The sequence below is a fragment of the Gopherus flavomarginatus genome, chromosome 2 (genome assembly GCF_025201925.1).
Source record: "Gopherus flavomarginatus isolate rGopFla2 chromosome 2, rGopFla2.mat.asm, whole genome shotgun sequence".
Classification (NCBI taxonomy): domain Eukaryota; kingdom Metazoa; phylum Chordata; order Testudines; family Testudinidae; genus Gopherus; species Gopherus flavomarginatus.
The window spans coordinates 109,697,153-109,769,241 of NC_066618.1; the positions used below are offsets into that span (position 1 = coordinate 109,697,153).

Here is a 72,089-nt window from a genome sequence, read left to right on the forward strand (position 1 = left end):
ATGGCCAGATGTTGAAGCTAGACAAATTCAGACTGAAAATAAGGCATACATTTTTAACAGTGAGAATAATTAATTATTGGAATAATTTATCGAGGGTCATGGTGGATGCTCCATCACTGACAATTTTAAAATCAAGACTGGCTGTTTTTCTCAAAGATATGAGGTTGGAATTATTTTAGGGATGGTCTATGAACTGTGTTATACAGGAAATCAGCTAGATGATCATAATGGTTGCTTCTGGCCTCAGAATCTATGAACAAGGGGCAGATGATTGGACAGAGAATGATATTACACATTCTTCAATCACACTGAACTCTAATTAGTCTTAGAGATTTCACAGAACAGGATAAACAAATGGTTCCTGAAAAAGCTCTTTTTGTGCTGCTGAGGAAGCCTACATAACAGTGTGATCAGCAATACCCTCAGGGCCTATTCTGCCTTCAGATGCCCTTTAGTAAGCCCTAATCATTTAAATAATTTAAAATATGAATTGTACAAATGTATCCCAGGAGAGGATTCATCCCCAACAGGCTGCCTATCAGCATCTACCATAACAAGTACTTCATGCAGCTATGACTGTATATGTAGGTATACCGACCATGTGGTTATCAGTAATGTATTATGTGTGTAGCTACCTGCATGGTTCGGCATGGTACGTAAATTGAAAACATTGCAAAAATACAAGTAGCTATTTTTTTAACTTGTATTTTATTTGTAGAAGAAAGGAATCATTTGCTTTATACAGAAAAAGTATAAAGGCAAGATTAATGGTGGCAGGGCTCACATCTATGGGAAAGGTTGCATTCTTCTTGCCAAGTGCATATGAAAAAGCACATTTGCCCACTGCTACTAACTGGACACACTCAAGCAGCCAAAGATCCACAAATCCTTTCCAGATTGAGTCTCAGACAGCTAAATCTCATCTACATATCAACCAGATGCTGGATGTATTGTTCAAATGAACCATCCAGTACAAAGAACTAGATACGTGGAGTTAGATGTCATCTACTTACAGAAAGCAAAGTGGCCAAAATAATTTCATTAAGGATCATGGTGGCCTCACATAAATATTAAAGGGAAGGGGCAGGAGCGGCTCCAGGATTTTTGGCGCCCTAGGCGCAGGGCCGGCTCGCCAGTCCTGCGGCTCTAGTGGACCTCCCACAGATGTCCCTGCGTACGGTCCGCTGGTCCCGCGGCTCCGGTGGACCTCCCGCAGGCATGCCTGCGGGAGGTCCACCGGAGCAGTCTGCCGCCCTTTCAAATCTTGGTGCCCTAGGCTACCGCCTAGGTCACCTAAACGGAAGCGCCGGCCCTGGGAAGGGGAAATATACTAGAATCTTGACAAATCTCCAGTGAGAGATTCCTGAGGACAGATGATCAACTGTCCAATACCACCCTCTGGGATCATTCAAAAGAAAGAAATTGAGCCATTCAAGAGCAACTTTGTCAACCCTTGCTAGGATCAGCAGACATGCCAACGATACCTTATGGTTAGGAGTAAAAAAGGTCATCTGATAGACTTAAAAGGTGAATGAGTGGTGTCACTCTGTCTGGAGTGGCTCATGAGCGAGAATAACTACCTCAGGACAGGCTATTGAGAAACAGTGCACAAACCCCAGACTGGTTGTGAGTTCTTTACTTAGATTTCCCCAACCAAATAACAAATTTAAACTCCTCAGGCACTATGCAACTTTAACAGAGTCACAGCAGTCTACTTCAGCATTCCAATTTATCTTGCCACCCATGCAAGCTTGACTCTGTGACAGATGGTCACTTTACTTCACAAAATATTCATATTACTCCCAGTCCTAAAGGACCAGTCACTTACCCCAGGTCAATTTGCACCTTAGATCTCACACAAAAGACAAATCTTGGAGCCAATCCTATAGTAAACTAACTACAGATATTTTAACTAGGAAAAAGAAATGAGAGTTATTTACAAGGTTAAAGCAAGTAAGACTACTTTAACAAATGAGTTACTGTCAGGTTTCAAAAAGTAATAACAACTATAGTAAGCAGACTTTGAATATTCTTATGGGCTAACCCAGGCAAAACAGGTGGATATTCCTTGCCCCTCAGAAGTCAAGCAGCAAAGAAATACTAAGTTCTTCTTAACAGGCATTTTTATTCCCTTCCCCCAGAGTTCAAGCTGTGATGGGACAAAGGCTTAGACATATATTGTCTTCAGTGATCTGGGCGAAGCAATCAACAAAGTCTTTGTTTCACAATGGCTCATTTGTATGCAATAGCCCTTCCTGATGGGCATGAGATAATACCTCTTATGCAACATTTCACACTGGGTAATGCTTTTCCCCTGACTGGGGAGAATTTACAGTCTCAGGGCTGGTCTACACTACAAGATTAGATCGAATTTAGCTGCATTAGGTTGATTTTATAACAATGTGGCTACACAACCAACCTCGTTCCGTCGACCTAAAGGGCTCTTAAAATTGACTGCTGTACTCCTCCCCGATGAGGGGAGTAGCACTAAAATCAACCTTCTTGGGTCGAATTTGGGGTAGTGCAGATGCAGCGTTGTGCTATTCACCGTATTGACCTCCGAGAGCTACCCCAGAGTGCTCCAAAGTGACTGCTCTGGACAGCACTTTCAACTCCGATGCACTAGCCAGGTACACAGGAAAAGCCCTAGGAAATTTTGAATTTCATTTCCTGGCTAGCTCAGCAGCACAGGTAACCATGTAGTCCCAGAATCGCAAATGAGCTTTAGCATGAAGTGAACGGGAGACACTGGATCTGATTGCTGTATGGGGAGAAGAATCTGTGCAGGCAGAACTCCCATCCAGCAGAAGAAATGCTAATATATATGCCAAAATCTCACAGGGCATGGTGAAGAGAGGCTACATCAGGGATACAAAGCAATGCCGCGTTAAAATTAAGGAGCTCAGGCAAGCCTACTACAAGACAAAGAAGGCAAATGGTCGCTCCGGGTCAAAGCCCCATACATGCAGCTTCTTTGACTAGCTGCATGCCTTTCTAGAGGAGGACCCTACCAGTACCCCACCACTGTGGACACCTGCAAGGGAGGAGTCTCAGGCAACACAGAGGAAGATTTTGTAGATGAGGAAGAGGAGGAGGAGAATGCAAAACAGGCAAGTGGAGAATCCGTTCCCCCCGGTAGCCAGGACCTTTTCATCTCCTTGGAGCCAATACGCTCCCAAGGTGGGTTCCCAGACCCTGAAGGCGGAGACGGCACGTTTGTAACTACACTACAGGGGTTAAAAGCAATTGTGTTTAATGTTTGATTTGCCCTGAAGAATCTGTTAACATCTCTGGGGATGGAGCAGAAATCTTCCAGGGACATCTCCATGAAGCTCTCCTGGAGGTATTCTGAAAGCCTTTGTAGAAGGTTTCTGGGGAGGGCTGCCTTATTTGTCAGCCTCAGGAGAGTGATATCATTCATGGTCACCTGGTTGAAATAGGCAAATTTTTGTAAGGGAACAGTAAAAGGACCCTGTTCATGCTGGGCTCTTTGCGCTTGGTTAAAAGGGATCATCCTGGAGAATAGCCATGTGGGTGGGTGCGGGGAGAAGGTGGGGTGTGCTGCACAGCCACCCCAAAATTGCAGCCCCTTCTTTTAAATGGCAAACCCAACCAGCATTGCTTTCTATGGGAAAGGAGGGCACGACAGTTTGAACCCATTCCCACATTTTATGAAGGCAGAAGAAGACAACCCCGTATACCCTTTGGCTTACCATGGCTGCCTAGAAACCAAATTCTGTTGCCCAGCCATGTGTGGTATGTCACCATACCGGCAGGCACTCATTATAAAAGGCAAAATGTGACCTTGTACCTAAAGCACATGTGCTGTCTGCTGTGAATTGTTTAGTTCACTGTGAAAGAGTCTCCCTTTTGTTCTCAAAAATGTATCTTCTTAAATTTATTCTCCCTTTTTATCCTCCCTGCAGGTGCAAATGTTTCTATGCTCCCCTATCATCTCTGTCCCAGAGATTATTGCAGATTAGAAGACTAGATTGTTTTCCGAGCTCATGCAGTCCTCCCGCACTGATAGGGCACAGCTGAATGCATGGAGGCATTCAGCGGCAGAGGCCAGGAAAGCATACAGTGAGCATGATCAGATCATGCAGGAGGAGATGCTGAGGCTAATGGGGGAGCAAACGGACACGATCAGGCATCTGGTGAAGCTGCAGGAAAGGCAACTAGAGCATAGACCACACCCCTGCATCCATTGTATAACTGCCTGCCCTCCTTACCATGTTCCAGATCCTCTTCACCCAGACACCCAAGAATACGTGGAGAGGCTCAAGGAACCCTGCCACTCAACTCCAGAGGATGGCACAAGCAACAGAAGGCTGTCATTCAAACAACTTTGATTTGTGGTGTGGCTGTAGTAAGCAATGTGGCCTTGTCCTTCCCTCCTCCGTCACTCCACCCAGGCTAGCTTGTCAGTGATCTCATTTTTTTTAATAATTAAAGAATGAATGGATTCAAAACAATAGGAACTTTATTTACTTTGCCAGCTGTGGTTGAAGCGGGGAGGATGGCTGGCTTACAGAGAAGTACATTCAACAAAAGGATGGTTTTGCATCAAGGAGAAACACACACAACTGTAACACCATTGCCTGGCCAGTCATGAAACTGTTTTTCAAAGCCTCTCTGATGTGCAGTGTGCCTAGCTGTGCTCTTCTAATCACCCTGGTGTCTGGCTGTTCAAAATTGGCGGCCAGGTGATTTGTCTCAACCTCCCACCGTGCCATAAATGTCTCCCCTTTACTTTCACAGATATTAAGGAGCCCACAGCAAGCAGCAATAACAATGGGAATATTGGTTGTGCTGAGCTCTAACTTACTCAGCAAACAGTGCCAGTGGACTTTTAAACATGCAAAGGCACATTCTACCACCATTCTGCACTTGCTCAGACTATAGTTGAACTGCTCCTTACTGCTGTACAGGCTGCCTGTGTACAGCTTCATGAGCCATGGAAGCAAAGGGTAGGCTGGGTCTCCAAGAATAACTATTGGCATTTCAACATCCCCAATGATAATTTTCTGGTCTGGGAAGAAAGTCCCTTCTCGCAGCTTTTCGAACAGCCCAGAGTTCCTAAAGATGTGAGTGTCATGCACCTTTCCCGACCATCCCACGTTGATGTCAGTGAAACGTCCCTTGTGATCCACCAGTGATTGCAGCACCATTGAGAAGTACCCCTTGCAGTTTATATACTGGTTGGCAAGGTGGTCTGGTGCCAAGATAGGGATATGCGTTCCATCTATGGCCCCCATACAGTTAGGGAATCCCATTGCAGCAAAGCCTATGACCTGCACATTTCCCAGAGTCACTATCTTTGTTAGCAGAAGGTGACTGATTGCCTTTTCTGCTTGGATCACAGCAGCCCCTACAGTAAATTTGCCCACTCCAAATTGATTCCCGACTGACCGGTAGCAGTCAGGCGTTGCAAGCTTCCACAGGGCTTTCACCACTTGCTTCTCAAGTGTCAGGGCAGGTCTCATCTTGGTATTCCTGTGCTTCAGGGCAGGGAAAAGCAACTCACATGAAAGTGACCTTACGCATGCAAAAGTTTCGCAGCCACTGGGAATCATCCCATACCTGCAACACTATATGGTCCCACCAGTCTGTGCTTGTTTGCCGGGCCCAGAATCGGTGTTCCACTGTATCAATCTGCCCCCTACCGCTATGATGTCCCAATTGCCACATCCCATGCTTTCAAGAACGTCTGTGTCCATGTCCTCCCTACAATTGTCCTTTTGCTGGTGGCTCCTAGCCAGGTTCTGCACGTACTGCAGGATAATGCTGAAGGTGTTTCAATGCTTGCAACAGCAGTGCTGAGCTTAGCAGGCCCCATGCTTGCTATGCTGTGGCATCTGCATGGATAACCTAGGAAAAAAGGCGTGAAACAATTGTTTGCCATTGCTTTCAAGGAGGGAGTGAGGGAGGGAGAGGAGATTGATGATGTACCCAAAACCACCTACGACAATGTTTTTGCCCCATTAGGCATTGAGAGCTTAACCCAGAATTCTAGTGGGCAGTGGGGACTGTGGGATAGCTTCCCACAGTGCACCATTCCATGAGTCGATGCTAGCCACAGTATTGAGGACACACTCTGCCGACCTACTGCGCTTAGTGGGGACATACACAATTGTCTGTATAAAATTGCTTTCTAAAGATCGACTTCTATAAAATCTACCTAATTTCATAGCGTAGACATACCCTTAGACTTGGTCTACATTTCAAACTTACGTAGGTATAACTATGTCAATCAGGGGTGTGGGAGATCCACACCCCTGGGCAATGTAGTTATACTGACCTACCCCTCGTGTAGATAGTGGTATGTCTATGGGATGGCTTCTCCCAGTGATATAGCTACCATCTCTGGGGGAGGTGGAGTACCTATGCCAATAGAAGAAGCTCTCCCAAGGGCATAGGTAGCATCTTCACTGTGCACTACTACTGGTGCAGCTGCTTTACTGCAGTGCTGTAAGTGTAGACAAGCCCTTAGCAATTTTTTTATAATTACAGAGCAAACATATAAATATTAACTTATAGTATGGGATATCGACAGTAGGGTAAGCCAAACTGGTTTCCAGCTATGCATTTGTCAGTGTTCAGCAAGGCCTGGGGTCTTGGCATGAGCTGGCATCTGGTCTTACAGTGTCACAGCTGGGATCAAAGAAAACTAGGTGTTTTTGAAGTTGGCTTTCCCACAATTTTCTTGATAACCTTCCTCAGAAATGAAAAATCTGAGACAAATCAATAAGTAAGATTTTCCACATCAAGAAATGGTTTCTTGAGAAGGAACCTAATGACAGTTTCTTTAACAGATGCTGGCACCCTTCCTTTTCTAAGGAGCTGACAAATTTTCTCCAACAATAGATCTAGATAAAGACATACTGTGAATGAGATCAATAATTCACCGAGAAAATTCATAATCAATATGAACTTGAAGTCACTCAGACCAATCAATAGAGGTATACATTTCTTGAACTTGTAAGCTGCTTGGGTTAGAGAACCCATCTTCCTATGTGTTTGAACAGTGTACAAGGACACACTGATCCTGAATGGGTGTTATAGTGATATACAAATTAAATAATAATTATAATGAATCACCATTAGAAATAGGCTGAAGCTGCAATATTCAGATCCAGATCAAAGAAATTTCTGCTGCTAAATCCTTCAGCACTTTCGAAATTCTCTCTTATTGTGTGCAGTTGCTCCAGACTATGCATTGAGTGTCCACAGCCCCTCTTTGCCACTTATGTATGTCTAGTGCCACTCTAGTGGCAAAACATCAATTTAATAACTCCTCCCATGAGCCACCATCAGTGACTTTCACACCATATTATAGGGGTCAGCATAAAAACCCTTTCTGCAGCACAAGAGGAATGCAGAGTTTCCCAGCATATCTGGTCCAAGTACTTCCCTATAACCCCCTATATGGGAAACATGATGCAGTTGACTCTGGGCAAGGTCTCTGCGTCAGGGTGCATTTTACTCAGACAGGCAGAAGAGGAGTTTGTTTTCCTATGTGAAACTGCTTAAAGCTAATCATTTGTACTAGCAACATTTGATAACATTATATAACACTATTTCATTGTGTGAATAAAGCAATATACTGACCATAGTCCAAGTTTTAGGACTCTTTTCACTATTTCAACTTTCTAATAAGTGTACTCTCCTTATATATATAAAATTAACAAGGATAGACATTATTTTATATATTCAGTAAAGAATCCCCTTGCTATCATGGTAGCATAAGTTTTAGTTACTTCAGCTGATTATAAGATCTTTCTGAGAAATCTATTTGCTTTCACCTGGAATTGCAAGTTGCAAAGATTAAATTTTGTCTGGATTGGAAAAAGATTGCTCTATTTATGCTTCCCTCTTTCCCCTGTAAACCAGGTGATGCTGCATAAAATCTTTTTTTCAATCTAGTTTGCATTCAGTTTGACTGCTGATAATGTATGTGTAATTTGTAATTTACATTGATTACTGATGACACGTATGTAGTTAAACTGAAGCATATAATCAGTCGGCCTATATTTTCAAAGGCCACTAGGGATTTTGGCTGCTCAGCTTGAGACACCTGAAAGGTGCCTGACTTTTCAGAAAATGCTGAGATCCCACCATTGAAAAATCAGGTGTTTCATGTTGGGTACCTAATAACTGAGATGCTCAAAACCACTAGTTCCTTTTGAAAATTCAGTATTAGCATGTTTAAGGACTTGTTTTTCCCTTCTTTCTTTTTGTAGACTTTTCTCTGTTTTTTGATACATTTATCATGACCTCCATAAGAAAAATTAAACCTCTATAGCAAATAAACCCTTCCAAATTAAGTACTTTTGCTGTATCTGCAGTCATTTTTTGAGTATTTATACTGTACTCTTTTTTTTGTATTAAAAACCATTGCTATACTGAAAAGATGACATCAGTGGAACAGACCATTTATCATGGGGAAATATCTCCTTCTGCTATATAAATATCGAGGGGAAGTCTAACATTTGTAAAATAAATAAATGTTGAGGTGAAATCAGAATGATCACTTTTAAAGCTGGAGATACTTTAATCCCATGGTCAAGTTCTAAACAGTTATTTTTCTTATGTCAAATGTCCGATGTAGATATAATCATTTTATCTGAGAGAGGTTGGTGCAGTGAGTAAAGAAAAAGTTGCTTCTTAACCATTGTGGAACTGCTGCATTTCCATTGTTTTAAATGACAGACCTGCCCAACATTTCACTCAATGGGAAAACAGTTTGTCCATATGGATATAATGCAATTTTATGGCCACATTTCTTTCCTAAATGGCTCTAAATGTTTATTTTTTTAGCTTATATCTATGAATGATATAAATGATCAGACAGTCTGACTACTTGTCATATACCCACTTTGTGTCCTGATTTTTTCATAGTCTTTGATATCCATGCAAAGGAATTTATTGTTTCCTTAGTGCCAGGGATACTTTCTGGATGGCCCTTTCCTAAAGGCAGCGGGATATTTTGGACAGAGGGGTCTTTTTAAGACTCTTTGAACACCTATTATAGTCAAGGGTTGCCTTTTGACTGCAATATGGTATCATAGTCTTATGAATCCCAGTCGATACAAGGAATGTGCAATGAATAGAGTCTGGAAGGAAAAAAAACTGTATGTAGTTAAAAATCTCTCTATATTGTATACATATATACATATACATAATAAAATATATAATATTTTATTATGGCACATCAATAGAATATCAAAGCATCAAAGACTTTTTTTTCCTGGGCAAATCACATATATATATATGTATAAGTGAGTATAGGTATTTCCCCATATATATCCTAATATCATATATAAATACATGTATCCTATGAGCAACTGATTATTTTAAAATCCTGTTAATCTATTTTGGAAAAAAAAAAGCTGATCAACAACGTTTTGAATGAAAAAGATTAGGTGATCATCGTTATTTGGGACAGTGAACAAGAAGTTCAACAGCATACTCATAATATTAACTAATATTAAACTGTTTTCCCCTAAGCTACATTAGAGAGAGAGAGAGAGACCCACCAAAAACAAACCACTGCATTGCCCTCTTAGTCTCTGACCTATGTGAGATGCCAGACTGGAGATTGTATCAGTACAATAAAGGCTCCTAGGTACCACAGTCATAAGCAAAAGTCAGCTTTCCTCCAGCATGTTACCCAGCCCAAGTAACAGCAGGTGGAGAGGTACAGAGAACCCAGAAGGCGTGAAGGGTTAAAGGCATCATCGCAGCCATTAGAGGGAAAAGTTGAAGCAATGCAAGCACAGTAGACTCCTCTCCCTTCCTCCCCTCCCCTCTCCCCAACTCCCCACTTCCTAAGCCGGATCAGCGTTTAAGGAGGGCAGTCATCATCACGCAATCCTGAGCAGCTGGAGCTGACGCTGGACTGAGTTGCCAGGTAGCTGAAAAAAGGCAGAGAAGGCAGCTGATACCCACTTTTCAACGTTTCTTTCTTTTTTTTTTTTAAAGTCTGGATCTGGACTTCAAGCATCACAGCACCCGAACCAGCTCATCTGAACCCTCAGTGTATTGCAATACCCTCTCTTCCCAAAGAAAAGATTCCACTGAGTAGCAGAATGCTCGCAGTGTCGCAGCCAAGACTACAGCGCAGAGCCTTTCTGTGAATTTGTGTGTGTGCGTGTGTGTGTGTGTGATTCCTTTCTTTGAGGGCACCTTTGGTTTTTGTTACCCTGATGTGACTTTTGCTTCGCTTTGGAATGATGGGGATCTTTCTGGCTTATGTTGGATGCATTTTCTTTTCCGTGTTGTATATTCAACAAGGACTTTCTACCCAAGGTAAGATCGCTCTTTGTCAAATGTGTGTGCGTGTGTGTACTCCCTAAAATCGGAAGCAGGGCTTCCAAAAAGATGCATAGGAGAATATAGATGTCAAGCTTTAGAAATTACAAACAGCAAAAGATGGGAGAAGTTTACCCCAGTGAGAATTAAACTGATTGCTTATACTAGATTGCAAGGAGGAAAAATGAGAAATACCCTGGACGGACGGGGAAAATGCTGTGTTTATATTTGTAATGAATGCATACATACGCGTGTTTGGGTTGTGTATATGTATGTTTACAGCGAATACCCACCCATGCATACATAATTATTGCATGCACACATAATATAAGATGGCTAAATCGTGTGCCTTCATTAAATATTGCAGCCTGTATAGGATCTGGCTCCTTTTCCACTTTTTTTCCGTGATCCTCAGTCTCAGACCTTTCTTTCCCTTTAGTGACTATGCATAGATCTCAAAAAAAGATCGACTTCTTTGAAGACCCCAGTAAAAAGGGCGTCTTGCATCCCAAGCAGCCCCAGCTCTGCAGAATCCAGTTGTTTGGGACTTTGAGGGCTGCAGTGATCATTTCAGCACCATGAACAGAGCGTCTCAGGCTGCCCGCTGAACGCTGCATCCTTTCTGCAAACACAACTCCTGTCTTGATATTTTTTTTTAACACTGACCAGGGGAAAAAATTTATTTCAATTCGTGAGCATGCAGAATGAAAAGTCACTTTGCCCGTTAACTAGCTGAATAGCTAGTGTTGACTAAAAATCATGTCGCGGACTGTGTGTGGGGGGAGGGAGGAGGCACTGTAAAATAAAAGAAATAGCAGCTTTTTTATGCCTCTGTCTCATAGCACAAGTCTTTAGAAAGCAAAAGGTAGTTCGGTATATTCCCAAATCACCCCACAAATAAACTTCAAATAACGAGCTTGGACGCATTAGGGAGAAAGGGGAACCCTGCAAACATTCCCTCCTAAGCTTTGTCAGGCTATAACACCACACAGATGGGAATGGGTAAAACTGGCTGTTGAATTCTTTGAGCAATGGGTCTGTTCCTGTCCAGTGTTTCTTAGATTTGAACCAGAAGGTTTATTTCTTTTTCTTTCACTGGCCAGGATGGGGTCTACAAGATTTATCATCAAGTTTGCTCGATTTTTACATGAGCTACACATGAGCCTACGGAAAATATAGGGAAGCTCGGTGGCGACTTTTAAGAAACATTAGTGTATTGCACTCGTGTGCATTTGCAGGAATTTTGCTCAACCGTGGAATGGTGTGGTAAGATGGGAGTAGTCATATTTAAAGAGTAGGGATGTTTGTTCGTTCTGGAAAGTGAGTCTGCTAGGATGAAGAATGACAAGGAACACTGTTTATTCGTTTCACTGTGACAGCATAAATTATCATAAAAGAAATACGTGACTCAGTTAATGTGTTTAAAACGTGCATTTTGATGAGTGATCATAACGCACCTCTTAGCACATTACACATTCTAAATATCTATTTCAGTTAACCATGTAGAGTTTAGTCATTCACAGGGTATGCACTCACCTAGGAAATACAATACATGAGAGGTGCTGATTTTCTAAATTGCCTTTCGCTGAAATCCCTCAATGTGATTCGTGAAATACTGCATTCCACCGAAGGATATTTGGATCTAATTATATGTAACTTTCTTAACCCAGGGGAGCGATCAGAGGGGGTACTTAGCTTTCCCATTAGCGGGACTTGAGTACAAGAGCGGGAGTTGTGCGGATTGGCAAAAATATATAAAGGTGTGAGACAAAGCGGGGGGGGAGTGGGGGCAAAAGAAGGAAAAGAGAGATTGGGAAAGGGAGTGAGAAAAGATGAGGAACAGAGAAATGACAGCGATATATAGAGGTAGAACAAGAAAAAAAAGATGAAAATGGGGGGGGGGGGAGTGGGAAGAGGAGAGAAGAAGGAGCGGGAGATCCCAATAAGCTGTTTGCGTTTGTTTTGCAGCAAAATTCACCGAGTTCCCCAGAAATGTCACAGCCACTGAAGGGCAGAACGTGGAGATGTCGTGCGCTTTCCAGAGCGGCTCCGCCTCGGTGTACCTCGAGATCCAGTGGTGGTTTCTGCGAGCAGCCGAGGAGCAGGAGGCTGGAGGCGACGTGCCGGGCACTCAGGTACCGATGGGGTTCTCCCCCCGCCCCCTCCAAGCGGCAAATCCACCCAGGCACGCCAAAAAGGGAGGGGGGAGAGGGTAGTGGATTTCGCCGAAGGCTTAATGCTACCCATGAACTATAGCACAGCAGGCTGCATGGAGAAATGCTCACCCCAGAGGATGGGATCTTCGGTGCCTGCCACTCCCCTAGCTCTGCTTCACATCTTAGGAAAGCGACATGGATTTCTCAAGTCAGAATTTGTTTGAAGAGAGAATCAATGTTAATAGAGTTGCTGCTTGCAGGAGTGTATTTCCCAAGTGTCAAGTTACTACAACAATCCCTTATTGGCCATTGGGGCACGGGAATCTGTAAATCTAATTCGGGAGGCATGGGGAGGGGGAGGAAGCTGTTATTGGGGATGCACACCTTCCAAACAAAAATACACCCTTGTAGCCTTCAAAGTCTAGTGTCGAGGACTCTTTTCTGTACAGAACCTCGGTTTTCCCCCCTTGCATTGTTTCTGAAAGATAGTTACACTGAAAAGATTAAATAGCCTTCTAACAGGACTCAGTTTAGGATTTCAGGACAACCACACAAGCATCCACTGGGCTCAGTCCTTACTTATGTAAAGAAAGGGGAGAGGGAACTCTCCCTTTGCCTTGAACATTTTCCCTGAGATAGGATTGGAGGAAAAAAAAACATTTTCTCTAACATTTTAATCCTCCTATGCCGTCCACACGACTTTTATACTGAGGATTCGTCCTGAAGCCTGATCGTAATAGGATGGAGAGTGACAGTTTAGTCTTACAAGAAGACACTACGCATCTGTTCTCGTTTTCAATACAGTGTTTTCAGTGTGCCACAATCCTGTAATGCTGGCTGCCGCAATAGCACTTGGATAGAACTGAAGCTAAATTCAGTCTGTTCAACTCTCCCAATGAGGTTCTGCCTATAGGTGGCACACTTAGCATGCAAGTGGTCTCAGGGAAAGGCTGGCTGATATAATCTGCTGCGCTTTAATGGTTATTTTGCACAAGGGCCAGTAGCCCAGCACTGCACGGCAACAGCTCCTCACAAATGTTATCCTTTCCCAATAGGTGGAGCTCTTACCAGAGAGAGACTTGGACAATGACGGAACAAAGATAAGCGTAAGTATTTGAAAAAAAAATAGAGAGCATTCCTACATAGTTAATTACTTTACGTTTGTCATTAATTTAATATGCACCCAAAAGTCTGTGGGCAACCAACTAATCACAGTCATGGAGCTTACTTTAGTTTCTCTGTTCCTCCCACCCCCTCTGAGGCTGGTTACAGGATGAGAGACAGACTCAGAAAGAGATGCTTTCCTAGCACTGTACACATTATTACAGAAACAATATAGCCCCAATGGGTTCATTAAACTGCATTGGTACAGATTTCCTCAACAAAAGCAAAATCAAGTGCCAGGGCATGCTTGCCCCAAATACTCCTCAACCTGCAAGGAAAGGTGGATCAGTTTCCTCCTGAGCACTGCCCCTTTTCACCTCACCCCAGACCTACTTCCCAAGACCCTGCAGAAGGCTCTCCATGGGGCTGGGATCTGCCAGGGGGGAAGGAGGTGGGGAACTGAGCATGCTGAAGGTGGGCAGTGGTTTGGACACAGTTTGGCTAGTGGTGAAGGCTGGAGGTCCCTGTACCAGTACCCTGCAAATCGCTCCCCTCCTCCCAGAATTCCCTTCCTGGGACTGTACTAGCTCTGTTTTGGAGTCTCCTCTTGGTGGCAAGATCCCTCTCCCTCTCCTCCTTTTATGATGGTGCTGGGGAAGCCCTGTTACCACAGTTCCATTGGAGCCATGGTGATAGGACAAGATGGAGGGATGCAGGGCTGGCAGAAGTATATGGATTTCATTTGACTGGCCCTGGCCATCTGGTGACCCATTTAATTGATGGGTGCACCCTCTGGCTTATTCAACAGGAGAAAAGCCCACTATGCCCCTCTTCCACTCTGAAAATGAGGCAACTCCTTAAGGTTCTTCTCACCTGGCAGAGAGTCCCACCCCCAATTAGCCCCTCCTGAGGGGTTGACCCCTGGAGAGGTTGATTCAGTCCCAGAATTCTAAATGAAGAATAAATGCTGAAAGTTTGCCCTGAAAGGCATTTCTCTTCAGCTGAATATGTAGCTATTTAAATGGATGATTTCAGAAATTAGTTAAAGCTGGCAGAGAACAGACATTGATGCTACGGAGAGGGTATCTGACCTGATAAGAACCAGGATGCAGTTCTTCCTATGACAATACCTCTATTGATTTTATTGGGTATGCTCTCTGTGTCAGGTTTCAGGATTACACTCTACAGTACTGAAATTAACTATCTTCCATTTGTAAAAGCAGCAAAGAGTCCTGTGGCACCTTATAGACTAACAGAGGTTTTGGAGCATGAGCTTTCATGGGTGAATACCCACTTCGTCAGATGCATGTAGTGGAAATTTCCAGGGGCAGGTATATATATATATGCAGGCAAACTAGAGATAATGAGGTAGTTCAATCAGGGAGGATGAGGCCCTGTTCTAGCAGTTGAGGTGTGAAAACCAAGGGAGGAGAAACTGGTTTTGTAATTGGCAAGCCATTCACAGTCTTTGTTTAATCCTGAGCTGATGGTGTCAAATTTGTAGATGAACTGAAGCTCAGCAGTTTCTCTTTGAAGTCTGGTCCTGAAGTTTTTTTGCTGCAGTATGGCCACCTTAAGGTCTGCTATAGTGTGGCCAGGGAGGTTGAAGTGTTCTCCTACAGGTTTTTGTATATTGCCATTCCTAATATCTGATTTGTGTCCATTTATCCTTTTTCGTAGCGACTGTCCAGTTTGGCCAATGTACATAGCAGAGGGGCATTGCTGGCATATGATAGCATATATTACATTGGTGGAGGTGCAGGTGAATGAACCGGTGATGGTGTGACTGATCTGGTTAGGTCCTGTGATGGTGTCGCTGGTGTAGATATGTGGGCAGAGTTTAATCTTCCATTTGGAGATTAAAGTTTTCACACAATTATGGGTCAGACAGTGCTGGATCTGGTAGCAGGGCACAGGACCTCCCTTCCAGTGCCCCAGAGATTTAAGGAGATGGGACCATTGTTCATCCTTAACAAATACTACAGTGTACACATCACACATGATCTCCAGAGGGATTTTGTCTCTCAGATGGAATCCATTTTGAACTCTCACTGGGGCAGTACAGCCCGATACAGGCACAGTCTGGCCCTAAATCAGCAACAATCACATTATCATATATTGCTGATTAATCATGTATGTTAAAGCCTTCACTCCCTTCTTTTCAGATGCGTACAAGTAATTAACCAACTAATTAATCTTAGGTTGAAAGGCAGTTGGCCATAGCTGAAGTGACATTTTAATGTATATACATCAAATTAAACACTGTACACATTTTGACCACAGCTTTCTCACTCATATTTCCTATGTTGCTTGTTACTTACCGTGTAAACCCTTCATGGAATGGACCGCATGTTCTGATGAGGATTGATGGACCCCTGATTCAGGCATTTGTGCACTATTGCAATAGAAATACAACCATTACCAATAAACTCACTAATTACTCAGAACATACTCATTCAAAACTCCCACCAAAATCCATAGGAATGTTGACTGAATACAAACTACAGGATTTGGCTCATCTTTGTTACAGTTCAGGCCTTTCACAAATGTATCTTATGTGGGTAAATATTTAAAGCCAGGCCATTCTATTATACAGCCCAATATTTTTATAGGCTTGTGTAATAGATATTTTATATTTGTAATAAAAAAATGTTGTCTGCATTACAGTGGCATTCTAAATATACTTGCTGTAAAAGGAGCCTTTCTTGGATGCATGAATAGAATTCCTATTAGCATTAATGGAATGTATCCATACCAAATGGAGGATAAACCATTAACTGTGTTTGGTAAATCTTTAATCAAGAGATGGTAACATGTAGGGGTTGAGTTTTTAACAATGCTGAAACTCACCATTTCCGGTGATCAATGTCCTAACAGATAAAGCACAATATGGGACATGAGCAGGTGTCTGCTACAGACTACTAATTCACACTAGGTAACAGGATGACCATCTCCTTATGCACCTAGTAATAATGCGTAGGGAGAAAAAAATTGATCATGGGGAACTTAAATTTCAGTGACATGATACTGGCAGCATGAGAAATCCAGCATAAGGAATCATTGGAATTTTTAAACATTATAGATGACAATGTCCTAACTCAGCCAATATGGGGACATTATATATTAGACCTTTACCTAACAGATAAGGAGGAACTGATCGCAGAACTAAAAGTTAATGATAACTTAAGTACAAGTGATCATGACTTGATGACATTTAAAAAGTACAAGAAGAATTAAGTTCAGACCAGCAAAATATATATATTGCTTTAATAGAGCCAGTTTCACAAAACTGAAAAACATTCATGAACCAAATCAGCTGGGAGAAAGAATTTAATCAGAAAAATGTGATAATTGGGAATCATTTAAGAACACCTAACTAGATGCCTTAGAAGTCACAATCACACAACTGAAGAAGAATGCACTGGCTCAAAAAAAAAAAAACAAAAACAAAACCTACCTGGTTTAATGGGAAATGAAGACAACTATAAAAATAAAACAAACAAAATATAACAAATGGAAGAAAGGGGAAGTTGACAGTGAAGAATATAATCAGAAGTTAGGAACTGAAGAAATTTTGTAAGGTGTAAGCCAACGGACATGAGGTGAAATCTATGGCCAGCAGAGTTAAAAACAAGAATTTTTTCAATTAATTAGGAATAAAAAAAATCCTGATAATGGTACTGTTCCATTACTGGATGGAAATGCTAGAATTATTAATAATGATATAATTTTTCAATAAATATTTCTCTTCTGTATTTGGAGTAAAAACAGATGATTCAGTATCATATGGTGATGAGAACACTTTCTATGCCACTAGTATCTCTGGAGGATATTTAACAGAAGCTACTAAGTTAGACATTTTAAAATCAGCAGATCCAGATAACTTGCATCCAAGAATTTTAAAAGAGCTGACTGAGGAGCTCACTGGTCTGCTAATGTTGATTTTCAATAAGTCTTGTAGCACCAAGAAAGTTCCAGAAGACTAGAAGAAAGCTAATGTTGAGCCAATTTTTAGAAAGGGTAAACAGGATGACCTGGGTAACTATAGGCCTGTCATCCTGACATCGATCACTGGAAAGCTAATGGAGTGGCTGTTAAGTGTTTTGATTAATGAAGAACTAAAGGAGGGTGAAGTAATTAATACAAATTGACATGAATTTATGGAAAATAGATCCTGTCTAACTGGATACCTTTTTTTTGGTGGGGGGGGAGATTACAAGTTCGGTTGACAAAGGTAATAGTGTTGATATAAAATACATAAAGTTCTGTAAGGTGTTTGACTTGGTACCACAAAACATTTGATAAAAAAACCTAGAATATAAAATTAACATGGCACACATTAAACGTATTAAAAACTAGCTAACTGACAGTTTTCAAAAAGGAACTGTAATGATATAACATCTTTATCAGTGACCTAGAAGAAAACATAACTTCATCATTTATAAAGTTTGCAGATGACACAAAAACTGGGGGAATGATAAATAATGAAGAGAACAGGTCTCTTTTTCAGAATGATCTAGATCATGTGTTAAACTGGGCACAAGCAAACAGTATGCATTGTAATATGGTGAAATGTAAACATATGCAACTGGGAACACAGAATGTAGGCCATGTATAAGGATGGGGAACTCTATCCTGGGAAGCAGTGACTTTGAAAAAGACATGGTGGTTGTGGTGGATAATCAGTTGAACATGAGCTGCCAGTGTGACACAGTGACCAAAAGAGCTAATGTGATCCTGGGATACATACACAGGGGAATCTTGAATAGGAATTGAGAGGTTATTTTCCCTCTGTAATTGGCACTGCTGCAACTGGTGCTGGAATACTTTGTCCAGTTCTGGTGCCCATAATTCAAAAAGGATGTTGATAAATTGGAGAGGGTTCAGAGAAAAACTAACAAGACTGATTAAGGCATTAGAAAACATTCCTTATAGTGATAGACTCAAGGAGCTCAATCTGTCTAGTTTAACAAAGAGAGGGTTAAAGGGTGACTTGATTACAGTCTATACAGGGGCGCTGGAACAATTTTTATAGTGGGGGTACTGAGAACCATTGAACCAAACTGTAAACTCTGTATGTAATGGAAACCACTTCAACCCAGGCAGTGCTGCAGCTCCGACAGCATCCGTAGTTCCAGCACCTATGAGTCTATAAGTATGTGTATGGGGAACACATATTTAATAATGGGCTCTGCACTCTAGCATTGAAAGGTATAACACAATCCAATAGCCAGAAGTTGAAATTAAGACACATTCAAACTGGAATAAGGTGTAAATATTTAATGGTGAGAGTTATTAACCATTAGAACATATTACCATGGGTCATGGTGGATTTTCTATGGCAATTTTAAAATCAAGATTGGGTGTTTTCTCTAAAAGATATGCTATAGGAATTATTTTGGAGACGTTCTATTGCTTGTGTTATATATGAAGTCAGACTAGGTGATCACAGTGGTCCCTTCTGGGCTCAGAATCTATGAATATGTCATTTGGAAGAGGAACACTGTATAATGAAGCATGCTCTCTTTGCATTTTAAAATTTAGAAATGGCTAAAGAGAAAACAAATTCTGCACTCAGTTACATCTCTGCAACACCATTGACTTTGTTGATGTTGCATGGAGATTCATGACTGCAGAATTTGGCCCACAGAGACAATTTACATCCTGACTGCCCATTCTATTTCTTTATTGTTTTTGATAATATAATATCTATATTGATCTAGTTATTATTGATTAAGGTTAACTATCCAGCACTTTCTGTGGATTTAATGTTGCTTACATTATGCTTGAAACATTTAATCTATACTGTGAGTACAGATTGCCATATAAAATAATTCATATGCGGAACTGGGAACAATAACATTGTATGCTTAAAAGTCTATCACATTTCTTTCCGCAGTCATGTACCCACAACTATTGCCCTACAAATAACACAACACGCAGGATAAGGGCTTTGCCAAAATGGTGTCTATGATATGCCAAGTTGTCAGGAACATTATGTTGAATAATCACAAACACCATATACCTGGTTGCAGTGTAATGCTTTTCCCTTTTCTAAGATCTGTCACCTCTTTATTATCCAAATGTTTCTTCTGCATACTGCCTTCAATCTTCTGTATTTACATGAAATGAAGCTACATTTGCATCTGAATTTATATAATGGATATAGGCAGCAGAATTAAGGGCACTCCCTAAAACTCATAGTTTTCAATGATGGTGAACCCTCAAACTGGCTTTCTGTTAGGGTAATCTAGTATCACAGATATAAAGTAATATACAATTAAATATAAATGATAAGGAAAGAGTACAGAAAAAAATCTGCTATTTTTGCTAGTGTTAGTACCTTTCACTTACAAATAAATTGCAATGTCTTGTTATGTCTTCAAAAATAAATAATTTGTGCTTTTAAATTAATTATACAAGGCGAAAAATGTGTTAGGCTGCTTTCGGATTAGGATACATTGCATGTCTTGGTATTAGCTGATGCCTCCCAACATAACAGAGTATGAGCTATTTTCTATTGTCAAATCACAGAAATGTCACAATATTTTAATAACCACATGCTTCCATAAATAAGAGGGAAAAAAACTGGCTACATGTCACCAGATGCCTCATCATTACTGTTAGCAAATGCCTTGCACAAGCCTGAAGGAGACAAATTTAATGTCAAGTGATAATTTTTAAAACAATGAAGATTACAAGATAATCTAATAAAGTGTTAAAGAAATTTAAACATTGGCAAACATCTTCAATAAGGCTGTTAAGGCAGTGGTTCGAAAATCTGAATGATTCAATAAAGTCATCTAATTGGAAAGGTTTAACCAAAGAAATGCACTGACATCAGCTTCATGCAAGGAAGCTCATTAAGAATGCTCATGATCTGAAAGAATTAATTAAAGAGCATGGGAGACTGGGTTGTTTGTCTGAGGCCAATTAACATTTCAGAGCAAACCATCTAAGCAGATTTGGAATTAAGTCACCAGTTGTCCCTATGCCTAAAGAAAGCAAAATTCATCTTTGGTCTAACTTCACTGAAATAAGCAAAATTACACCACATTGGTTTGGCCCATGGTCTTTTAGGGTATGTTATAGGGCAGTTAGACACTTGCAGCTGGCCTTTGGCAGTTGATTTGGGGTCACAGGGCTTGGATTTTGGGGCTGATTAATTGAAGTGTAGACTTCCAGGCTCAGGCTGCAACCTGAGCTCTGGGACCCCCCCACCTTGCAGGTCCTAGAGCCCGGGCTCCAGCCCGAGCGCAGATGTCTGCACTGCAATTAAACAGGCCTGCAGTCTGAGCCCTGTAAGCCCAAATCAGCGGGCACAGACCAGTCCCTGGTGTCTAACTGCAGCGTAGACATATCCTTAGGATAGCTGCATTCTGTATGTCAGTATATTCTTCATAGAGAAAGAATGTTAGAATGGTAAAGTCTGATATTTTTTGTTCCTGATAAATTTGCAGACAGTGAAAGTACAAGGGAATGACATCTCCCACAAGCTGCAGATTTCAAAAGTGAGGAAAAAGGATCAAGGCTTGTATGAGTGCAGGGTGACAGATGCCAACTATGGAGACCTTCAGGAATACAAGGCCCAGGCATTTCTCAAAGTCAATGCTAACAGCCACTCTCGGCGAATGCAGGCCTTTGAAGCATCCCCAATGTGGTTGCAAGATATGAAACCTCGCAAGAACATCTCAGCAGCTGTTCCCAGTAGCGTCCATAACTCTTCCAATCAGCGAATGCGCTCCACCGCCAGCCCTGAAGCAGCAGCTAAAATCCCAAAACAGAGTCCACAATCAGGTATGATAAGCATTTTGAGCATTTCAATGTCTTGCTAACCAGTGTGCAACATGAGGTTAACTCAAACTGGATCACTGTGATAGGGAAAGGTTGGTGCCCAATATATACACATATATGCTAAGCATAATAATTGAAACTAAATATGATGGGAAACATTTTAAAAAATGTGTAAAAGGCTTAGGAGTCTATATCTCATTGCAAGTCAATGGGACTTAGGCTTCTAAACCCAGATCCTCAAAGATATTTAAAACCCAATTTCCATTGAAATCAGAGAGAGTTAGGTGCCTACAGACATTTGAGGATTTGGGCCCTAGTGTCTATCTCGTTTCTGAAAATGGGACTTAGACTCCTAAGTCACATAGATGCTGTTGAAAATGTTGCACTGTGTATGCTTTAGGAATGGTTGCACAGAGAATATGCATTTGCCATTAGCCAGTCAGACTGAAGACACTAACATGGCAATGCCTCATTTTCTGTCACACAGAAATTAACCTGTGTTTTGTTTGGAAGCTATGAATAACCTGCACTGAAGTGAGTGTTTGCCAACTAATATACAATGGTGAATGGTACAATTATACATACAGTGTCACCCTCCACTGTTACATGATACTAACAGAGAGAGTGAGGGAATGAAGAAATAGAACATACGAATGATCGAAACAAGCTCTTTGAAAATGCAGAATGACCAAAAAAAAAAATAAATGAAAAGTCAGCTGTGCAAGTTAAAGCTTCTGATACTATCTCGCATGATCTTCTCTTAAACCAACTAGGGAAATATAGCCTAGGCAAACCTACTATACATGGATGTACTACTGGTTGGAAAAAACATACTTAGAGAGTAGTTATCAATGGTTCACAGTCGAGCTGGAAGGACATATTGAGTGGAGTCCTGCAGGGATCTGTTCTGGGTCTGGTTCTATTCAATATCCTCATAAATGATTTTGATAATGGCATAGAAAGTAAAGTTTGCAAATAATGCCAAGACTGGAGGGGTTGCAAGTGCTTTGGATGACAGAACTAGAATTCAAAATAACCTTGACAAACTAAAAAAAATTGTCTGAAATTAATAGGATGAAATTCAATAAGGCCAAATGCAATGTATGACACTTAGGAAGGAATAATTAATTGCACAAACACAAAAGGGGAAATGACTGCCTAGGAAGAAGTACTGCAGAAAAGGATTGGGGGTTATAGTAGATCACAAACTAAATTTGAGTCAATGTAATTCCAAAAAAAGAAAAGTGTTCATAATTCTGGGATATATCAGTGGGAGTGTTGTAATCCTCCCTCTATATTCAACCCTGATAAAGCCTGAGATGGAGTACTGTGTCCAGTTCTGGGCACCACACTTTGAGAAAGATGTGAAAAATTTGGAGAAAGTCCAGGGAAGAGTAAGAAAAGTGATTAAAAGTCTAGAAAACATGACTCATGAAGAAAGATGAAAAATAGGGTTTCTTTAGTCTGGAAAAGAGAAGACTGAGGGGATATAACAGTTTTTAAGTATGTAAAAGATTGTTATAAATAGGAGGGTGATAAATTGTTCTTTTTTAACCACTGAGGACAGAACAAAAAGTAATGGGCTTAAATTGCAGCAGAGGGGATATAGAATAGACATTAGGAAAATTTCCTAGCTGTAGGAGTAGTTAACATTGGAACAAATTACCTAGGGAGTTTGTGGAATCTCCATCATTGGAGGTTTATGAACAAGTTAGACAAACACCTGGTAGGGATGGTTCTTAGTAATATTTACTCCTGCCTCTTTGCAAGGTACTGGACTAGATGAACTACTGAGGTCCCTTCCAGTCCTACATTCCTATGATTATCTGGGTTACTTCTAATTTACTGAAAGAGAATGAAGTTGAGCAGGGTTCTTAAGCCTGTGCCTAACTTTAAGCATGTAAATAGAGCTGCTCCAAATTTTTCCAATTGAATGTTTTGCCATCAGAAAATGTCATTTCATTGAAACTGAAACTTCCTACAGAAATGTGTTGATTTCCAAAGAAATTCCATTTTGGGAAATAAACTGGTAAAAATAAGTATTTTGATAAGTCAATACATTCCACTGTGACATTTTTGGAACGGAATGTTTTGCTCTTTTATGTCAAAATAAACTTTTGTTTAGAAATTTCTTTATATATATATATATAGAAATTATTGAAACATTGCATTATTGAAACATTGCATTTCAGTGTTAACATATATATACACACATGTAAACATTGAAATGCAATGTTTCAATTTTATTGAAACAAAGTGTTTTGATTGACATGAATACATTTTTCCTGTAAATTTCATGTATCAGGAATTTTAGATATCCTTTGTTTTCATTCAGATTCAGAACAAAACTAATTTCAAAAATCACAGAATTTCCTGCAAATCAGAACTTGAAATCCTCAAACAGCTCTATTTGTGAGTAATTTCACTTAAGTCAATGGGACTAGTTAGAAGCTTAAAAGTAGACACATATTTAAGTGCCTTGGCCAGAGTGTGGATGCAGCAGGTAATCCATTAAACTATTCTAGTAGCATTATTGGTATAAAAGATTCACTAATTCAATAATTTATCCAACATTTTGCCCTGTAAGGGCTGTGTCGTGCCAGTGATCTGGATGCAAACCTCTCATTGATTGTTACGGGCATTCCAAAATCAAAACATTCAATCATAGCTCTGAGAGGGCAAGAAGTATACTTATCCTCGTGCTTCAACATTTTCTCAAAATGATGATATTTATTGTAGACCAAGTACAGATTGTCCTAATAATAAAGTATTAGTAATTTAATCTCTTATATTCATGTGTGGTTTCTGATGGAGCAAAATTTCATGCTCCATTCACAAAGCCAAATTCACCTACTGAGGAAAATTGACTTTCACCAGTACTGATTTTGACTCCATATATTTTATGTTAATTTCTCCTAATAAACAGTCAAGAAACATACTGTAACTGATCGTGGAGTCTGCAGCAAAAGCTTATCTTTTGAGGCTCAAGATCGATTTTCCTCATATTGAGAAGACTGGGGCCTTAATTTTTACTTTCAGTCTGATTTGGTGATATTTTAGACCCACTTTGAATTCACTTTACAGAGGTGTAAATGCCTAAACAAGGTACCAGGCAGTGGAGTATTTGGCCCTACATGTCTAGTGATTCCAACTGAGGAAAAGGAGGCATCCAATTCTGGGACATCAGAATGGCAGAACAGAGATAGTCATAGGCAGGCACATTGTGGATGATCTTTCTTCCTAATGCAATTAATCAACGGGTCTGCCCTCATTTTCTTATGTGGTTCAAAAGAAAATTAATCTCTTTTCCCATATTGGTATGTAGTGCTTAAATACAGAAACTGGCAAGAGACAGACATTTTCGTGTTTCGTTCAATTTTATGCAGTGAAGGAACCTATCCTAGACAATGGAAACTGTTAAAAATTAAAATAAAACTGCATAATTCAAATATTTGTGATTATATTTCATACAATGGGGTAGCCTTGGACACCTTTACCTTTGTTGAGTAGTATCTTGACAACAATGGGATTGCTTGCAGAATAAGGTTTCACTCAGTGTGGGTAATGGTGTCAGAATTTAGTCCAATAATAGAGTAGGGGGTTGTATTACCTTATGACCAATAGTTAATTTTCTCATTGCATTGATAAACACATTGCAAAGAAATCTGGGTCTGTTGAACTTTTTCACTGCTGAGGTTCATCCAACGTTCTTTTGCCAGTTTTCAGATGGCAAGAGAGATCTAAAAAGTAGCATTAGAGAATAATTTCTCAACCCAAGGGTAGTTGTTCCCATAAAAAAGCATTTGCCAGCTATTACCATTTTAAAGTATCTGAGGTTACCATATTTTCCACCTATTCTCAGGAGAAAGAATATTTGTGGTAACTGCGAGTGAACTATATAGCAATGGTTGGTAAATTGCTTATTCTGTATGTATGGTTTATGGGCTTTTACATATCTCTGTGGCTTTTGTATATCTGTTATTTACCTCACAGGATGTTGTGAATCTTAATTAAAGTCCACATAGCACTGAAATATTTAAATAAAAATGCTATATATACTTACAAAATATTATAGTTATAGAAACAGATACAGAATAGACAGAGAGAGTGTGCACCAGAAAGAACAAAAACATGCATTCAAAAAAAAAATACACTGAAGTAGCATTAAGGTCTATTTTAAACTAAAACAAACAGGGAAGCAAAAGTCAGAGCTGTCATAGCTTGACCCTTTGATTTCATATGCCTGGGCTGCTGCAAATGAAGTCTGCCATCACGGCATAAGAGCAATCTGACTAATATGACAGCCTAATATGCATATATTCAGAAAAATGTCTTATGTAGGTGGAGTGATAGACATTTTTTCTGCATAATTCATAAGAGTGTATCATATTCCAAAGGTAAAATTACACATTTCATATATCACAAGGTCTTGTAACTATAGGTAAGGGTGTAATTTGTTAGGGGCAAACTGTGAAATGAATTTGACTCTATGCAAATGGGAGCCAAATTAACTAGAGGGACTGGGCCAGATTTGTCTTTTCATTGCTATAAATCCAGAACAACACCACAGACATCAGTAGAGTCAGTTTAGATTTACACCAGTATAGCTGTCCCACTGATAATGTGCACATCCCAGATATTACTCCCATTCGAAAAATCTGGGACAACATTCAAAACTGTCACCTGCAGCTCTGTCTCTTCTCGTTGAGTCTGGACTGACAGATTACAGAGAGGCCATAGCTACAGATAAATAAATCATTTCAGGCCCAAATTCTGACTGCTTAAATTTAGACTTCTCAGATTCCTAGGAAACCTGCGTGCTTCTCAGGATTCACTAACTCAAACACAGAAAAGGCTATATTTTAGTAACCCCCCTCCCATTTTAGAAAGAAGATATTTTTGATGGCTAGGGGTTCAGTATGTAACCTGGGAAGGAGCAAGCAGGGTCTTTGCATCTTGTAGCACAAACTGAATTCCTTGAATCAGGGAGACCCACAGCAAACTTCAGTACCAGGTAGGACGACAAAGGGAGGAAATATTCTTGGAATCTGCTGATTCTGGTACATGGATGTGCCCCTTCTCCCTCCCCTCCCCCCGCCATTTGGGTCTGTGGAGTCTGTCGTTCTTAATCTACCAGCTTTGAATGCAAGACACACTTTTATGCCCAAATTGTAGTGTTATAGAATATTCACCAACTTTTTTTTCCTTTCTGTCTATATATTAGATCTCGTTATATAGCCAGCCTACAAAAAGCCTGCAGCCTTCACTGAGGTCACTGGCAAAATTCCCATGGATGTCACTGGGAACAAGATCAGATCCTTTGGGGTTGATTTTTGGAAGTGTTGAGCATCCACAATGCCAGCTGAAGTCAGCGTAGCTGTGGGTGCTCAGCACTGCAGAAAATCAGGATCATACATATTTGGGGTTTAAAATAACAAATTGATTTTGTTTTCTTAAACTTTTTCTATATCTATTTAATAATTTCATCAATGAGATAATGTGTAGGTAATAGGCTATATACTATCCATTACAATTAGATATTTTTACACAGTATAATCTTTATTTATGTATTTATTTATTTTTACTTATAAGGACTTGCATATTCACCTTTTCTGGAAAAAACCTAATTATTTTTAGTTAATCTCAAATAACAGAATAAACTGAAATTATTAGTTGCTAATAATTAGTTGTACCTCAATCTGCAAAGTGCTAAATGCCTTCAGCTCCCATTGTTCTCACTTGTGAAGCAAGGAGCAATAATGATATGAGAAAACAAGAATGAGCAACAAAGGAGAACAAACATCTCTCTCGATTAAGGAGTGACATAACAGACTCCAAACACTTCTACAGACTCTTTTCTGTGAAATAAAGTGTGGTCCAGGGAATGATATTTTTCTACTTGAATGGTATACCTTGATCACCTTTAGTGCTCATATAGATTGTGATGATCACAACACGTCTTCCATTCTTCTCTTATCCTGGCCTTCCTTCCCCATGTGCAGCCATGCCTTTTCATAATAAAATCTTCCCATCTCTTTGGAGGTTGGCTAAGCGGTTGTTTCAGTTCCTGTGGGTACCACTCAGCGAGAGATGCAGTCCATTGATTGTCAGTGAGCTAGCTATATGCCTGACCCATTGAATTTTACTATACCTGCTTTAATTACTGTATACCATTCATTCTGATTAAAGCAAAGCAGAATGGTATACAGTAATTAAACAACTGATAGCCTTATAATACAATTTATAGACACTTCTATGTCTGGGGTGAGACTATTTTTGTTCCAAGTTCTACCTTAAAGTAAATTTTGATTATGAGATTTTTGTTAGGCTGGGATTTTCAAAGGAGAGGAAAGGAGTTAAGTTGCTAACATTCTTACAGTTCTTTGAAAAACCCAGTTTCATTTATTTTGTATATATGCTTATTCCAGGCTTTGGGCACCCTGGAGGCAATCCTAGCCCCACTAAGGTCAATGACAAAACTCCCATTAACTTCAGTGGGTCCAGGAATTCATCTCCTGATGCTTATTAAAATACAAAAATATATTAAAACAGTAGCAACTGTACCTTGCCTTCCATACAACCACAGTCAGTAAGAAAATATTATAAAACAAAAAACTCACTACCCCTCACATTCCCAACAGAGATAACCGGTTTGAGACCTGAGAAGAACGTACACAACAACAACTGCATTTCTATGTATTTGCTGATTTTCTAAATGTTCTAGTAATTACACGGCTCAGTCCTGACAGGTGGTGAGCTCTGTGACCTGATCCCATAAAGCACATAAGCACACGTTTAATTTTAAGTACCTGGGTATTCCCACTGTAGTCCATGAGAGTATTCACATGCTTTAAAATTGCGCACAGGCTTAAATACATTGCGGGATGTGGGCCAATTTACAGAGTTGAGCCCTATAAGAGGATTACTTTTCTGAGGCAAGTGTGGAAAGTAATATCAGCTGTGTTGTTCTGGGTAGTTGCCTCCCCTAAACCCAGTTCAGTATGTTGGAGCCATAGTAGAGCTGAAAATGGAAATGTTCATTTTGAAATGCCTTCCCATGCTCAGAAATTCATCTCATCTATATTTAGATCTATCCTATATATGTACATACCACATTTAGTGATACATCTGCCTAACTAGCTATAGATATTGTCATGTATGTTCTTAAGTGTATCACTTATTTTTTAATCATTTAAAAACTGCTTTAACCTCTATGGCTTACCTCGCCTCCAGAGCCAAAAATGATACATTTCATGGGGGAGCCTCTGAGGAATCTTTTCCTCTGTGCTCCCTCTACTAAAATAATTCAGTTCCACATGTCTGGTACAATTGCCAATTAACAACTGGGAAGAATACACATAGGCCATGCAGTTTGTTTGTCTGTTCATCCAAATTACTTGTCATTGCTGCTCAATCTGGTATTTTGTACCAGGACATTGGAAATTGCAGTGCATGTCATAGGACACCCTTGGAATAACGGATGGTGTTTCCTTGCTTCAGAAACCATTACCTGACAAATACAGAGCAATATGGAAGGCATTTTTGCCTGGTTTGGGATATGAAACAGGAAACTTCCTTTCTTTGATGGAAAGCCCCACTCCTTTCACAAAGGTTACAATGTAAGAAAAATGGGCCAAATCCTCTGCTGGCTTAAATGGATAAAACACTACTGAAGTCAGAGCTACATCTGCTTATAGAACAGAGAAGTAATCCCTTATAAATGTATTTTAATGTTACACAGGAGCATGAGGTGAGTGGAGAGGCCTGGCTTTTACCAGTCCATATTAGGTGGGGAGGCATAACAAGCTGGCTGGGAACTGAAAGACGAGAAAGAAGAACATAGCTATTTGGAATTATTTTGGAGTTTATTTTTTTTCTCCTGGATGGAATCTTTCCTAGGCAATTCACTCTGAAAGCTTAGCCCTGGTCTGCTCTAAAACATTGCACTCTTAGTAATTAGTCAGTCGCTGAGATTTTTCACTGGACTAAATCATTCATAAGACACAGCAATGCTAACATCAAATAACCTTCTCTGGGTGTGAGTAGTAGCTATAATAAAAATAATTAATCCTGGTCGGTTGTTTAGAAAGTTGGAAGTCATTTGAAGAACATATGATGATCTCTCACTGCACCATGCACAGGGTGTTGGGTTTTTTCCCCTTTTCATTTTAACATTTCATTCACAAAGTGCCTCTGACACACACACACACACACACACACACCTCATTGAAGTTTGACCCCACCTACCGGCAAATGCTATTTGTTTGGAACAAAGCTTTCTAACATAATGAAAAGTGTTAAAACATAAAATTGAAAGATAATAGCCACAGCCTATATTGTAGATACTACTCATACAGACTTGACATGCTCTGCAGCAGTGACTAAAACACAGTTAGAAAACCATTTTCTTACTGCTGTTTCTTCTGCTGCTACTGTTGCTATTACCTCGGCTGCTATAGTTGCTTCCATGCACAGTGTCCCTGGAGAAACTGTCCTGCAAACTAATGCCTGCAGAAGAGCAGTGCCCATTGACACAATGAAAAACAAAATACACTGCAGAACACTAAAATAGAGCTACTGTATTCCCCCTCCTCTAATTCCTCCTGTGCCACTGAACAAAAATGTTAAAATAAAATTTTTGGAGCAGGGGAAAAAAAATTAAGAACTGAGGAAAAAGCAGTAGGTTGTCTCAATTGATGTAGGCCCATTGGCTTCAGTGGAGCAATTTTGATTTATACCAGGCCTTAAATATTATAGTACTGTACCTGCCTGAATTTCCATCTGCTGAAACAACTCACACATTTCTTTATTTCTTGAAACATATACAAAAATATTTGAGTGACCATGCTATGCACTAGGTGCCTACAATATAGAATATGGGCAGAGGACTGTCCATGGTTCTAACCACCCTAGCTTCCATCACCCTGGGGGAAAAAGTAAAAATTAGATTTAAAGGGAATGGTAGAGAAGTTCAGTGATTTAGAATTCATGGGAGGATGAAATTAACACATTGAGAGAAACTCTAGGCTTGATTCTCCCATCACTCCATTTTGACACCAATATGACCTAATGGATTTTCATGGCATTACTTCCAATTTACACCAGTGCAAATGAGGGGACAATCAGGCCCAACTACATCTAAAAGATAAGGCTGAACATTGCCAGCTGGGGGGAAAAGGTGATATGTGGCTTGTATACCTAGCACAGAGCTATTTCTCTATAATGAGCAATAATTCTTCAGTGTCTGTGCCGCACATAAGCTTATTTTTGCAGATGTTTTTATGGAATTGCTTCTGAATGCTTGTGAGATAGTATTAGGGCCAATCCTAGTAAGGATTTTTTTTTGGAGGAATGGATGAGTGGTATGTAGGAGGAGAAGACTGGTGCAATTAAGTTTTGAAATGTGACTCATATTTTGTAGATAATTTGAAGGTCTATTAACCAGCCAGAAGCTGAATTGTTATTTTGGGTTTGGGCTTAAGGTATAAGAAGGTGCGACAGCCATGCTTAGTTAAGATAAAAGTTTGAGAATCTGATCAGCCATACAGCTCTCAACAATTAAAAACTTCAGTTCAAACAAATTTTAGGTCATTGGTAAGCAAGCAACATTAAAGCACTGGTTTATTCCTTTGTCTATCATGCATTTTAAAAAATGTCTAAGATATTTTAAGACCACTGTTTCCAGTGTGGAAGCAAAGAAGAACACCATTCAATGAACAAGGAATCAAATAAGAGTATTCACAGAACATGCTACCAATGTTTCCCAAATATTAGGAGTAACTACCAATTTACTGTTAAGATTTTAGCTCGACTATCAAAGCCTGCAACCTGCCTTTCCTATTCTTACCAAAACTGGATCTTGGACTGTTCCTGAATCCAGTTTGAGTAGCCAGCCATGACATTTCAGAGGCCACTATACAAAGGCCCCTTATATCTCAACCCTTTCCCTGAGAAGTATTTACTCATGCAAGCAGACTGTTGAAGTCAATGGGAATAGACATATGAGTAAAGGATATTTAGTGTGAGGAAAACATTACACAATCAGGCCCTAAATTAGGGAAGGGAAGTCAGATATAGGTCATAAAAGGCTGAAGTACAAGCATGTCTACTCATGCCTGAGAACTACTGATATACACAACCTCATACTATGAAGGGTTAGTCTGAAGTGGGTCAAGAAAGCTGTAAGATCCAGACAAGAACAGAAGGATAAAATAAAGAGTGACAACAAACTAAATATATAGCTTGGATCATCCATGTCAAAGTACAGTGGTGACTACTAGATTATACAAAAATTGAATAGATCCTTTGCTCAAAACTTAAAATGAGTTCAACCCAGTCCCTTTTCTGAGTTCTGAAAACTTTGAGTTTCTTTTTTTTTAATGCATCACCACTTAGGTCTTGTCTACACATTTAGTTTATGGCAAGCTGGGGTGTGAATCTACCCCATACTAGCCTGCTGCACACTTATGGTCTATGTGGAGCTTGCTGCCGCACACTAACAGTTCTTTAGTGCACTTTTATCTATTCCCATTTCAAAGTAGGGCAGGTCAGACCATACTAAGGAATTATTAGTACATGGCAGCAGGGTCTACACAGGCAATTAGCATGCAGCAGGCTTGTAAGGGGTAGATTCACACCCCAGTTTGCAGCAAACTAAATGTTCATGTAGACAAGCTCTTAGCCTCACAATAGTTCCCAAGACAGCTAAAGTCTATAAGTATCTGGGAGAGAAAAATATTATTGTGGTTAGAGTACAGGGCTTGAGGACAGGACACTTGGTCTCTAATACTGACTAGACTGTTAATCCTTGCTCTTCCACAAACTGAGGCAAATCACTGGTAATCTTTCTGTGCCTCATTGTACCAATTTGTACAGTGGGGACACTACTTACATTTCTCACAGGATTGCTAGGGGTCTTTGATGTTTTTATATTTGCTTTGAGATTCTGAAATGGAAGTCACTATAGAAATGCAAAGTAGTAGTATTCTCATGGGAAAAAAAAAAAATCTGTCCCTGCAATATTTCTGGCCTCATTTTCAGACCAAGAAAAGCTTAGATAAGCTTCTCATAAGTATCTGAACAGAGTGCTGAACCTAGTGATTTCACATCATTAGCAGCAACACACATGAATGCCACATATCATGGGGTAAATATACTTTCATTAAATTGTTTCATGTCAAGATCTCCTGGTCATGCTAATGGCAAAAACCTTGCCTAGTCATATAACCAAAAACTGTTTACAAACCAGGGTCAGTTTTGATGAGTTCTCCTTATTCATAAAAACTATTGAAAGTAAGTTTTGAAGTTGTCACACTATCAAAACATTTCATTGTAAAAAATATACAAACATTTTTCCAAGTCCAAGTGACTTTTTGGATTGAAATTTCAGTACATTTAGATTTAAAAAAATTAAAAAATGAACAAGGGTTGAAATCAAAATGAAAGACACTGAAATTTTCAAAATAAAATGGTTTGACCTGAAGCAATTTTTTCCCCAGATTTTGGTTCATTAAAAATTTTGAGATTTTCCACTTTTTGGCCTGATTCAGGATGGGATTTTTTTTTTATATCTCAAAAAATTTTACTGGACAGAAAAAACCTAGGAAGGGTTGAGATTTCCACAGTTGAACAAGGACAATGATGGATAGAATGAGGACAGAGAAGGAATTTATTCATTACAGGACTGTGTGAAATACACAATCAAAGCTGAAATTAAATGAACCTTCCTGGTTTGAACAGTCTTTACAAACAGAAAAATCATACAATCTTTCAATACACCTAGTTCAAGATTCATAAATAGTTTGAATGAATTTAGGGAAAATATTAAATTATCCTGGATTGATTTTACATGGAAATCATGCAGAATTTTGACTGGATTTGGCTTTTAGACCTAGGTTATATGAAACTCAAATCTCAAAGAAAAACTGAAATGAGCCAAATTTTCACACAGTTGTATTTATGATTTAGATGATCAGAAGAATGCAAGACATTCAGTGTAGTTAAAAAAACCTTTATAAATGTATATACACATGTGGTGTTGAAAGCCACATGATCTGTTTTGAGACCACATGATGAACTGAAAAGTTTGTGCTTAACTGTACTAGTCCTGATCTCTGAACACCAAACCTGCACTTTGCTCATTAATCTGAAACTTAGTCTGATATTCCAAATCCTGAAGGCCACATTCTTAACCAGCCTGCATTCAGTGGGACTGTCTGTGGAGTAGGATGCTATTCATTGTGAGTAAAGTACTAAGAGGATCTGGCCATTAGAACTGAGTATATCTGCAAGGTAGTAAGAGCTGGGCAGATGAAAGACACTCAGATACCCAAAGTTCTTAAGGGTGTGCCTAACTAAATTTGTTAAAGTTTCATGCTCCTAGAAGCAGACTGCCTTACACCTCAGCTAGGTAAGCACTTTCGGGTCTTTGAGCAAATATATCTGCAACTAGGAGAAGCTAAAATGGCTGCAAATTTTACATAACTGGTATTTTCAACCTTAAGGGAAAACAAAAACAGATTTTTAAAAAATGTGATTTTGTCTGTAAAATTTTATCTGATCAATAACCGAATGGAAGCTGGAAACTCTACTCATTATCAGGACTGTCAGCCTTGCATGAGTCACATGACCAATTGACCTTTTTGACTAATTGTATTCTGCAGTTTTACTTTTGAAATCATCCCTTTAGCTGAAAAGTAACATTTAAAATGTTAACAGTCTAATAATAATGGTAATTACAGAATAAAGTTAATATTCACTAGTATATATGTATACATTTAGGTTTTATCTCTCCATGTTAGCTTTAAAGATGAGTTTACTATTTTCAACACTAAGGCCAAAATTTGTTAATTTTTATTTTTCATAAGTGTGTGGAACACTGTTCAACACCCTGCCACCATACCAGCATTTAAATAAAACCACATATTTGTATCAAAGAGATTCTCAAAGATTTTCATAGTGTGCGTCACATTTTAAGAGCTTTCCATGGAACTCTCTCCTCCCATTCACACTCATGTCTGTGTCAAATAGAGTATTTGGCTACATGGAAAAGTAATGTTAGGACAATATTTAATGTATGTTTCACTTCTTTCAATGCACTTTAGTAGCTGGAACAAAGAGAAGACCCAGCACCATGTGACCAGCCAGCTCTCCTCTCACTACCAGGAAGTGCTCTGCACCAGTGGTTCAAGGACTACAGTTTGAGAATCTCTGGTATAAATATTAAGTAGCATTTATTTAGTAATATAGCAATAGTGCACACACATGCCCTTTCTTTCTTCAGACCACTATCCTGGATCCTGACAATCATACTCAAGCTTTGCACAGCACTTGTGTTGTGCAATAAAATCTCTTTTAGCTGTTAATTGTTAATTATAGAAAAAAAACTTTTAGAAATGGCAGGCAACTTTTGAAAATCCACAGCCAGATAAACAGTTTGTAACTAGTATTGCTGTGCTCAAATTTCCAGTGGTGCTCCTCATTCTCTGGCCAGACATGTACACTAGAAGTCCATATGAACCAAAGCCCTGGATCTGAACATCCTGAACTTTGGGAACATTTGGATCTGGATCCAGATATGAAGTTTGCATCTGGCTTTAGTCTATATGAAGTGTTGAACCAAAAGGCCAGATTTAACCCCCTCTGACCTGGGAAATCGAGATCTGGATTTGAAATTTGCACCACAGTCTATTTCTGTTACATAGTGCTTTATCATATCATAAAAGAAGAAACTGAAAGGAAAAAAAATAGCTTCCAGCAGTGACTTCAAAAGAAACAGGATGGAAACTTAAACAGTTGCTTTTTGTTTTATTGCTTTGATGTGTTCTGTACTTTGTATATGCTTCCCACTACCCCCAAATAGGGAAGAGAACTGTTTGAGCCTATGTGAGAATGAAGAAACTTATTCAGTGCTTCAGTGACAAATCTGAATACATTTATACTCCTACTGTATTTCAAAGGGATCTTTGAAAAGATAAAAGTGCATTTAATCATCACCACTATTCATACTCACTCGTATTCATTGTAGCTTAGAAATCAATTTTATTTGATAGGAGATATTACTAGAAATGTGGCTGTCAAGATTGGGAGAGCATTTTGAAAAGAAATGAAACTACTTAGAACAAGTAAGACTCAAATATTGCATTGGGATGCTATAGGGTCAAACCCTGAGATGGCTTAAAGATTCTGATGCATGCCTATGATGACCATGTTACATAACTAAAGTAACCTCAGATATTTTAATGTCGGGATTGTTCCCAATAAGCTCACTTAAGCTTTAACGTGCACATGCTGTATAAAACGTGATCTAAAAATCTTTGGAGAAAAAAAAACACCCCACCACAGACAGAACAACCTGCAATTTGTGTGCTGGAAATGATATAATCTGCAGGATACATTTATGCAATGGTTGAGAGAAAAGGATGCCATCTTGATTATGCAGCACATCAGTTCTGGGTTCTACAAAAATGGTGGCTGAAAAGAAAAGATTGGTTGCAAATATTGCAGTTTTGCCTTTTCAAAAACTGAAACAAACACTTAGGTCAGTTTCATTTTGTATGGTAGTAGTTTCCGTCAACATCATGTTATGGTTTTCAAACTGTCAGTTATGTCATTAAATTGTTCAAAATAGGCCCTTTTAAAAAAATATCCCCATGGGATTTGTGAACATTTGTCCTTAAACTGTGTTGCAGATTTCATGCAGAGAAAGTGTGATTCTATGACTTTTTAAAGAATTTGATTGACCAATTCAAATAGGATTCTATGGATAAGACAAAGATCACAAAATGATAGTAAAAATGCTTGCAAATATAAAAACAACATGAGCTAGTCTGACTGTAGAAAAAAGTCCTCCTTTAACTAAGGAAAAGAGGAAAATCTCATGAAAATATGATGAACCATAAGCTTGATTTAAAAAAAATGTAATGTATATAAAGAAAGGCTACATTCCATGCTAAAAAGAAGTGTACACAAGACATTACAAGCAACAAATAAAACTGAGTTGCAGTGGCCTTTGGGTCCAATTTGCAAACAGTTGTGGATTTGAGCAATTATCCTTAGCGAGTAGATCCACTGCAGTCCTGTGAACAAATTTACTCATGTGCAGAATCAGGTCCTTAATATCATATAATACCTTATTCTATTGTACATGAGACATTCAAATAGCAAATTAGCCTAAGAAATTAGGCTACCATCTCTTAAGCAAAGTGAGCAGTCATGGGATAAGAGGGAAGGTTCTCTCATGGATTAGTAACTGGTTAAAAGACAGGAAACAAAGAAGTAGGAATAAATGGTCAGTTTTCAGAATGGAGAGAGAGAAATAGTGGTGTCCCTCAGGGGTCTGTACTGGGCCCAGTCCTATTCAACATATTCATAAATGATCTGGAAAAAGGGGTAAACAGTGAGGTGGCAAAATTTGCAGATGATATGAAACCACTCAAGATAGTTAAGTCCCAGGCAGACTGCAAAGAGCTACAAAAGGATCTCTCAAAACAGAGTGACTAGGCAATAAAATGACCAATGAAATTCAATGTTAATAAATGCAAAGTAATGCACATTGAAAAGCATAAACCCCACTATACATTTAAAATGATGGGGTCTAAATTAGCTGCAAGTGTGGGCGCCTCATCTCAAAAAAGATATATTGGACATGGAAAAGATTCAGAAAAGGGCAACAAAAATTATTACAGGTATGAAACGGCTGCTGTATGAGAAGATATTAATAAAACTGGGACTTTTCAGCTTGGAATAGAGACAACTAAGGGGCGGTGATATGGTAGAGATCTATAAAATCATGACTATTTACTCATTCTCAAAACACAAGAACAAGAGTCCACCATATGAAATTAATAGGCAGCAGGTTTACTACAAACAAAAAGTAGTATTATTTCACACAACACAGTCAACCTGTGGAACTCCTTTCCAGAGGATGTTGTGAAGCCCAAAACTATAACAGGGTTCAAAAAAGAACTAGATGAATTCATGGAGGATAGGCTCATCAATGGCTATTAGCCAGGATGGGCAGGGATGATGTCTCTAGCCTCTGTTTGCCAGAAGCTGGGAATGGGTGACAGAATGGATCACTTGATGATTACCTGTTCTGTTCATTCCCTCTGGGGCACCTGGCATTGGCCACTGTCAGTAGACAGCATACTGGGCTAGATGGACCTTTGGTCTGATGCAGTATGGCCGTTCTTATGTTCCCAACTCCCTTTGACTTTCAATGGGAGTTGGGCACACAGCTTCCTTAGCCCCCTTTGGAAATCCCATGTATAAACTGCAGTGGGTATCATTACAAAGTCCTCATTTGTTCTACCCCTACAAGCGGTATTTGCAATACCTCAGTTAGTTCAGATAGTCTTGTGCATTTACAGTGGATAAAAATCCTTGTAATGGCAACTTCTGTATATGAAAGTTACAGTTCAGCCAGTTACTCATTAATTCCATGTACTACGAGCCACCCTTTTATTTGCAAAAGAAAGCAGTATATTGGGACCTGGAATCTAATTTGATCTCCATTCTAACAGGGAAAAGAAAGAAAATATTTCTGGCTTTACCTAGAACTATATTCTCTTAGGCAAAAGAGGACAGATATTTAACTGGATAGACATCTGTAAACTGAAGGGGCAAAAAACCCACTTGTTCTAGTATCTTTGTTATCATTCACTTCCTTTGTCTTTTAATAAGACATATTATAGCTTTATGAAGTCACATGTGCGCTTTTGTTGTTGTAAGGAAATTCAGGGTCACACTTGATATTGAAGTTCTACATAGACTCAGACTCATAGGTCAGAAGGGACCAATATGATCATCTAGTCTGACCTCCTGCACAAGGCAGGCCACAGAACCCTACCCAACCACTTTTATAACAACCCCTAACCCACGACTGAGTTATTGAAATCCTCAAAATTGGTTTGAAGACCTCAAGCTGCAGAGAATCCACCAGCAAGCGACCCATGCCCCAAGCTGCAGGGGAAGGCGAAAAACCTCCAGGGCCCCTGCCAATCCGCCCTGGAGGAAAATTCCTTCCCGACCCCAAATATGGCGATCAGCTAAACCCTGAGCATGTAAATAGGTTATAAAGGATTAGTAGATGTTTTCCTCCATGTTAAATCAGTGATCGGGGTTCAAAACCACAACATGTTGCTTATAAGCATTGACAGCGCTATCTACAGATGACCTGACCGCCATCTATAAACACATGCCAATTGTATTTGTAACATCTAATCAATCATTTAATAACCCTTTATAAATAGAACTTTAAAGAAGAGTATGGTCACATTCAGTTTACAACTTTCCCCTAAAGTAATGTAAGTCCTTTTGCACTTTCTGAAAACACTTATTTATGATGTACAGCAGTGGTCTCACACTTTAAGAACTAGCATGTCACACCTCAAGAACTCCAAAATACTTGCCATGCCACCATTTCAATTTTAATTAGCATAGTTCTGAGGGATCTTACATTAAATCTGGTGTCACAGTTTAAACATTCTCTTAGGTTTCTGAAGAGAAAAAAATTGAAAGATCTGATTACTCAAAAATAAATATACTTCAAACAGTTTAGCATACATTTCTTCCCTTACACTGCACTGCCATTCTCCAAGGTTCCTTAGCGTTGCTTTTATTTTGCAAGCAAATATTTTGCAGCCAACAATTGATTGCTTTGTTAGTAAGCAAAAACTATCATTCCTGAGCAACTTTAGAAATTATTTTGTAAGGAATGCTTTGAGGTGGAAGGTGTTTAGATTTGTTTTTCTCTGTATATTGTAATTGGATTACATTGTTTAAAAAGACATACAAAAAAACCAACCTCCCTGGGACTGAAATACTTTGTATGTGTTGTTATTTGCAGTGCATGCCAAGACATTCATGGGCACCAGAGCCAAGCTGGCGAGCTAATTAAATATATAAAATGTATATGTTTAAACAGCCTTATAAGGAGCATTGGAAATCTGCAGGATGAGCGAATATCTTATAACTTCTTCCGCAGGTGCGAGGATAGCTACAAGCCATGGACTTTCTGTCCTGCTTCTTGTTTGTGGCTTTGTGAAGGGTGCTTTGCTTTAATCTAAAAGTGCTGACTTTTTCCAATATCACTTTCTCTTCTTAAAGCAAAGAGCAAATCGCCTGTAAAATCCACGGAGCGGACAGCAAAGTTGACCCTAACCTCCAACCACCACTCTGCACCCAATGTACTCTAATTCTCTACACATGGAGCACCTTCAGGAAGTACAAAAAACAAATATATATATATTGTTTAAACATATAAATATATATGAAGAGGATACCACATTTTCTTGATCTATATTATTTTCTTTGCTGTATCACTGATCATTTATTTGCCAAGAACTGGTGTGATGTAACAGGACATTTTGTAACAGCAAGACCTAGTTTCCTTTTCTTTCAGCAAGTAGAAGCATCATATCCTTGACTGCTCAGGGGTTGGCTTGCAAGTCATCAGTATTATACAAATTCACTACAGATGATATTTGGTTTCCTTCTTTGAAAGAACCATGGCAGCCATGAGGCAAACAGTGGCCAAAAATAAAAAAACAAAACAAAAAATCCCAAGAGAACAAAATGACTCCGCATCACCTCTGACAAAAAGCCCTCAGAAACTTTGATTAAAAGCCTATTTTTTGTGGGGGTCAGGAGTGCAAAACAAAAATACCAACATTGCAAAGCAACTAACAGGACTAAAGGACATTGTTTCTGAAGACAAGCAAGAAGCACTATTGAGGGTTTTTTTTTTATTTTACTTTTTTGAAATTTTCTCTTTTTTTCCCCCCCCATCCCCTTCCTTTTCCTCTCTTTTCTCTTGGTTTGTTTCTTGTTCAATGGTGGCAGTTGCTGACTTAGGCCAACCCCTATTGACTGTGTGGTGGTAATATAAATACATTTTTTGTGTGTGTGTTCTATATTTCAATGTGTTTTCTCTGATTTTGCAACTCTGTATATGCAAAACTAACTTCAATTCTGTAAATTGCTTACAGTATGTGTGATATAACTTCACAGTAGACATACCATGGTCCTCATGCAAGCCAGTTTTTAATATTATCTATATGTCGTGCCACCAACAGACATTTTTGTTTCCTTTTTTGATGAAGCATTATTTTTTAATTTGTAATTCAGTACTGTGTGGATTTTGTAATACATGCATTCACTTCCACTGGTTTGACCCCTTGCAGATGGCAATGCAGCCCTCTGTTTACTCTGTAAAATGCACATTAAAATTTGTTATGGTCTCTGAACAATGAATTATTTTACTTGTGTGTATGCTATGTTGTAGTCTGGTGGCTCAAACCCCTTTTAATTTATTATGTTTACTGAGGATGAAATTATTTTATCATCAGAGAATGTAAAATGTAAGTCTGCAGGCAAATATTGCATGCAAGCAAGAACAAGAGAAAAAAAAATCAGAATGTACTCCTGGAAGATATTCTTGTAATGATGAGTTTTAGTCAAATGAAATTTTTAGAATGATTCACTGAAGAACTCTTCCTGCTATGGCTAAAAAGGTATCTTTTCACCCTTTCTGTAGGTGGCTAGCCATCTTTCATAGTCTTCATTATATTTCTTTATGCCTATGACATGAAAATGAAAATGTTGCTTTGGCTGAAAGTAATATACATAACATGAATTACATTAATTAATGAAGGAAGGGAAAACTACAAATATTTGTTGATTAAATCAGCTAGGTAGCTTTTAATGTCCTTCCCGCTTTTCACCCCGATTGAATAATCCAAATCCTTCCTGCTGTTTCATATACTAACTCAGACAAAAGTGTTACACTGAATCATGTAAAGTATTGTATTATTTATTAGAGGACTCTAACTATGTCTGCTCAGCTATAAAAGACTGACCCCTCAACATATTTTTCCTTTATAGACAAGAAAAATTAGCTTAGCTACATTTAACATCCTACAAGTATAAGGTCTTTATATTAAATTTTAAAAGATCCACAAAGACCCTACCCTTTCACCCTAATGCCAACAGCAAAATTCTCATTAATTTCAATGGGAGTAAGATCAGACCATATATCTCCAGGATAAAAGAACTATGCACTAATGCTTTGTGTCTTTACATATTCATAAATGATCTGGAAAATGGGGTAAACAGTGAGATGGCAAAATTTGCAGATGATACAGAACTACTCAAGATAGTAAATCTCAGGCAGATGGTGATGAGTAACAAAGGGATCTGTCAAAACTGGGTGACTGGGCAACAAAATGGCAGATGAAATTCAATATTGATAAATGCAAAGCAATGCACGTTGGAAAGCATAATCCCAGCTATACATATAAAATGGAGTCTAAATTAGCTGTTACCATTCAAGAAAGAGATCTTGCAGTCGTTGTGGATCTCTCTCTGTAACCACCCACTCAATGTGAAGCAGCAGTCAAAAAAGCAAACAGAATGTTGGGAATCATTAAAAAAGGGATAGATAAGACAGAAAATAACATATTGCCTTTATATAAATCCATGGTACGCCCAAATATTTAATACTGCATGCAGATGTGGTCACTCCCTCTCAAAAAGATATATTGGACTCAGAAAAGATACATAAAAGGACAACAAAAATTATTAGGGGTATGGAATGTCTGCTGTGTGAAGAAAGATTAATAAGACTGGGAATTTTCAGCTTTGAAAAGAGATAACTAGGGGGATATGACTGATGTCTATAAAATCATGACTGGTGTGAAGAAAGTAAATAAGGAAGTGTTATTTACTCCTCATAACACATGAACTAGGGGTCGCCAAATGAAATTAATAGGAGAAGATTTAAAACAAACAAAAGGAAGTATTTTTTCCACACAATGCACAGTCAACCTGTGGAACTGCTTGCCAGAGGATATTGTAAAGGCCAAGACTATAACAAGGTTCAAAGAAAAACTAGATAAATTAATGGAGGATAGGCCCATCAATGGCTATTAGCCAGGATGAGGAGGAATAGGGATGGATCACTGTTCTGTTCATTCCCTCTGGGGCACCTGGCTTTGGCCACCGTCGGCCCATAGGATACTGGGCTAGATGGACCTTTGGTCTGATCCAATTTGGCCGGTCTTATGTTCTTATGTCTGGATAGTATGAAGGTACAAACTTCTTTGGGCTGTTCACAAAGGCATTTCTAGTGACTTAATTTGGAAGATTCACAAGAGTAAATGAAGCACAATTTGGAGCATAATTTTTGGTTGAAAAAATATTCAGTGCATTCCTTATATATCCTAACATTAGGCTCTTTGACTGCTAGCAATTGAGCTAGCAACATAATGAGTTCTTTTTTCAGAGCAATTGCAGTTAATTTAGAACCCAAAATATACAATTAGTAGTTCAATTCATTCCTTCTACCATACATTACTTTTTCAACATTGAATTTCACCTGTTACTGTACTAGCTAGCTGTATTAGGCCCTTCTGAACTTCCTTCCAGTCTTCTCTAGTATTGACTAGTGCTAGCTAGAGAACAAGAACTAAGGGGTTTTGTTTTGTTTTAAAAGAGGTTTAGAAATTTGGTTTTTTGTTCTGCATTGGAATGACACTGAAAACCTTCAAAGATCGAGAGAGAAGGAGAGCCAAGCGGCATGGGCATTAATCTAGGCTGTGACAGACTTCCGTTCAAGTTCTCACTTTGCCTGATTTGCTGGGCTATTGGTTCCTCTCGCATCAGTTGTTCTTTGCTTTTCATCAGAAATTCCATCTGGAACCTAAAAAGTGTCACCAAACCAATGCATTTCCACAAAGTTTCAGTTTTGACCAATCAATATTTTCCAACAACAACAAAATCACACACACAAAAAAATCCTGACCAGCTTGGGTCTTGACTAACCTAAATAACTTTGTGTCATCTGCACATTTTGCTTCCTCACAGTTTGTTTCCTTTTTGCTTTCTCTGATAAATATGTTTAACACCACAGACCTTAGAACAAAGCCCTGGGGCTCACCACAGCTAACTTTCTGCTATGTGAAAATTGCCTAGGTGTTACTGTTTGTTTTCTATTTGATAAACAAAAGTTAAAGCCACTCAAAAAAATTCAATACCCAGGTATTTAAATGCTTGATTGGAAGGTTTACAATATTCATTTGAATATATAGTACTGCTTCCAGAGTATATTATAAAAGAAAAACATTACAAGATATTTTAATTATCCTTACTTGGTAATCATAGAGCCAAACCTCTCATTTCACTCTATTAGCATCTCAGCAACCAGAAGTTCCATTGATTGCAACAGGAGTTTTTTTGGTGTTCAAGTTGACTCAGGGTCAGGCACTGTGAATATCATGCCGTAGGCATACATCATAATATCCAGCTTAGCTTGTTGTGCCCTAACTCTTGTTTTTCTTGTAATGTATCCATCCAATGAAATACTTGCTATAACTGATTAGTTGGTGTTGGTCCTGTTTTGAGCAGGGGACTGGACTAGATGACCTCCTGAGGTCTCTTCCACCCCTAATCTTGTATGATTCTGTGTTATGGAGATTAATTTGCTAATGCTATTTTTGTACCATTGTGCAAAGTAATAATACCTCTAACCTCCAATTTTCCACTTCATCAGCAATTAAATATACCAAAATATTAACTTCCAAACCCAGAAACACATAGCAAACTGTGTGGTAACAAGGACAAACTGCCTGAAAAATAGAAAGAGCTTGATGTATAACCACATGGAATTAAAGAAAAAGAGAGAAGGAGAGAAGGGCAAGAGGCACAGCTACAGAATAAAAAGTGGGAGGTAGAACTGAAGTTAAAAATGGGAAGGGAAATCTCCAGATATATGGTATTCCAGGAAGTGTGTCCATTTGTGGCATATGCTGTGGTAACCATTATCCAATTCAAGTTCATATAAGACTGATAGGTACTGAGCACTTCCTGCAAGGTACTCTTTTTCAGTGCCCTCAAATCCTATTGGCTGCATTAGTAGCTAAGAATGCTCTACAGCCCATAAAAAGCTCCGCATTTTACAAGATGAGGCCCATAAAACTTGCACTGCTTTGTAAAGTACACATGTTGAAAAAATATTTTTCTGAGGAATTAAAATCCCAGTCCTCTGGAGAGGGGAAATGGCTAATATAAGGAACCAAATCACTGGAGCATATATGTTTCAGGGGAGGAAACAGTGGTATTACTTTTATATAACATCATTTCATCACTGTTCAGTAGTTGCCATTTGGCTCATTAAGAAGCCTTGATCATGTAAAGAAAACATGTTATCCTTCTGCAAAGGAAAAGGAATGCCTTATCTCGTGCAGATCCATCTAATGTACAATTCTTTGTGTCTTGTGTATAAACTCAAGCTGTATGTCTAGACATTTTTCTACATAGTAAATAATGTAAAGTAAAATATCATATACTAAATGATTAGGTTTCTTATTTTATCCAAATTTCAATGAAAGAATAGAAATTCCAAACCTTTCTTAGAAGAGTATTATGGCATTGCAGTAATTTCCTTTCCTGTGTAAAATACTAGGATTTTGTACCTTTCAAATTTGTTACCCATATAAAAGCTGGTGATGTTTCTTTCAAGTAATTTTAAATACGGGCTATGGTTCAGTATACATTTCATTCCATTCATCAGATATTTGTTCTGTTCAAATGTTGACATGTACTTCATGTATTAACATAACACAAATGACAGAATGAAACCACTGGAGATCTTCTGAATCATTCAGAAGAAAGGCTACTCTTCTATGTCTACTTATAGAGGTGCTCTAGGCAATATTGTTGTTACCCACTGTCATAAAGCTCCTCCTTTATCTTGGTGGGTCCTGCACTTATTCACAGCTTTGCTCACCTCAGAGATTCACCATGTGGGTCAGGGAACAGCCCAGAGACCTTCCCCTCTGGTAGAACCCACAATCTAGGTCAATTCCTCCTGTGTCTAATCAGGAGTTGGGAGGTTTGGGGGGAACCTGGGCCTGCCCTCTACTCCAGGTTCCAGCCCAGGGCCCTGTGGACTGCATCTGTCTAGGGTGCCTCCTGGAACACCTGTGTGACAGCTACAACTCCCTGGGCTACTTCCCCATAACCTCCTCCCAACACCTTCTTTATCCTCACCACAGGACCTTTCTCCTGGTATCTGATAATGCTTGTACTCTTCAATTCTCCAGCAATGTGTCTTCTCACTTTCAGCTCCTAGTGCCTTTTGCTCCCAGCTCCTCACATGCATGCTACAAACTGAAGTGAGGTCCTTTTTAAACTCAGGTGCCCTGATTAGCCAGCCTGTCCTAATTGATTCTAGCAGTTTCTTCTTAATTGGCTCCAGGTGTCCTAATTAGCCTGCCTGCCTTAATTGGTTCCAGCAAGTTCCTGCTTATTCTGGAACTGTACCTGTCCCAGGGAAAAGGGATCGCCTTCATCTGGGACTAATAGATCTCTCCCTTTGAACACTCTCCTGCTGCCCTCTAGCCTGGAGGATGGTGGAAGGAGGGAGAGGGCTGCTGCTCCTGCTGGTATTGCTGCTGCTGTTGCTAGGCCCTGGGCTCTTGCTGCTGCTGCTCCAGCTGCTCCCCTGACTGGACCAGACACCCTCCCCCCTCTCTGCTGCCTGAATGCTGGCTGACTGCTGAACTCCTCCCTATCCTCCAGTTGCTGCTGCTCCTCCAACTACAGCCCCTTGTGGGGAGGTGGGGGTGGGAAAGGAGGCCTGCTGGCCTGCTCCCCAGAGGAGGGGAGTGAGGGACCCTGGCTCCAGCTGTTGCTGCTGCTAAGGACACCACCATTACCATCACCTGAGAGGGTCCTTCGTTCTGGCCACCAGACTGCGGCTTGGAGCTGCTGCTTTGTTTGCTGCCTTGAAGCTGCTGGAGCCCCAAGAAGGAGAAGAAGAGGACCATCTACCAGTGGGGGAGTGTATAGAAGCTCTACAGACCACTGTGGAGGTCCCCTGAAGGACTGAGCAACTTTCAAGCTGTTCTCTTGTGTTGGGGGTGTAGACTGTGTTTGTGGGGACAGAGGGGGTGTAGAAGGGAGCCTGTCCCCAGTCCATGTTCCCCCCAGCCACCACCCCTGTCATCACTGCCCCCTCCATTACCCCCACTGGCTACTTACCATCTGCCTCAACTCCTGCCTCAGGGACTCAGCTGCTCGCCTGGCTTCCCATGCCCTAATCCCACCATTCAGGCTTGATGCAGCAGTCAGCTATATTGACTTTTCTGTGCAAGCGCACGTGGGCACACGTACCTGCACCCCCCCCTTGGACTGACTCCCTCCTCTCTGCAATTAGACCCCAGCTTTGCCCCTTGCTGCCTGCCCCATTTGCCCCTTGCAGCCTTTTGCCCCTTCCCAGCTTCGGTTTGTTTGTCTGCCCTGCCCATCTCCCTCTGCAGCTTTGTTTGTCCCGCCTCAGCCCTGGAGGTTTTTCGCCTTCCCCTGCAGCATGGGGCACGGGTCGCTTGCTGGTGATTTCTCTGCAGCTTGAGGTCTTCAAACCATTTTTGAGGACTTCAATAACTCGGTCCTGGGATAGGGGTTGTTATAAAATTGGATGGGTGGGGTTCTGTGGCCTGCCTTGTGCAGGAGGTCAGACTAGATGATCAGATTGGTCCCTTCTGACCTATGAGTCTATGAAGCTAGCCCCTTGGTTCCTCTGTCCCACTCCGAGCCTGGTTGTTCCCCTCCTGCTGCGGCCTCCTTGCCCTGATTAGCCCCTCCCTTTGTGTGCCTATGCCCCCTACCATGCTCTTGTACCCCTCCCCTGTTTAAGTTTGCCCCTGTTCACTGCACCCCCTAATGCTATAGCACCCTGATCCCCTCGTGCAGCTAGAGGAGCCAGAATCCCATTCCAAGTCAGTGACTGATATCCCCCCAGCCCATCCAGCCCTCCCCTTCAGGCTTCCTCCTCCCCTGCCTGTAGCCTAGCAGTGAGGAGTGGTTGCCCCCTTTCCCTACCCCTCCCTCCAGTGTATCCCCTCCCTTCCACTCCCATTATGGCGGGGTACACGGTGGGTGAGACCTCTCAGGCAGAACCCGCCGTCCCTCCCCCAACTGCCCCGTCATCATCTCCCCTAGCCTCTAGCTCAATCACCGCTGCCGAACTATCTGCTACCGCCCCCGCTGGGGCACTGACAGCGGCGAGCACCAGAGTGACCGCCGCTGCTGCCAAGTCCCTTGCCCCCTCCAATTCTGGGGTAGTCCCCCCCAGCCGGCGGTAAGGGCCAGGGCAAAAATAAGGGTAAGGCCCTGCCCAAAAGACTAGGCCCTCCATTGCAGGGGCTACATCCCTCTCTGCTGCTCCCTCCACCAGCTCTGTGGGTGCCCCTCCTCCAGGGCATATGCCCAGGTGGTGGTGACCCCCCCAAGGGGGTCTGCCCCTTGCCTGCCCATCTTGGTGTGCCACAAGGCTGTGTCAGAGGCCCCTCTGGAGGAGCCATATGCTGTGAGAAGAGGTGCAGGAGTTCCTTGCAGACATCCATGGCTCCCATAACAAGGTGCAGCTCACTCTCCAGCAATGGGAGGATTTTCATCAAATCCTCCTGAGGGGAGGGTAAAAGGACTGGGAAGCAGGCCACTATGGCCTACCAGTGGGTCCACCTCTTCCATGACTCCTTACTCACCTACGGGGTAGGTTGCGCAGCCCGACGGAGGCAGAGAGTGTCCTTGCCAGCAAGGATCCCCTCCAGCCCTCCTCATGGCACCTATCACCTTTGCAACATTGAACACCCCGGGCTGTAGGATGGGTCTCAGCAGGAGCCAGGTACTCTCCTTCCTTTGGGAGCAGGGAATACTCTGTGGTTTTCCTGCAGGAAAACCATATGGGTCTGGCCACCAAAGGCAGCTGGCGGCTGTAATGGAGGGACAAGGTCTACTTTAGCCACCTCAGAGTTCGTACGGCTGGGGAGGTGACCCTGTTCTCCCGCGACCTATGGCCAGGGGTGCTGGAGGTCGCCGAGACTGCCTGGCCGCGTGCTGCACCTCCGGGTCCGTATGGAGGGGCTAGTGGTCAAACTTGTCAATGTTTATGCCCCAACATTGGGCCCAGAGCGGCTGCATTTCTATCAGCAGGCATCCACATTCCTTGGCTCCTCATGAGTGCCTGGTCCTGGGCGAGGACTTTAACACCACCCTCGAGGAGTGGACTGCTTGGGGACTAAGCAGTGCCTGGCCACCGCAGACATCCTCCGGGAGATTGTCAACGGTCACTCCCTGGTGGAAGTCTGGCATGACCACCACCCGGACAATGTCTCGACATTCACCTTGGTCTGGGTGGAAGCCCATCAGTCGTAACACTCCTGGTTGGACCACATATATCTGTCACGCTTCTTCCTTTCATGGGCCCACTCCTTCAGCATCCAGCCGGCCCCATTTTTGGATCACTATCTAGCCACTGTGACGGCCTCTCTCTGTGTGGAGAGGCCAGGGCTGGCCTATTGGCATTTCAACAACAGCTTGTTGGAGGATGTGAGCTTCGTGGCATCCTTCCAGGGCACCAGCCAATGGAGGGATGCAGCGATAGAGCAGTTGGAATGGGATGTCTTAGAGCTGGAGAGGCGTCTGGCCACCAGCCCCGAGGATCCATCCCTCTGCGGAGTGTGCCGGGAGGAGCTCCGGGCCCTCGAGGACCATCGGGCCTAGGGTGCCTTTGTTTGATCCCACATCCACCTCCTTCGGGAGATGGATCACTGCTCCCGCTTCTTGTACGCCCTGGAGAAAAAGAGGGGGGCCAAGAAGCATGTCACCTTCCTGCTAGTAGAGGATGGCACCCCCCTCATGGATCTAGCAGAGATGTGCAGGAGGGCTGGGGCCTTCTATGCAGGCCTTTTCTCCCCACATCCGACCGATCCTAACACTTGCAGAGTGCTCTGGGATGGGCTCCCAATGGTCGGTGCAGGCAACCGAGACTGGCTAAAGCTGCCTCTCACTCTGACCAAGTTCTCGGAAGCCCTCCGTCGCATGCCCACCAATAAATCTCCGAGCATGGACGGGCTGACTGTGGAGTTCTAGTACGGGTTCTTGGATGTCCTCGGCCCAGACCTACTCACCATCTCAGCTGAGTCCTCCCTCTTTCGTGCAGGTGAGCCATGCTCACCTTATTGCTGAAGACTGGGGACCTCCGCGACATACAGAATTCACATCCTATCTCGCTCCTCAGCACGGACTACAAAATCATAGCCAGGACCATCTCGCTGATGCTAGGGTCCGTGCTGGTGGACATTGTCCACCCAGACCAGACCTACGCCATCCCAGGCCGCACCATATTCGATAATCTGTTTCTTGTCCAGGACCTCTTGGAGCTCAGGTGTACAAATGGTCTGCTGTTTTCCCTCCTGTCCCTGGATCAGGAGAAGGCATTTGACAGGGTGGACCACGGGTATCTTCTGAGCACTCTGCAAGTGTTTGGCTTTGGACTCCAGTTTGTGGGTTTTCTCCATGTGCTGTATGCTTCTGTAGAGTGTCTGGTCAGGCTCAACTGGACCCTGACCGACCCAGTCAGCTTCGGGTGAGGACTATGGCAGGGGTGCCCCCTCTCAGGACAGCTGTACACTCTGGCGATTGAGCCCTTCCTCTGCTTCCTCCACAGGAGGTTGATGGGGTTGATGCTGTGAGAGCTGTGGCTGGTCCTGTCGGCATACGCTGATAATGTGCTCCTCATGGTCCAGGACCCAGGTGACCTGGTGCAGGTGAAAGCCTGCCAGGGTGTCTACTCAGCAGCCTCCTCTGCCCGGGTCAACTGGGTCAAGAGCTCTGGTCTGGTGGCAGGTGAGTTCCCTCCCATCCACGCTTCAGGCCATCTGGTGGAGCGCAGGTCTGCTGCTCTATCTCAGCATTTACCTTTCTGCCACACATCCATCTCCACCGGAAAACTGGTATGGTTTAACAGGCAGGGTGACAGAGCAGCTCCAGAAATGGGCAGGGCTCCCCCACCCCTTCACCATGAGCTGGCAGCACAACACAGCCAAGAAAACATCAATACATACTCGTACTCCTTCATTTCCTCACCCTCGCATCCTGCCCCAACATAAAGTGTCAGGACTTCCTGTTACCTCTAGAGAGTGAGGAGCCCCGGTGGGCCAGCCTATACTCTGCCCTGGTCCTAAGGCCTGCTGGGGATATCAACTGGCGACTCCTTCATGGGGATGTGAGCATGGGGATATATTTAGCGCAGTTTACCGCAATTCTGGACACCTGCCCCTTCTGTGGCATGAAGGAGACCTTGGTGCATGTTTACTTGGAGTGTGCCAGGTTGCAGCCCCTATTCTGGGTCCTCACAAATATTTTGTTATGCCTCTGGCTGCATTTTCCCCCTTATCTCCTTATCTGTGCACTCCCCATCCGTGGCCCCACAAAACCATGAGATCTCCTGGTCAACCTCCTCCTGGCCTTGGCTAAAACAGCCATCTATAAAACCAGGGAGAGGAGGTTGGCCAGTGGGGTCTCCTGTGACTGTGGGGCCTATTTCTGATGCTCCATGCATCCAGGCAAAGTTCCTCTGGGCGGCGTCCGCTGGCTCCTTTGACATCTTCAAGGACCAGTGGGCACTGTCCCAGGTTCTCTGCTCAGTGTACCCGTCAAGTTCCCTCTGTTTGACCCTTTGACCTCACTCCCATCCTTGTTATCTCATTAGTTGTCCCCCATAATTATTTAGTTTCCAGGCCCTGTGGATCCTCCCCTTAGGTTGTGTGTATGGGGGTCCTTCTAGCATTGGGTGGGCTCCGCTCACCCACTTCCTGGTTCTCAATAGGAACACTCTCCTGTATCCATCTGGCCTGACCCGATCACACCACATATAACTTCTTATCAGTAGGGCACTCCCCAAAGATGCAAAATTATGAGTTAGACGTCCAACATCACAAGACCAGCTTAAAAAAGAGATTTTTAAAAACCCACACAATTATTTTAAGGTTCTTGTTGTTTCACTTATTACTTACCTCTGAAACTCAGGTTCCATACTGGTCATCCAAAACCTGAAGCACTCAAAATCAGTAGTCACTTAAAAAATGTTGGCCTTGGTGTTTAAAAATATCACAAATTAAAGTAACTCTTAAAAACAGTTAACATTGAGAAAAGTCAGATTTAATTAAATGAGTTAACCCAGTGCCTTTATGCCAGAAGTAACAAAATAGGTCAGTTGAAAATCCTGAAAATTATAAACAAAGGTTTTATATACAGTGCACTGAATCTTGGAGAATTCACTTTTAAGACAAATTCATTACCACCTTTTCACATGTGAGCATACAGCAAGCATAGGTTACAGGAGATTGGCTTTTGGGAATGTGCATTATTATTTTCTCTGGCATTCATACTGTAGAATTAAAGAGATTTCAGTTTTATCTTTCAGTGCATTGAGACCAATATGCTACTTTATAATCTCTTATAAAGGAAATTAATATACCTTACTGATTGAAGCACAGTCAGTTAGTTACAAACAAACAAAGATTCCAAGCCAGCATGGTTCTTTAGTACCATGGTAGCTTTAAGGATGTGAGCCATCATGCCATTGACTTCTGGAGGACTATTTGTGTGCTTAAATGTACACATTTGGTTAAATATGAGGCTGATTCAGGACACAAATAGATGAAGATGAAATAACCAGTTTCCTATCTTCATGTCTTTAACAAGCATTGCTTCTTAACACATATCATAAAGTTGTCACAGCCAAAAAAATCAGCATTAACCTATAGTTGCCATGTGGCAGTTTTAAATAGTTGAACTTCTTAGTAGTAATCTCTGCAGTTATGTCATCATTTGCTAAAAAATAAAGAAAATGTTACCTCCGTCACCACCCAGCCCCAAGGGCGGGGGGGAATGCCAACCAAAAACTTTGTAGTGGAATGTTTGTGCCTGATATTACTATTGGTAAATGTCAAATGTTGTTTATAGAGCTAAAAGTATTAAGATCCAAGAATGGGATCAAATACCTTGCAATATAAATTTTTAAAGGTTAATCTTTCAAGATTAGCTTTGCTAAACAATAAGCACACAGTAAATTGTTTAATACAGGTCTTCAGAAACTGCATCAGTCTCTTATTTCAAACATCTCAAACATTATTTTGATTTCTTAGATATGAAGTTTTGTTGAAGACATAATGGAGAGAAAAGGCTATATAGTTTGTCTAGTACTCTTAATGTCACCAATCTGAGACAGCACTAAAAAAAGAAGAAAGCTAGATTCTCCTATATTGATGACTCATTAGCAAATGGAAGAATTACGGGCAAATAAAAGACAAGCAGAGGGATCAATATTGTTTAAAAAGAAAGAATGTTTAAAAATAGAAATAATAGAAATGTAGGCCTGGAAGGGACCTCACGAAATCATCTAGTCCATCCCCTAATGCTGAGGCAGAACCAGCTATACTTTGAACATCCCTGACAGTTGTTTGTCAACCCTATTCTTAGAAACCTCCAATGATGGGTGTTCCGTAACCTATTCCACAGCTTAGCTATCCTCTTAATTAGAAAGTTAAGTAAGGGACCTTGTCAGGCATAAGTTAATATTTTAATTAATTTTCTCCATTCTGCAATATTCCTTTCTGTAGATATTACCCTCTCAAACATGACGATACTGCACTTCTCTTCTACAGCATAAGGCAAAATTTCCTTTCCTTTTTATGAAAGGAACTACAATTAATTAGGCCATTTCTGTTTAATAATTTAAATATATATAGTGTTATATCATGTCAAAATATCTTTGATGGAATGGTGTTTTTGTTTTTTTTTATTTTAGGGGGACGGAAGAGGGTAGGTTTATTTTTTACCACCTTCATCATTCATATTGTCAGTCAGTTCTGGAAATACTGTTAGCTAATTGTAACTGGGGAACTAAGCACAGAAGCCCAACAAAATGTATTTGGAAAGCTTTACAAATGTAGTTTTAAAAGAAATTGTCAGCAATGGATTGTTCAGAGTGTTTAAAAATAAAAAAAAATACATTTCAGGGAACTTCCATGACCTGTGTTATGCAGGAGGTAAAACTAGATGATCTAATGGTACCTTCTGGTCTTGGAATCTATGAACTATGAACCCATAATACTTTCTCTATAGGATAAAAACAGTTTCAAGAAGGCCAGCAGTAAGGCCTAGAAACATTTTAAGAGAACACTTTTAACTAGAGATTTTTGAAAAATCTCAACATTTGAAAATTTTCGACAGAAAAAAATGAATTTTGGTGAAAATATTTTTCTCCTATTTATACCTGAAATACTGTGAGTTTGAAGCTCATTTACACCACTCAAGGAATGTCAAAGAGCCTTAAGGTGGGATCAAATGAAATGTATGTCCGGTTAAAGCACTTTTCATTGGAGATATTGGTGTGTGAAGAGGTCTTAGTATACATGAGAATCATGCCTTGTATATACTGATGGCTCACAATGAAGCTGGAATGTACATAATAGACCATTAATTCCTCTGTACTCTTTATATACCATGTAACTTGAGAAATACCACAGATGATTGGGTTTGACACCTAACTACTTAAAATAAACTGCTTAATATAAATCTCAGAGGGAAGTAGAAATTCAAGTATTTCTTTCACAAAAATCACCCACAACAATAGCCTTTCTTATGATTATTTTATTTTTCAGCTTTTGAAGCAAAATTCAGTGCAGTGTATATAAAACCTTTGTTTATAATTTGCAGGATTTGCAATTGACCTATTTTATGACTTCAGGCATAGAGGCACTGGGTTAAATCATTTAATTAAAGCTAACTTTTCTCAGTGTTAACTGTTTTAAGAGTTATTTTAATTTGAGATATATTTAAACCAATTCCAACATTTTAAAAAGTGGCTACTGATTTGGGGTGACCAATGTGGGGCCCAAGTTTCAGAAGTGTTGATCACCTACAGCTGTACTGGAAGAAAATACCCACCCACTTTATTTCTCATAAAATAAAATCTGTTAAAATGTACCTCACCATTATCTGAACCATTTTAATTTAATTTAAACCAGACATTGGAGCAACAACTGTTTAGCCCGTGTGCTATTTACTTTCACAGGAGGTAGAGAAGTTTGGAGGAGGATTCTACCTACTAATTGGAGTCTAACACAACACACAGGAAATGGAGGACAGAATTCCCTCTAGTATCCTCAAACAGCTATTGAAAATTACGTCGACAGGCCAAATCTTTACCAAAGCAAAATAAAACCCTATTGAGAGTGGGGTCCCATGCAGTCCAGTTGCATGGTATCAGATGCAGAATCAGGGACTAATAACTCAAGCCTTGTGCAAGGGAAGAAGTCTGCTTGCCTAGTGCAGCAGTTTGACAAGACCTTAGAGGATTCAGCCCCTCCAAAATAATACCTCCATTACAGCTGTAGTATACTTGCTTGCCAGAGATGAGGGTACTTAAAGGAGGAAAATAAGGATTGTGTAACTCTTTTAGGGTAGTCAAATCCTTACATTAGTGCTCAAGCTTATGCCCAGGAACACCACTACTGGATTACTTTTTTTGAAAATTCCTGTGAAGGACTGAGACCTAAAACAATGAGGTTTGAGTTTCAAAGCTGTTGCCAACATTGTTGCCAACTCATGTGATTTTTCTCACAAATCTCCCAATAATTGTACTTTTAGTTAAAAGTTTATGTCCTGGATTCATGTGAGAATCTCAGCTTTCTTTTTTTATTTAAAGAGCGTTTCTGTCACTCACAATTGCAGGAAAAAGGTTGAAAATGTGACCTGAGTGCCCCATCAGGGCTCAAAAAGCAGAAGGGAAATAAAAAGAAACCCAAATATTTTTTGTTAATCTACTTTTTTTAACTGCTCATGACGTTGGAGATGTGAGTCATGATTTTGCATCTTTGGGGATTGTCCTACTGATAAACTGGTAAGGAGTTGTGTGGGTAACAACAATAGCCTGGGAGTGCCTCCGTAGGTGGACATTGAAGAATAGCATTTCTATTGAATCATTCAGTCCACCTACAGTGCTTTCATTCTCTGTCATTTGCATTATGTTAGATATGAAATTTATGTAAACTTTTGAACAGAAAAATATCTGATGAATGAAATGAAAAATACATATAATCATAATCCATGTTTAAAATTAAATGACAAACAATAACCAACTTTTATATGTGTAACTAATTTGTAATCTACAAAATCCTAATATTTTACATAGGAAAGGAAATTGAAATTACTGCATTGTCATAATACTCTTCTAAGAGAAGTTTGGAAGTTTAATTGAAATTTAGTTAAAAATACTAGACCTAAGCATTTAGTATGTGATATTTTAGCCTACGTGATTTACTAAATAGAAGAAAAAAATCTAGACCTACAGCTTGAGTGTACACATAAGACACAAAGAACTGTATACTAGAAAGATCTGCATGAGGTAAAGCATTCCTTTTCCTCGGCAGAAGGATAACATGATTTCCTCATATTCTTCTTACTGATCAGTAGTTGCCTTTTGGTTCATTCCCTGAACAGCAATTAAATGGTGCTAGAGAAAAGTAATACTAATGTTTCCTCCCCTAAAACATGTATGGATGTAGTGATTTGGTTTCTTATACTAGGCATTTTCACTTTCTATGGGACTGGATTTTAATGCCCTAGATTTTTTTTTCAAAGTAGGCACCTCATATAGTAGTGCACATTTCACATTCCCTCAGGAAAACAATTCTTTATGGGCCTCATCCTGCAAAATTCTGAGCTTTTTATGGGATGTGGAGTGTTCTCAGCTACTAATGCAGCCAATGGGATTTGAGGGCACTAAGGAAGAGGACCTTGCAGGAATTGCTCAGTACCTAGCAGGATGAAGTCTTATATGAATTTGGGTTGGAAAACGGTTGCCATAGTGTATGCCACAAATGGTCACATTACCGTATATAGGTGATTTCCCTCCCTTTTAATTTCAATTCTACCCCCCCCACACACACACACTTTTGTATTCTAGCTTTGCCTCTTGCCCTTTTCTGCCATTCTCCTTTTCTTTATTTCCATTTGTCTATCCATCAAGCTCTTTCTATTTTGCAGGTTGCCCTAGTTTGCACACAGTTTGCTGTGTTTCTGGGTTTGAAAGATCTTGATAGTCATTGCTGATGAAGTGAAACATTGGAGGGTGGTAATATTAGTTTGCACCAGTTACAAAAATATCATTAGCAGATGTATCTCCACCACATGCTTAGTTATAACAAGTATATCATCGGATGGATACACTGCAACAAAAACAAGAGTTAGGTCACAGCAAACAAAGCTGGATATTAAGCCACAAGCTACTCTATGATATTCAGAGGGCCTCGCCCTATGTCAGTTTGAACACCAAAAACTCCTGTTCAAGTCAAGGGGACTTCTTTTTTTCACAAGGAATATAGGATCAAACCCAGAGATTCTTATAGACAGAGTACTGACACTATAATTAAAGAGTAAGGGTAATTACAATAACTTAGTATGATTTTAATTTTTATAATTATACCTGAACTCTGGAAGCAGTACTGTACTTTTGAGTGAATATTATAATCCTTCCAACCAGGTATTTAAATATCTGGTACTGAACATTTTTGTTGAATGGCTTTAATTTCTGTCTGTCAGACAGAAGGACATTAAGAACACATAGTCAATTTACACTTAACAAAAGGTTAGCTGTGGGATGCCCCATGAGTCTGTGCTAAAGTTTGTATTGTTTAATATATTTATTAGGGATCACAAAAAGGAAATAAACTATGAGGATGCAAAATTGGGAGATGACACAAAGGTATTTAGGTTAGTCAAGACTAGAGCTGATCAGGAATTTTCTAGTTAAAGATTTTTTTTTTTGAAAATGTCAATTGGTCAAAACTGAAACTTTGTGGAAGTGTGTTGGTTTTGGTGACACTTTCCTGGTTCAGGATGGAATTTCTGGTGAAAACCCAAGAACAACTGACTGCGGATGAGCCAATATCCTGGGGAATCAAGCAGAGTGGGGACTTGAAATAGAGTCTGCCACAGCCCAGATGAATGTCAATACTACTTGGCTCTTCCTCTCTAGATTTTTGAAGTCTCAGCTTCATTCCAATGAAAAACAAAAATCAAATCTCAAAAAATCTTTGTATTTTTTTTCTTTCTAAAATGCAGTTTTTGTTTTCCAGCCAGCTCTAGTCAAGACTAGAGCAGACTGGAAGGAAGTTCAGAAGGACATAATACAACTAGGCTAGGTAGCACAATAAGAAGTAAAATTCAGAGTTAAGACAGACAAAATAATATGTTACAGGGAATAATTTGAATTGCCAACTATATATTCTGGATTCTAAATTAACTGTAACCACTCTGGAAAAAACCTGGCCATTTGTGTTGCTAACTCAAACAATATCATCATTCAGTCTACACTGGGAGTGAGAGAGATAAATGTTAGGAAGTATAAGGAATGGAATGGATAATAGATCTGAAAATATAACAATTTTTATAAACGTGTTAGGTCCTGACCTGTAATACTCTTTGCATTTCTGGACACGCTATTTTAGAAATATTTTGGGGGAAAATTGGATGATATAGTCTCATCATATGATGATAACCCTCTTTCTGTTCCACTAGCATTTCTGGAAAATGTTTAACAGAAGCTAGACATTTTAAAATCAGCAGGTCCAGATAACTTGCATGCAAGAGTTTTAAAATAAGTGGTTGAGGAGTTCACTTGACTGTTAATATTGATTTTCAATAAGTCATGGAGCACTGAAGAAGTTCCAGAAGATTGGAAGAAAGCTAATGTTGGGCCAATTATTTCAAAGGATAAATGGCATGGCCCAAGTACTTATAGGCCTGTCAGCCTGACATTGATCCCTGGAAAGATAATGGAGTGGCTGCATGGGTCTTGATTCATAAAGAATTAAAGGAGCATCCTGTAATTAATGCAAATCAACATGGGTTTATGGAAATATGTTGCTATCAACCTAAAAACATATTTTGATGCTATTACAAGTTTGGTTGATGAAGGTCAGATTAATGTAACAGACTTCCATAAAGTGTTTGCCATAGTACAGCACAACATTTTGATTAAAAACTAGAATGACATAAAATTGACATAGCACACATTAAAAGCACTAATAACTGGCTAACTGATAGGTCTCAAAATGGAACTGTAACCTGGGAATCATCATGAAGCGGGTGTGTTTCCAGTGGGGTCTCGCAGAGATTGGTTCTTGGCCCTACACTATTTAAGATTTTTAACAATGACCTGAAAGAAAATATGAAACCATAATTGATAAAGTTTGCAAATGACACAAAAATTGAAGTAGTGATAAATAATGAAGACAATAGGTCACTTACAGTGATCTGGATTGTTTGGGAAACTGGCACAAGCAAATAATATGTTTTTTAATACTACTAAATGTAAATGTGTACAAGTAGGAACAAAGAATGTAGGCACACTTCCAGAAGAGGGGACCATACTGAGAAGTAGTGACTCTGAAAATGAAGTGAGGGTTGTGTCATAACTTTCCTACTCAGATCTGAACCTTAGAGTTCAGAACATGAGAAGCTAGCATGAAACCTCCAAACTAAATTACCAGCTTGGATCTGATATCGCTGCCACAAGCCAGAAAATTCCACTGTCTGGCTCACTGTGGTCTCCCCAAAACCTTCCCTGGGAGACCCCAAGACTCAGATTCCTTGAGTCTCACAACAAAGGAGAATAAATCATTTCCCTTCCCCCTCCTCCCCTCCAGGTGTACCCACTTCCCTTCCCCCTCTTGACCTCCTCCCAGATTTCCCCGCCCTGGGTACTCTAGGAGATTCCCTGCTTCAAGTCCTTGAAACACAAGTACCGAGAGATCAAATCTCTCTCTCCCCTCACCCAAAGGGTATGCGAAGTCAGGCTTAGTAAATCTAACACAAAAAGATTTTCTCTTCCCCCCTGTCTTCTTCCTCCCACCAATTCCCTGGTGAACTACAGACTCAATCGCCTTGAGCCCCCATTAAAAAAAAAAATCCAACAGGTCTTAAAAAGAAAGCTTTATATAAAAAGAAAGAAAAAAACATAAAATTGGTCTCTGAATCAAGGTGACAATATACAGGGTCAATTGCTTAAAAGAAAAAATGAATAAACAGCCTTATCCAAAAAGAATACAATTTAAAACATTCCAGTAACTACACACATGTAAATACAAAAAAAAATATAAACCTATTGTCTTACTATCCTTGTACTTACAACTTGGAAACAGAAGATTAGAAAACTTGGAGATAGAGAGATCACTCTCAGAGCTGAGAGGGTCACCGAACCGAGACAAAGAACAAATGACTCACACCCAAAACTTCCCTCCACCCAGATTTGAAAAAGTCTTGTTTCCTGATTGGTCCTCTGGTCAGGTGTTTCAGGTCACTGTTTGTTAACTCTTTTATAGGTGAAAGAGACATTAACCCTTAGCTATCTGTTTATGACAGGTTGTGGTAGATAAACAGCCAAACATGAGCTCCCACTATGATGCTGTGGCCAATGAGCTAATGTAATCCTGGGATGCATAAAGAGGGGAATCTTTTATAGGAGTAGAGAGGTTATTTTACCTCTGTCTTTGGCATTGGTGCCATTGCTGCTGTTCTGGTGCCCACAATTTAAGGAGGATGTTGATAAATTGAAGAGGGTTCAGAGAGGAGCTACAAGAATGATTAAGGGATTAGAAAGCATGCCTTATAGTGATAGCCTCAAAGAGCACAATTTATTCCGTTTACCAAAGAGAAGGTTAAGGGGTAACTTGATTAAACTAAGTATCTACATGAGAACAAATATTTAATAATGGGCTCCTCCGTCTATCAGAGAAAGGTAGAACACTATCCAGTGACTGGAAGTTGAAGACAGACAAATTCAGACTGGAAATAAGGTGTACATTTTTAACGGTGAGAGTAATTAACCATTGGAACAATCTACCAGTGATTATGGTGGATTATCCATCATTGATAATTTTTAAAATCAAGATTGGATGTTTTTTTTTAAAAGAGATACAGGTCAGCTAGATGATCACAATGATCTTCGGTCCTTGGAATCTACAAATATATATCTATATATAGACGTGTTTATAGCAGAAAATGAAAGAGTTCCAGGATGAGTGCTGAAAAATGATTAGAGCTATGGATGGACTTGCATTTTAACAATGAAAAAAACAGCGCTGTAACTTAAAGAAGAGACAAATAAGACTGGACATAAAAGGTGAATACATAATAACAAATGGTATGGAGGAGGTTAAAAAAGGCCCTCCTATTTACTCTTTCTCATTATTAAAAGAGATAGAAACATTTGTGAATGGTAAAATGATTTTGTTTAAGAACACAAATTAATCTGTGAAACTCATTACCATCAATAACAGTAAGGCCACCACTTAGAAAGGATGATCCCCTGTTTAGAGAACTAACCTGGACTTAGGAGATGCAGGTTAAATTCTCTGTTCTGCGATAGACTTCTTGTGTGATCTTGCTCAAGACATGGACTCTTTCTGTTCCTCAGTTCCACATCAATAAAATAGAGAGAATAGTCCTTTCTTACCTCAGAAAGGTGTTGTGAAGATAACTACATTTAAAGATTGTGAGGTTCAGTTGTAGAAGCCATATAAATACTTAAGATATAAAGTAGGATTCCAAATAGAGCTGGAAAGGTTTTTAAAAGGTTTGTGTTAATTCATATAAACCCTGGGGCTTCAGACCCTAAGCCAGCCAGTAGTTGTTAGTAGTTAGGAAGAAACGAACTTATAGGCATTAACCATGAGGCTTCTTCCACCTTTCTCAGAAACTTTTAGTACTGGCATCATCCAAAGAAAGGATATTGGATTAGGTGGACCCCTTGTCTGACTCAGTATGACTGCTTTGGACAACAGGGTTTCCAGAAATTGTAGAGATTTATCAATGTAATTAATAAAAGACTTGGGATATAAGTCTCACCAGGGAGGTATTTTTGATAGTTGCAGATAGGATAGTCAAAGCTGTACTATATTAAACTTTTCTTACAGCAGACTCACAGGTCTACATTGTACATTGTTATCAACGCTGAAGGGACCAAGAATGGGTCTGGCTGCTAGTCGAAGCTGCCATTAAAAATATGCAACAGATCAGCATTAGCAAAATCAGGTAGGTGGCTTGGAACAGTGTAAGGGCATACAAGGTTTTTGCCTTTTTATTTATTACTATTATTATTATATTATTATTATTTATTTTTACTTTATAAGATTCAGCAGTAAGCCAACCCTTGGTGAAGGCTATACTCTCAGTTTAGACACATTTCACAAAGCTGCCAAAACAAAGTTATACTCTATTTCTCAAAACAAAGAAAGAATGTACATTTCCCTTAGAGTCTAATATTTTCACACAGCTATGAGAGGCATAAGAGAACAACAGTGCTACCATACCTATGCATTGCGTAGTTTGTATCTGCTTTGGCTTATTTTCTGCCCTCACTGCATAGCATATACTGTAATAAGAACAAACAGCCCAATCTTGCTCCCACTGAAGTCATTGGAATTTTGCCATTGATTTAAATAGGAGCTGGTGAAAACAGGTCATGTCTGAAAGTGAGGAAGCACAGGAATTAATATGTAAAGATTGAGCAAAGATAGATTGACAGATGAATTACTTTACATTATTATTTCATCTCTACTAGCTCAATTCAGTCTTTCAAACAATCACTTTGAGGAATACTTTTGTCATTATTACCCCAAGCTGCTAACCTTCCCCCCTGTCCCCGGCCTTTTCTTTTTCTCTGATATGCATATATTGCAGAGAAATGTAAAACAGCCAGCACTCAGTTATTAATTTTATATAATTCAAGCCTGGCCGGCAATGCAAGAAACAAAAATACAGATGAGACTTAGAACCAGATCCGATTTCAGGAGTTTTGCCTAAATATAACTAGCTCCTATATCAGCCACATTATTTGACTTTTATCATTGAAACACCAACATAGAATTCTGAAAAAAAAAAAAACATCCAAATACCAAAGCATATTTTCTTTATTTGATAGGGCAAAGACATACCTGTATCCAAACTACTGACCAGCCATTGTAACTGCATGTTACATAGAATGTAGCAACAGGATTTTATCTTCTTGATTAGGGATGGAGGAACACAGCATGTTGAGTCTCAGACCATTTGAAAATCAGGGGTTTGAAATAAGGAACAGGACTCAAACTAAATTTTGAAAAAGTACATGTGACTTTGGGTCCTCAACTAGAGACATTTTAGATGAAACTGAATTTCTGAATGAGGGTACTCAGCACTTTCTAAAAAGATGAGGCTTTATAAGTGTCTCATATTTAGCACTCAAAAATTGAGGCAAGCCAAATCAATGTTCAGTTCTGAAAAAATAGGCCAACACCTTTTGAGGAACAGTGTTTACTACCAATCAGTAGTAGACCCAAGTTAGGAGCACATATTGTTACACTTCTCTACACAGGACACTTCTCTTCCTCCCACCCTACAAGAAGATATTAGGAGAATAACCTTTCCATGCTGAGGTGACAGAGGAGGATTGCCCTCACCTGCTCCCCTTCTTGTGGTCCCCATAGAAAAGGGAAAAAAATAAATACACACTGGCTAGATTCCTTTTTCTGCCACCTTTGTTACACAGATTGTGTGAAGATGCCTGGCTCGCTCTTCCTTCATCCTGGGGGAGGAGAGTGAAGATGATTCACTACAACACCTGGATCCTCCTCCCCTCAGTTCCAAAGCTCACCTCTCTTTCCAATGATGTCTTCTGTGGGGATCTAGTAGCCTTTTCCCAACTCTGTGTCACCTGCATGGGATCCAGACAACTTTATCTTGCCTGTGAAAAAAATGGATATGGGCCTACTGATCCCCCCAATCCAAAGAGAAGGTCTTTTGGGTTCAGAATGCTTGTCCTACAACCCATTTGGTAGTAGCAAGGTTGGCTGAACATTGCAGCGAGTCCTGCTGCACTGTCTCTAAGATATATTAGCCCTGTTGCCACTAATAATAGGTAGGGGATCAGTTAATAGGGATTGATAAATAATCTGGTTATTCACTGAACAACTTCAAGCAATTCTTTGGGAGGATAAGCTGTGCCAGCTTCCCCACATTGTTCAGCCACCTGTCCTGAGCATTGTCCTGGAAGGATCACCTCTAGGAAGCTAGAGGTTTTTGTGTCTACCCAGTCATCAACTGTCTATTGAGACTGCTGACCAGGATGCCAATTCCTTCCCATTTCATTCTGAGTGTTTTCCTTTGCAGCTCTTTGTTGTTAGTATTTTTGTTAGTTAGTTCATTCACTCATTTTTCTTTTATAGTTCTTTGAGTCTCTTCTGTGATAAGATGCATCTTGATGTACCTCTTGACTACAAATATTTGTCCCCAGATACAGTTGAGCAAGACAGCTGTGGTGAGGTGAAGTGGAAGGAAGATTGTGTCAAGCCTGAAAGAGAAAATGAGACTTTTTCTTCACTGGAACATTGCCTTTTAAAAAACTAGAGAGCAACAAATACTAATGCTTCCTGTAAGCCACTTGAGGCTTGGGATCTGGAAAGTGGGGAGCCCCAAAGTCAGCCAGAGACAATGGCACTTTATCAAAGAGGGAAGCTTATCAGTATAAAATAGCCTTTATAGCTATTATGAAGGGGAAAAGGACTCTAGAGGAGACAGAAGAACAATATTTCAATCATTTCAAATGATACCATAACGAAATTAAGATAAGATTAGGATTGCTAGCTGACATTGTGTGCTTAAAACAGAATAGGGAGTAATCACAATTAGGGCTAAATCCTGATGTTCTTACTCTGTTCTCATTCAGGCAAGAAGGAATTTTCTAGTAAACCAGAGGCTTTTTCGGGACAAATTTTCCTCTCAGATGATAATCTGGCCTGAAGTCATGTTTAGAATGGCCAATTGTAGGCACTGTGTAGTTGACTTCCCATGCTGCTGTGTCATCAGCTTCAGCATCTATCAGTTCCATGAGTAGTTGTGATAAAGGTACTGTTAAAAAGCAAGGTGATGGTGTCCAAAAGTGGCACCACACAGAACCAGAGAAAGGTGAAAATGACTAGAAGCCCTGGTGTTCAGAGGCATGGAGGGCAGGAGAAAATGTTCATGGAGTATGAAGATGATAGAAAAGAGCACCTTAATACTGGGGGGGAAGGGAGGGCGGAGAGGGAAAACATGACAGTACTAAAATTATCAGCAGTTGTTTAGGACAAGGAAAACTATTGCATATTCTTTGATGAAATGGCTGATTATCTTAATAAATAATTGCTCCATCCCAAGAAATAAGATAGACTATAGTGCTGTTTTGTTTCCTGTTTTCTTAAGGTATATTAGCTCTTGGGTTGTCAATATACACACCTTTGAGAGAAGACAATTTATGAGGACAACGAAAGGACATATATAAGGAAAATGAAATTAGCATAAGTATACAAGAATGAAACAAACATTACAAGACACTACAAACATGCATCTGGGGTTGTAGAAAAGGTTGTATATTATCTTGCATGTTTACACACATACAGGGTGCCATGTAAAGGTTCAGAGGGGTAGCTGTGTTAGTCTGGATCTGTAAAAGCTGCAGAGTCCTGTGGCACCTTATAGACTAACAGACATATTGGAGCATGAGCTTCCGTGGATGAATACATATGCATCCAACGAAGTGGGTATTCACCCACGAAAGCTCATGCTCCAATACATCTGTTAGTCTATAAGGTGCCACAGGACTCTTTGCTGCATGTAAAGGTTGTGTATGCAATCCTAACAGTGTAACAAGAAACATCTCTTAGCATAATTTTTAGTACGGAATATTATTCTCTATGAAGTGTTATAATGCAAACTTTTTTTCTGTATCTTGACAGGATAGGTAATGCCAACTTTCTCATGAATGAGACCATGAAGTCTCTTTGGCTGCCTTTACAGGTGTTAAATCTGACTTTAGTATCCAACTTCATAATTCTCTGTTTTATCGTTGGCTCTATATCATTTCCTTATTTCTCTTTCAATTATTACTATTTCTACTACTATTCATAATGATAACTTAGATTTATACAGTCTTTCCTCTCAAAGGGCCCAAATGCACTTTAAAAATTATATACAGTATTGGAATCACTTTACTTGCCCCTGAATTGCAGCCACCTTTCAAATGAAACCTGGCAATGTTTTAACAGCACTCTGCAACACCATCACAATGGTTTAAGACAGTGGAGATTACCATATCAAAATGAAAATGCAAAAAGAATTTTATGTGGATGGAGTGGAACCATGCAAGTTGGAATATGGCCGGAACACTACCTAAGTCTTGCAAAGAGTGCCAGGGAAAATGTATTGACTGCAAGTGGTCACAGCTTTTCATCTTATTTGACATTCTTATGATTCTCCATCTTATTCAATATTCACTGTTAAAAAGTGAACATTTACCACTCATGAGATAAAACATTTATTTTCTACATTGATGTTAGAGAATGGCTATCACATTTCAGATACCACTATATGGTAACTGCTGGAAAATATGGACCTGTAATGGCAACAACTCTATAACACTGGTATAAAAACAACCTAGAAAAAACAAATAAGTTATTGTACTACTATGCACAGTTTGTTTTGGTGCAAGAAAAGTGAGTCTCTGGTGGGGCCTTGGTTTCATATCTCTTAAGAAAGAAAGACTTCCAGATTACAAGAACAAAAGAGCTATCATGGCAGAGAGAAAGGAGGGTCAGGACAAAACTGGGAGGCAAGATCAAACCAGTATCTTAGACGCCTTTATACAAATGCGAGAAGTATGGGTAAAAAGCAGGAAGAACTGGAAGTGCTAATAAATAAGTACAACTATGACATTGTTGGCATCACTGAAACTTGGTGGGATAATACACACGACTGGAATGTTGGTGTGGATGGGTATAGTTTGCTCAGGAATGATAGACAGGGGGAAAAGGGAGGAGGTGTTGCCTTATATAATAAAAATGTACACACTTGGACTGAGGTGGAGATGGACATAGGAGATGGAAGTGTTGAGAGTCTCTGGGTTAGGATAAAAGGGGTAAAAAACAAGGGTGATGTCGTGCTAGGAGTCTACTACAGGCCACCTAACCAGGTGGAAGAGGTGGATGAGGCTTTTTTTAAACAACTAACAAAATCATCCAAAGCCCAAGATTTGGTGGTAATGGGGGACTTCAACTATCCAGATATATGTTGGGAAAATAACACCACGGGGCACAGACTATCCAATAAGTTCCTGGACTGCATTGCAGACAACTTTTTATTTCAGAAGGTTGAAAAAGCTACTAGGGGGGAAGCTGTTCTAGACTTGATTTTAACAAATAGGGAGGAACTTGTTGAGAATTTGAAAATAGAAGGAAGCTTGGGTGAAAGTGATCATGAAATTATAGAGTTTGCAATTCTAAGGAAGGGTAGAAGGGAGTACAGCAAAATAGAGACAATGGATTTCAGGAAGGTGGATTTTGGTAAGCTCAGAGAGCTGATAGGTAAGGTCCCATGGGAATCAAGACTGAGGGGAAAAACAACTGAGGAGAGTTGGCAGTTTTTCAAAGGGACGCTATTAAGGGCCCAAAAGCAAGCTATTCCGATGGGTAGGAAAGAGAGAAAATGCAGCAAAAGACCACCTTGGCTTAACCACGAGATCTTGCATGACCTATAAAATAAAAAGGAGTCATATAAAAAATGGAAACTAGGTCAGATTACAAAGGATGAATATAGGCAAACAACACAGGAATGCAGGGGCAAGGTTAGAAAGGCAAAGGCACAAAATGAGCTCAAACTAGCTATGAGAATAAAGGGAAACAAGAAGACTTTTTATCAATACATTAGAAGCAAAAGGAAGACCAAGGACAGGGTAGGCCCACTGCTCAGTGAGGAAGGAGAAACAGTAACAGGAAACTTGGAAATAGTAGAGATGCCTAATGACTTCTTTGCTTCGGTCTTCACTGAGAAGTCTGAAGGAATGTCTAACATAGTGAATGCTTATGGGAAAGGGGTAGGTTTAGAAGATAAAATAAAAAAACGAACAAGTTAAAAATCAGTTAGAAAAGTTAGATGCCTGCAAGTCACCAGGGCCTGATGAAATGCATCCTAGAATACTCAAGGAGTTAATAGAGGAGGTATGTGAGCCTCTAGCTATTATCTTTGGAAAGTCATGGGAGACGGGAGAGATTCCAGAAGACTGGAAAAGGGCAAATATAGTGCCCATCTATAAAAAGGGAAATAAAAACAATGCAGGAAACTACAGACCAGGTGGTTTAACTTCTGTGCCAGGGAAGATAATGGAGTAAGTAATTAAAGAAATCATCTGCAAACACTTGGAAGGTGGTAAGGTGATAGGGAATAGCCAGCATGGATTTGTAAAGAACAAATTGCGTCAAACCAATTTGATAGCTTTCTTTGATAGGATAACGAGTCTTGTGGATAGGGGAGAAGCGGTGGATGTGGTATACCTGGACTTTAGTAAGGCATTTGATATAGTCTCACATGATATCCTTATCGATAAACTAGACAAATACAATTTAGATGGGGCTACTATAAGGTGGGTACAAAACTGGCTGGATAACCATACTCAGAGAGTAGTTACTAATGGTTCCCAATCCTGCTGGAAAGGTAAAACAAGTGGGGTTCCACAAGGGTCTGTTTTGGGACCAGCTCTGTTCAATATCTTCATCTACGACTTAGATGTTGGCATAGAAAGTACGCTTATTAAATTTGCAGACGATATCAAACTGGCAGGGATTGCAACTGCTTTGGAGGACAGGGTCAAAATTCAAAATGATCTGGACAAATTGGAGAAATGGTCTGAGGTAAACCGGATGAAGTTCAATAAAGACAAATGCAAAGTGCTCCCCTTAGGAAGGAACAACCAGTTTCACACATACAGAATGGGAAGAGACTGTCTAGGAAGGAGTAGGGCAGAAAGAGATCTAGGGGTCATAGTGGACCACAAGCGAAATATGAGTCAACAGTGTGATACTGTTGCAAAAAAAGCAAACATGATTCTGGGATGCATTAACAGGTGTGTTGTAAACAAGACACGAGAAGTCATTCTTTCGCTCTACTCTGCACTGGTTAGGCCTCAGCTGGAGTACTGTGTCCAGTTCTGGGCACCGCATTTCAAGAAAGATGTGGAGAAATTGGAGAAGGTCCAGAGAAGAGCAACAAGAATGATTAAAGGTCTTCAGAACATGACCTATGAAGGAAGGCTGAAAGAATTGGGTTTATTTAGTTTGGAAAAGAGAAAACTGAGAGGGGACATGATAGCAGTTTTCAGGTATCTAAAAGGGTGTCATCAGGAGGAGGGAGAAAACTTGTTCACCTTAGCCTCTAATGATAGAACAAGAAGCAATGGGCTTAAACTGCAGCAAGGGAGATTTAGGTTGGACATTAGGAAAAAGTTCCTAACTGTCAGGATAGTTAAACACTGGAATAAATTGCCTAGGGAGGTTGTGGAATCTCCATCTCTGGAGATATTTACGAGTAGGTTAGATAAATGTCTATCAGGGATGGTCTAGACAGTATTTGGTCCTGCCGTGAGGGCAGGGGACTGGACTCGATGACCTCTCGAGGTCCCTTCCAGTCCTAGAGTCTATGAATCTATGAATCTATGAAAGGTCCCAGCCTGAATATTGGTACCATATTGACATAAAGCCCAATTGCATTGGAATGCATTGGAATCCTGTGATGCAGACTATACAATGCTCCATTATCTTCATTGGCTGCACCTCAATATGTCCTTTATTCCAGTGGTGGATTGCTGCAAACCAGACAGGAACCACAACTAATGCCATACAAGTTATGTGGCTATTGAAAACCAACCCAGCACAACATCTGAATAGTAATGCAACAATTTGCTGCAAAATCTTGATAGTCATCATGGCAGTCCCATAAAAGCTTTTGCACAAAATATTGCTAATCATTAAAAAAAATCTTAAAACTGCTCCAATTTCCCAAATATTTCACCAACTTACACCTAGACAAAATTTTAACTTAAACATCACAGTTAATATTTCATTCAAATCTATTTGATAAATTGAGTCATCTGGTATCATAATTCATTATCCATTAGCAAACTTCTATAATAGCCTTGAAATCAAACTTCACTCATTAAAGTTCAATCCATGGCAAAGTCAAATGGTAAGGATGACTTGGGCACTGGTGCCAACCCAATTAATGGCAGCCTTTAAACTGACTTCAGTGAATTCAGAATCAGGCTCCTTGTTAGAAAATCCAAAACTTTTACAATGCTCCTCATCTCCTACAATAGCATTGTAAGATGCCAGACAGATAATAGATATTGCAAATAACTTTATACACACACACGCACACACACACTCTCTCTCTCTCTCCATGGAAAGTATCAAACAGTAGCAAGTAATTAAAATGATCAAATGTTTTTTGAAAAGCTATGTTTATGGCCTACTAAAACTGTTCAATGACCTGTTGAAGGGGAAACATCTGGATCATTATAGTATCTGTGTGAAAATAGTTGATTTCACAGCCATTTTTGACTTCTGAATAATTTCAGTCTGACTATGCAAAAACTCTTTCCCTAGCAGACAATACCATTGTACCCAGGCCAATTATTGTACTCAGTCAATGTATGGTTGCTGAATAAGTGATTTAGCTCTTTGCACAATTGGTATTTAGATTTGGCACCTGTCTTTCTTGGCTTCTTTCTCTGCTGAGTCTGCCAGCTTCTTAATCTAACTTCCTTTCTCTTAAATCCATAGATGTTTATTCTTTACCTTCCAATTTTCTGCAGCCAACAACATATTACTTTGTCTTCTTTTCTATGATCACCTTTTCAGATCTAGTGTGCAACCCCTAATAAGGATTTTTCAAGTTTCAGTACAAAGCATATTTCCAATAGGCCACCTCTGAATAAATTGATCAAATCACTTATAAAAGTATACGAGCTAAACTCCAAACAAAGGAGTAAAACCACTAAAATCTAAGAAAGCCAAAGAGTGTTGGCAACCCGAGTACCAAATAATTCATATAATCTACTTTCTAACATGTCCATTGTTGCTTGACCCAAAATAAAGTTTGAAAAGCATGCCCCAGATTTATTTGTAAACCTATACTTAAAGAGTAAAAATAAATACAATAGGAGAAAAATCATGAGACAATGAAAAATACCTGAGATAAAATAAATAATGGCTGTAACCTGGAACAAGTAAGAAACATATGAAAAACTGTCACCTCTATGTCTCTAAAAGGACCCGATATGGACACCTCCAGAAAATGAAATGATGCACTAACATGTTTGGGGCGATATCTCCATGAAAAGTTCTCTGTTAGATATCACCCAACCTCGTTGCAATTAGAGACTTGTATATAGTTCTCCAGGCTGGCTGGCTGGTGTCCACAACCAGAAGCTGTCTTCTCTATACCGTATTGGGATAATAAACAAGCATTGGAAAATGAAATGACAAATCTTTACCACAAGCACATACAGTCATTTAGGGGCTAAGCTATTAAAAGTAAATTCTGAAGACCAACTGAAGGCAAGCAAGCTGCCAGGCTTGTCAACATACCAATCCACAGCAGGAACAACAGGGAAGGACATAAAAACATTAGCGTAATCAGTCATGGCTCACTCAAGGAGGCAACTATCCAGACTGGCAATACTGCCCCAGGAAGAGTTGATTCTACTTTTGATAAAAAAACAAGAAACCCATCAAATGGAATCAAAACCAAGCTTGGCAGCCAAGATAACTACTGAGATCCATTTTAAACTAGTAAAGTCAATTAAATGAACCAGTTTTTTTACAACTGCTGCAATAAGGTAAGAGTCAAGACTCCTAGAAACAAAACTAGGAATCCTCATGGCAGGTTTATAAACAAAAGGTTCAGCAAGCATCCATGGGAACTCCAGCCACCTATCCTGTGGCCTCAGCTTAAAAAAAAATCTCTGAGTGTTAAAAAGGTTTTGATAAAACCCAGTAACACCTTAAAATTGAGACACTCAGGACCCAACCAAAAAAGACTCTGATCAAAACCCAATCCCACAGAAGAAAAACAAAAGGTCAGTTGCAAGGAACAGGCTCATCCACAAACAGCTGCTGTGCAAACTGTCATCTAAAAGTATCAACTCTGTTCAAAAGGTCAATGAGACCTTGATGCCCTTCCACAACAGACAGATACAAAATACTCCATTTCAACCTTCAGAAGGGAGGGGGATCCAAAACAACACACTTATGCCACAACATAGTCTTTAATAATTCAATTGCCTCTAACACCTGCACTCAGAAGGAGAGTTGAGGCAAACACCTTCCAATTTTGCAACCTCCCCTCCAACTTTTCCATAACTCCCTCCCAATTTCAACCCAAAATATCATCCAGTCCCCACATAATTCCCAGTGCCTTTAAGCCAGTCCAGCCCCACATTACTGCCTTGTCTCCCTCCCTGGCAAAGTCGGGGGTGGGAGATCACCCAAGCCCCCAGCAGGAGTGTGTCACTCTTCTCCCTATTTATGCAAGCTGAGGAAGTTGGCTCAACAGTGCTGACATTCAGTTAAAACCTGGACATCACAATCATGATTAATAAACACAGTCAAATTGTCAGCATATGTGGAGGCTCACCCAAGTACAAGCTGTAATGGGCAGAGAAAGGCCAGAAAGATATTTTGCAATATGCATAACAGAGGCTTGATAGGAAAAGCATACAATAACCCAGTCAGGGAACAACCTAATTTGATTCCTATACAGCCTGTAAATGAGGTACTCAGAATACTATTTACTGTAAGTAGACATATCATTATACAGTAACTGAATACAGGAGACAAACCTTGACTCAAAACCAAAAGCATAAAGAGTGCAAAACAACTATCCATGACCTAAATGATCAAAAAGCCTTCTCTTAATCAAGGGAATTCAACTCAATGTGCAAATCAAACATTTTTGAGCCAAAAT

The 72,089-nt window shown here is 40.1% G+C and overlaps 1 protein-coding gene across 3 annotated transcripts; it reads left to right on the forward strand.

Moving 5' to 3' along the window:
• The first annotated feature begins 9,762 nt into the window (after positions 1-9,762).
• Positions 9,763-44,663, forward strand: VSTM2A (V-set and transmembrane domain containing 2A). Of its 3 annotated transcripts, none has more exons than XM_050937812.1 (5): positions 9,763-10,311; positions 12,283-12,449; positions 13,526-13,576; positions 21,035-21,371; positions 39,355-39,567. In XM_050937812.1, exons 1-5 carry the CDS (start codon positions 10,233-10,235, stop codon positions 39,429-39,431), a joined length of 711 nt encoding a protein of 236 aa, XP_050793769.1. In that variant the 5' UTR covers positions 9,763-10,232; the 3' UTR covers positions 39,432-39,567. The 3 variants fall into 3 exon arrangements, with proteins under 3 accessions (XP_050793769.1, XP_050793770.1, XP_050793768.1); XM_050937813.1 differs by having other exon boundaries at positions 9,764-10,311; positions 39,217-39,439; XM_050937811.1 differs by having other exon boundaries at positions 9,765-10,311; positions 39,477-44,663.
• Positions 44,664-72,089: the final 27,426 nt, after the last annotated feature.

Excerpts from the sequence above, each read along its gene's own strand:
- VSTM2A (XM_050937811.1), top strand. The coding sequence starts at position 10,233 with ATGATGGGGATCTTTCTGGCTTATGTTGGATGCATTTTCTTTTCCGTG. Across the intron at positions 12,450-13,525 it reads GCGACGTGCCGGGCACTCAG|GTGGAGCTCTTACCAGAGAG; the intron begins GTACCGATGGGG and ends CTTTCCCAATAG. Across the intron at positions 21,372-39,476 it reads AAAACAGAGTCCACAATCAG|CAAAGAGCAAATCGCCTGTA; the intron begins GTATGATAAGCA and ends CTCTTCTTAAAG.